Genomic DNA, 50,872 nt, shown 5'->3' with positions numbered 1-50,872 from the left:
CACCGGGAGCCGCTGCCCCGCGCCTGCGGGCAGCCCCCGCTGGGGCCGGAGCCGCTCGGAGCCGGGGCCCGGTGGCGCCGCCTCAGAGGCCGAGGCGGAGCCCGCGGACATGGGCGCGGCGAGCGGGAGCGGTGGAGAAGGCGGAACCCCACGACTACGCCCCCCTCTCCTCCGCAGTAGCGCAGGACCACGTGGCTAGCTCGGCCAATCGGGGAGGGGCTCAGGGCTCTTTAAGAGGCGCGCGCCAGTCACGGTGCGCTGCAGCAGCGGCCGCCGGGGTTGCCATGGAGACTGTGGCCCGGCCGGTCGCCATGGAGACGGCAGCGCCTTGGTCGCCGGGCGGGCGGCGCCGGGAGCCGCGGAGGCACGCGCTGCTGGTCGTGATCGGGGAGATCGGGACGGAGCCGGAGCGGGGCGCGCTGCGCGGCGCCCTGGAGCGCGGTGAGCACCGCCGCGGAGGGGTACAAGCCCGGCTGCGCCGCCGCCCGGCCCCAGCCGGAGCTGCTGGTGCCTAAACCAGCCCTGCGGCACCGCAGCCCCGCCGAGCAGCTTCGTCCTCCTCCCGGAGAGACAGCGGAGAGGGCCCGCGGGCGGCGGCTGAGGGAGGGCCCGGAGCTCTGTGTCGGAGGCTGGGGGAGGTGGAGGCCGGTTGTGGGTATGTCCTGGGGCCGCAGGGCCGGGGTTGGTCGCGGGGAGCCATGCTGGGCTCGGGCGCGCTCGCCGGCCCCCGGCGTGGCTCGCGCAGCGGTGTCGCAGCCGCAGGGTTGGTACGGCCGGTCTCTGAGGTGACCGGAGCCGCAGCTCCAACGGGGACGGGCCCGGTGGCAGATGGCGTCAATAACGGGGCGGTCTTGCGCCGTTCCTGCAGGTGCTCAGGCAATACATTGTTGTGTCCTTTGTAGTCCTCAGAGGACCGTCTGTTTGCATTAGTGAAATGCACTTGTGGCTTTGGATGTCTTAAAGCTTGAAGACTTTTTATTGTTCTGAGTTCCCCAAGTTTCTATTTTATTAGTGGGTCAGTGGGTTACACCTTACTTCCATCTTACCCCAAACTTTTATCTTATTAGTTGGGTGATTTGTCTTACCTGTCTTACTGCAATGCGAGGGGACAGCTGCAAAACAGGGCCTTGTTGTGCTACGGCCTCTCCCTGTTTAAGGAGCAGCTATGTGGACTCCAGAGGCTGAGGAAGGATAAGCCACTGCAGTGAACTGCTTCAGGAATGGCAGAGAGCAAGACTGCCACGACATAGTGCTGCTGTGTTATCCATGTTGTGCTAGTGCCCGGAGGCACTGGCAATTAGTCTTTGTGTGTTCGATGCAGTGTTGTTTAAAAGCAAGGGGGAAGAAGGTGGTGAGTTGGTAGTTCTTGCTCTGTGGCAGAAAGGAGAGGTAGTTGGCTACATCAGGACCTGAACAAGATCGTGTTCTAATGAACAATTTAGTACGCATCTTGAGAAATAATGTAAAAGCCCTTTGACTTTGCATGCACCCCTTCTCCCCATTTCCAAGACACATTTGTGTAAAAGAGGCCAGTGATAACAGTTGTAACTATCAGCCAAACTGTTCTTGGAGGTACTTCTGTGTCTTTTTTCCTTTCAAGCATCAACAGAACTGAGGAACAGAGGAGGTGGGTGTAAAAATGTCAAGTCTTGTCATATTTCTCAACTTCAGCATCTTTTCCATGAATCTGTGCTGGCAGACCAGCTACTTTGAGAGCAGCATTTTTTTCTGTTTTCCAAGGATGGTTTTCTTCACTAGTGTTAGGTCAGACTGGCCATTTGGCTTCTGACAGTCCCTCTTTGAAGGGGCTGCTCCTGCTTCCTACACAACAGGATGACAGTCTTTGCTCGGCACTTGACTGGTGTGCCAGCCTGCATCCTTATTCATTCTCTGAATAGTGACAGGTCAGACTAAGCTAATGGATTTCGCTCATTGATCCTGCAGTCAATAACCACAATATGCCAATAACCTGGCAATGCCTGTTAGAGAGGGAAAAAAAAAAATGCCAGTTTTGCAATGTGACCTGTAATTGCCACAGCAGAACTAAGTTCTACAGTTAGTTTTGTCTGACCCGAAACCTACTGAAATTCTGCTAAGAGCCATTTAAACAGTACTGGTAAGTTATTAGAAGTGAACTGCTGAAGGAATAAGGAACCTGAATTTTGGGCTTTCCTCTGTCATTGACTTGGAGTAGGACCTCCAGCAAGTCATATGGGGCTTTTCCCCACTGTGACTTGGGAGAATGACTTTTGTGAAATAGACCAAGATCTGCAAATGGTAAGATGGATATAGAAAGTAAGAATAGTTAAAATGACTGCAGGGTCTTGATATCCGGACAGCATATTATAATACTATAGACAGCTATACTTTTGATTCAGGGAGTTCAAGAAATGTGGAAATGGTGCGCACATGATTATTCCTATTTCTTTAGCTTGATGGAGAGGCTTCATGTGAGGTTTTTGTGAGGGTAGAACAGGCTGCTGAGCAGAAGATTTTATTTAACCAGGAAGGAAAGCTGTGTAAGTAACAAAATGCTTCTGCCCTTCAGAAGAGCATATTTCTGCAGCTTGGTAAGTATGGCAAGGAGCTTGTAGCCCTGACAACAGTCAGATTAACAGAACTGGCAAATCAAGTTGTCAAGCAAAGTTGATCCTGAGTATTCCATACTACATATCTAGCTGGGGTTTTCTAAAGGATGGAGAGCTAGGGCTCGTCTTGTCTCTTTTCTGTTGCTGTGGCACCCTGCCTGTGCAAAAAACCCCAAGCAAACAAAACAAAACAAAAAAACAAACAAACCCTCCTCCCAAAACAACAGTACACCACAAAGATTTATTACTATTATTATTGAATAAATCTCTTTCTCTGGCTGATCCAGAAAGTGCCTCCCCAGATTTCTTTCCACACCTTGGGTCAGGAGAACAGAATAGTGAGTATCAGGCATCATGGGAGCCTGCTGGTCTCCATGTGTAGTGCATCATAGACAGTGGCATTGTGTATCTGCAGGCTGCTTGGACAATGCTTGTTCTAAAGTGCTGTTTAATAAATATTGGTTTTAGTTTTCTGTTCCTGAGTGACTTTTGTCCAGTTTAGAAACAATATCTGGACAGCTAGGGCTGGTATTAGGGGGAAATGCCAAATCTTGTAAGCCAATTACCTCAGCAGGAAATGAGAGGTTCACAAGGTCATAAGGAAAGAGACGGAAAAGTGATGAGTGACACGGTACCTTACCCAAGCCTTGCATATGCAAAGAGCATAGATATTTAGAATTGTTATGGTATAGTCTGTACTCTTGTATCAAGAGGTAGAGGATCCTAATCAGCGAGGACAATGTTGTGGCTCCTGTGCTGTGGAATAACAAACTGGAGTTGTGGCAAATGGGGAGAGATAAGGAGTAACTTCAGACTATTTGGAGGGGGAAAAGTGTTGAATAAATTGTTGCATGTAGTATGAGTGGGATCATAATTTCACTGTTCCCGTTCCTTGCTCTGAAAGAGGATCTATTCTTTCTGCATCCTAGAGGATGTAGCAGTACCTCAAACAGCATTTATTGCTGCAGTAGGACACCATGACAATGACACAGCAGCTAGTCAGCAGGATTGGCCCTGCAGAGTGCCATCTTGTTCCTGTCCAGGTTAGAATGCTCATCAGTACTGCATTAAGATGCACTTATATTGGACATTTGCTTAAACAATCATGCTTTCCAGGAGTATAGCATAGGAAAAGATTTTGCTCACCTTCTCGCTCTGTCTTTTATAGGTTTCATTTGTTCCTATCCTGTGCCCAAACTGAAACCAGTAAATGTTCTATAACACTGAAGGTGGTGTTAAGTGTGTTTTGCTTGTTTGATTTTTCTTCTTTTTTTGTTTCTTTTTTTTTTCTCCTGATGTTGAGAGGGCTTACTGAGGGTTTTGTTGTGCACTCTGCAGCACAGACTGTCAAGTAATAGTCCAGGAATACAGCCTATGTGAACTGTCACTAGAAAAGGAGGCCAAGAACAAAGTTTGCTTGAGCTGCTGTAGGTTCTACAAAGCCTTTAGACTATTGAACTGTGTGGTGCAAGGGGTACTAACTCCATCTTAGTTATGTGTAGAAAGCTGGAGCTTGTATCCTACAAGATCTTGTTTCCCACCGGTAGCTAACAGAAGCTGTTCCAAAACATGGAGTTACTGTGCTGGAGAACTAGAACTGTAGTAACTGGGAACGGTATCTCTCAAAAATCAACATGCTTCACTTGATGACAGATATCAGATGCAATAGAACTATATATTTTATACAAGAAAGGATATGTCTTCCAGAAGATGGTGGAAGGACTCTCAGTTGAGGACTCCAATAAACACTGGAGCTGAGATTCTGGTTTCAGTTAACTTTTAGAAGTCTGTGGCCTTGGCCTTCATCTGTTCTTAAGCAGGCAGCAGCACAAGAGGCTGGACTAGTGGTTTATGCTGATACCCTGGTTTTGTTCACAGTGCCAAAGAGTAGTATCACACCATCTGGGAAAGGCTGCTCCTCACTGGGATGTGAGATCTATGTTTGGTGTCATCCAGAATGTACAACTGCTCACACTGAGGTCTGAAGGTGACTTCCCCAGCGTGGCATGGTGCCACTTGCTCTGGGAGCAGATGCTGCTTCCTGCTGTGATATGAAGGTGATTAGCTTACAAAGATTATATAGATTAAAGAGCAAACTCAAGGGGTCTCAGTGGGATCAGGGCTTTGAAGGAGTGATTAAGCAGAGCAATTTGGGGGGGGGGGGTGTCTGACTTGGAGGATGTATAGGCTATAAAAGCAGAGAAGCTGGTGTCTCTGAGCTATTTAGTAGTTTGACCATCTCTACTAGTGGATAATGCAGAAAATATAACCTAACAATGTATTTGCCTAGTTAGGCAGGAGTGTAATTTAGTTAGTCTCAATCTCTTGTAGCTTGTTAGGTTCACTTGCATGAAGCCCAGGTTGAATGAAGACTTGCTCACTGTGTGTACTTCAAGGATAAACATTCTATGGAAGGTAAGCATCTTGTGGCCCTCTGCTTCTGAAGACTTCCTCTGTCCTAAGTATGCTCTTTCGGAAGACCATCACTGGTCCTTGTGTGTCCTGTTAACTTTATCTGCACTTCTGTTTCTAGAGCAAATGTTGTAACAGCTCACTATTCCTTTTCTTTCTTTTTTTCTCTTTGTATGGTAGGAATTCGTTCCTGGAACATTAACATTCTGACCTGTGACCTGAATCAGCAACTGCGACTTTTTGTAACCAGACACCTGGCTCAGTTTTCTTCAGAAGTCAAAGGTAAACTTTTTGGTTCATCACCGTTAACTTCTGATTTTTCTTTCTGATTTGAACAAATGCAGAATAAAGTTGAGTGTGATTTAGAATGTCAAATTCAATTAGTCATTTTTTTTTTTGCCCAGGATTCTGCAGACATGAATACTAAAGAAGAAAAACTTAAGGATTTGCTGGATGCAAGGAATTTAACTTAAGCTTATGTATCTTACTACTGTGAATAAATAGAAATGTACTGTTTAAAAACCTGTTAGGCTAGTATGAATTTGTCAGTCTTCTTTATCTTATTCAGGTGACACAGTATAGTTTTACTTTGCAAGCTATTTATTATCTATCTCTTCCTTTTGGGTTTTAATATGCAGTTTTGTAGGCACAAAATGTGTTGCAAGTAGTGTGTAAGACTAGTAAAATGACTTTCTGAATCCCTCTTTTGAAGGCCTATCTCCCTTTCCTGTTAAGAGCAATGAATAAGCTCTTACAAAAATGGTGTTAACAGTTAGAAAGTGTGCTTGCTTAGCTTGTGAAAAGCTTGAACTCTGGATAGTTCAAGCTATAATACTTCAATGTATGTTAAAGCTACTATAATAAGCACAGAGGACACTGTTGCAAAATCTTTTTTTGTATGAGGCTGTCTTACAATCCACTGTACATCTTGCACTCTTGTCAAAGTGTCTGAATGTATTCTCCAGTTGGAAAAGCTGTTCTCCTAATGGATAGCTTTGAAAGAAGGTACCTGGACTCTTACCAAATATGCCACTGTCTTAGAGGCCTCAACTTCCCTGTGACTTTAATGCAGGGATAGAAAGTCTCCCTCCCTGCAAAGCAGTGCATGTTTGTATACACACACTTAGGGGATTAAAATACTGTGTGAAATGTATCAGTTGAAACACTCAACAGAAGATCTATCTAAATTTGAAACACCTGTGTCTATGGTACAAATAGACTAAGCACTAACAAGTGACTGTGAATATAACATTAGCCCGAGAGTTGTTATAACTCGGGGTTGAAACATCTGGGTAAACAACAGCAGTGTGTATCCCTCTTGTTTCTCTTGCCTGGTTCCTGAGCAGCAAGGGGTGATAAATAAGATGCTAGTCTATAAAGAAGCTTCCATGAGGGATATGGGGAATTGCAGTTGTTTAACAAGCTGTCAGGTCTACTGAGCAAATCAGTAGTAAGGCACGTGTCTACCTGGGAAGAGTCACCATTGGTTCTGCAAAGGTAAGTCCTGTTTTTCAAATGTCTTTAAGCTCTTTGAAGTGATCAGCAAACACACAAATGAGTGATTTTAGTGTACCAGCCAAAAATGTTTAGGGAATGTAAATCCATGAAGTCTGTTTAAGGAAGCTTATTGGACACAGAACTAGGAGCCAGGCTTTGGTATGCCAAAGTTACTGAGAGAAGGATGGGTAGACAAAAGTTCTGATGTAAATAGCCAGCTCTGTCAGTGGAGGTGGATTGCCAGTTGAGTTCAACAAGGTACATGCTGCTTAACGTAGCAAGTTAAAGGGTGATCAGTGAGGCAAGTTTGATAATCCAAAGTTACTCAGGACTCAGTAATGCTCCCTGCCCAAAGGGAGGAGGAGTAGTCCTGGATGGCAGCAGCAGAACAGAGAAAGTCAGGAACAATTATGGAATACCTTGAACAACAACAAACTCTGTGTTATGGAGAATCTGGAAGCTAGCAAATGGTCCGAAAGAGGGAGAGGTTGATGTGATGAGAAAGATGAACAGCAGTATCCAACCAAGTCAAGGTGAAATACTGAAGGCTTGTGTTCTCTTATATGGTGAGGGTAGCCCCATGTGCACTTTTGCACAGTTATCAGTTGCCACTGGCTGCCATAATAGTTTAAGACTATGTACAGTGCCTCTTTGTGCTGGATGTTAATTGTTCCTTACAGCCAAGAGGGACTGTCTCTCCAATACAAATTGATGTGGTGCTAGGTGAAGTACAATAATTGCTTCTCAGTGCAAGGGCAGTTTGCTTTCTGATACCTGCTGGTTTTGGTGTTCAGAGAAAACAGCTTCTCTTTCTGAAAACTTTACTCAAATATTAGCAGCTACTTTCAGTCTGACTAGGGCATTTTAAACAGCCCAACAGCCATCCCAGTGATCTTTCCTCTCAAATCATACTTTGTGTTAGTCTTCGGATAACCTGTTATAAATAACTAGTGACATAATTGAAAATCAAGCAATGAAGAACAATGTTGAGGTTGAATTTGATGGAACAAATGCTTGAAAAAATGAAACACTGATGAGACACTTTTCTTGCCTCTGTAAAAGGATTATCAGAAATATTAAAATACTTTCAAGTATTACCTTGCATATTCCTTTGCCAACTTAATTTTTTATGCTGAAAGCCAACAGGGTTTGTGTAACAGTCTAATAACAAGCTGCCTTGCAGACAGATGACCTTTAGGCTCTTGAAGCCTTTCATATTTGACCTAATAGAATCATAGGTTAGCATTGGAAAGGACCTTAAGATCATCTAATTCCAGACCCCTTGCCACGGGCAGGACACCTCACACTAAACCATGCCACCCAAGGCTCTGTCCAGTCTGGCCTTGAACACAGCCAGGGATGGAGCATTCACAGCTTCCCTGGGCAACCCATCCCAGTGCTTCACCACCCTAACAGGAAAGAATTTCTTCTTTATATCCAATCTAAACTTCTCCTGTTTAAGTTTTAACCCGTTACCCCTTGTCCTGTCAATACAGTCCCTAATGAAGAGTCCCTCCCCAGCATCCCTATAGGCCCCCTTCAGATACTGGAAGGCTGCTCTGAGGTCTCCACGCAGCCTTCTCTTCTCCAGGCTGAGCAGCCCCAACTTCCTCAGCCTGTCTTCATACGGGAGGTGCTCCAGTCCCTGATCATCCTCATGGCCTCCTCTGGACTTGTTCCAACAGTTCCATGTCCTTTTTATGTTGAGGACATCAGAACTGCACACAATACTGCAAGTGAGGTGTCAGGAGAGCAGAGCAGAGGGGCAGGATCACCTCCTTCGACCTGCTGGTCACACTCCTTTTGATGCAGCCCAGGATACGGTTGCTTTCTGGGCTGCAAGCGCACACTGCCTGCTCATGTTCATTTTCTCATCAACCAACACCCCCAAGTCCTTCTCTGCCCAACAGTCTGTAGCTGTGCCTGGGATTGCTCCGACCCAGGTGTAGGACCTTGCACTTGGCATGGTTAAACCTCATGAGGTTGGCATCAGCCCACCTCACAAGCGTAATAATACACATCCTTACCACATACTGATGTCTTTGGTTTACATTTAATGCCAGTTGAGGGTGCAGATACATCTGCCACAGCCCACTGAGGATGTAGCAAAGTTGCATTATAATTCCTGAAGGCAGCTGTCTTTTTGGATGGGTACTCCTAGGATGCAATTAACTGAAACTAGGAGAGGAATCTTCTTCCTGCCTCTAGAACTTATGGGCAGCTACAAAGAGGATGGAGGGTTTCTCTTTACAAGGGAAATGAGCTCAAGTTGAATCAGGAAAGCTTCCAACTCAAGGTAAGAGAAACTTTTTTACTGTGAGAACAATGAGTCACAGGAACAACCACCCCAGGGATGTTGTAGAGTCCCCATCACTGGAGGTTTTCAAGATGTGATTGAACAGGGTGCTAGATAAATACCATCTATGTTCCTTTTACTATAAAAGTTGGACTAGATAATCTTTTGAGGTCCCTTCCAACCTGGGCTGTTCTGTGCTTCAATGAATTTGACTTCGCAAAAGTCTTGTTAAAGAATATTTACTAGTGACACAAATCAGGTTGTGATAAGTTGACAAACCTGATAAGCAAAAGCAAATGCACAAGTCCACTATGCACATCTTCGTCTCAAACCTGCATTCAATCCTCCTTTTAAAGTAACAACTCATAGGTTAATGTTTTTACTTGTACAAGTGGCTCATCATCTTCATCTAACTTGAATGGCTATGAGTGACAGTTTGTGCCATATACTTTTTTCCACTACACTGCTTAGTTAGTTTTCAGTGATCGATCTCAAGTGCGTAACAGTAACTAAAACTGCCTTGTTTATTCAAATTGCAGATCCCAGATAGTTTGTGTATTCAAACAAAAGCTGTTCTAGATGAGGCAAAAGACCAATTGTGTGTGAAAATTATATTACAGTAAGTGTTACCCGCAGCTGTGGCTTCTTGCTAGAGATTTCTATAACCTACATCATCCAATGGGGGGTTTTGTTCAGCTCTTGGCTATTAGTAAAAGGACTTCTATGTCTTAATTTTGCATGTTTAAGTCATAAAAAATGTCAGTGGTTAACTCACTCCCCCCCCTTTCCCCGATGCAATGATTCTTTGGGCTTTCATATATGATTTCCAGGACTTGAGCAGTTAACTTTCCTGCAGTTTGTCTGCCAACATACTTCTGACCAGAGAAATGTAAAAGCAGACATTTGTCATCTTCTGTGCTGCTTTCGTATGTGCTTGAGGGCTGTACCTGCTTTCATAGTAACCACATTGAGCATGGCCTCAAAGATCATTTGAACTGCAGCCTCCCAAAATAGTTTCCCATGCTGCAAGTGCAGCCCACGTTTCTTGTTGCTACATGTGTCTGCAGCAATCCCAAGCATTGCTCTTTTCAGATGACTTTTGTTCCAAACAGCTTGAGATTTTTCCCCCAGATACTGGTGAAGAATATCCCCATGGGACTTGCAAGCACCACCAGGATTTACGAGTTAGACATACATTAACCAGGTACTTGTGCATTCTGTAAGAATGCTGTATGCTAGGGTAGGTAGTTGTACTGGTTCAAGCGAAAGGTAAACCCAGCCCAGGGACAAAAAGTGGATGGGTGGACAAGAATGTTAGATGAGTGCATGAAATAATTCCTCCTTGTACCATTCTAGCTCGTATCCCTTTCCAGGTCCTGAAGAGATGTTTTCTGCATGTTTAGTAACGCTCAGCGCTCTTCAACATCCGCAGTTATTCAGTCTTTCCCTGCTAGAAGTAAAAAGAAATCTGGCAAGAACTGAAATAGTTCAGTGGCATGTTATAGGAAAAAACCTGCAACCTCTTTTATTTCACTGGATTCTGATTCCTGTCTGGTCTCATTCTGATGTACCTTTCTACATTACACAATTCCTGTCCAATCTAGTTGTGATATAGGTTTGGCATATTTACTTTTTTTTTTCTTCAGATTGAAAAGGCCAGGCTTACCCAATGGTTCCTTATAGAGAAGCTCTTTCATACCTTCCATCTTTATTGTTTTATTAATGTTTTACAAATCTACCTCTTTGAGATGCTGTTGTCAGAACTGTGTAGTGTTCAAAGTGGAGAACAGCTATGTATTGACACAGTGTCACAAGCTTGTTACTGCTTTTCCTGATTTCTACCACATCTATTCACTTTTGTACTGCTCCTGAGCAGTGAGCTGAGACTATCATAATCTCAAGATCTCTCCCCAGTGGTAATAACTTTAGTTAGCACTCATGTGTGATTTATACTGAGATAAATAAAACGCCAAATGAAACTTGGCGTGTGGAAGTCTCCCTCAGTAGTTCATCCTCAGCCATGCTAATAACTTGGTATTACCCATAAGCTTTGCCACCAGTCTGCTTTCTTCCTTTTCAGGTTGTTTATGAATATGGTGAACAGCACAAGCCCTGGTGTAGGCTTATATGACATGCCTTGTGAAACAGTAATTGCACTAAATCAATACAGCCTTTGATATTTTGACAAGCTTATTTGGTTTTTATTAAGAAGTAAGGTCATTTTGTGTAATGCCATGTTCATTGGCATTCATTTTGTATTCTATTTGAATCTTTACTGCTGATGGGTTTTCCAGTCTTCTCAGACTTAAATGCCTGAGCACTGGAGCTCAAATTGCAGGCTGAGAGCTTCTTAGTCAGTCTCTTAGATCTTGTACAGAAATTGTCTGTTTGTACAGACTTAGCCTGATTGCTGCAATCTCCTACCACCATTAGCGTTAACATAGAAGGAATTTCATTGTCTCTAAAATATATTCTTAATTTCTTCCAAATACAGAACAGAAATAATTACAGAATATTTCTCTCTCGATTTGACCTGCAGTGCTAAGCATTAAAACAAGAGATAGGACAAAAGCAAAACCTTATAAGATCATATATAAAACTTTAATTCAAAATGCTGGTTTTACCATCTTTAACAGATGTTTTTAATGCAAAGACAGCTCCTGGAAACTGCACATCTTCAGAGTTCTCTTTGATAATATTGGGCTGCATTTTATGCATTTAAAACCAGTATACTGACCCTTCTTTGGTAACTAGTCCTTGCTAAGACAAACAAGATAAGTAAAGGGGGAAAAAGGATTAAGTAGGAAAAGAATCTTTAACATGTGACAGTTTCAATAGCTGTATATAATTTTCTGACTGATTTATTGGTCTGTTTCCCTCTACTGTGCATGAAGGCAGTTTCCCAGCTCTCTTCCTTCGTTTTAAAGAATCCCTGTGTTGGCGTGGGCTTGAAGAAGTCTCTTGAGCAGCTGCTCTCAATTTCTGTTTACCTGACTGCTGCATGTAAACTGTTGGAGGTAGGGGGCTTTGGGTGATCCAGTGCTGGCCGCTTTCTGGGCCTGAGAACCCTGGGCTGAGCCGTCCCCATATATGAGCTCATGGGAACACGTAGGAAGGCTTGGCCACAGCTGCTCACAGTGCGTTCCTCAAGTGTTGAAACATCTTCACTCACAGCCAGCAAATGTGAGTGAAGCTGTGCTATCTCACTGCGGTGGTGTAGAGCAGAGCACCTGATGGCACTGAAGTGAAATGGGCTGTTGTGTCCTCAGCTGCCCGTGCTGGTGCGCAAGGGGCATGTGCACCCCTTAAATGCGGCAGGCCCTCAGGCTGAGGAAGGTAAGGCTGCTTCTGCTGCAGATTCAGAAGAGGGGAAAACTGTGGAAGGAGTCTGTTAATCCGATTTTGCCATGAGATTAATGGTTGTCATGTGCTATTGTAATTTTAATGCCATAATTCCTACCTCCTTAGAACACAGATGTCCCTCAGTCTGACTGGCTCTGTTCCAGATTTCTGTCTGGTTTGCCTTGCTCTACTAACCACGGCATTGCTAGAACATACGCCTCTTTCTTTGTAAGAACTTAAAAGTGCAGAAGGGAGGCGCTGTTTTCCTTTTCTGATCTGGTGTTGCTGCTTTCTGTGAGATGCCATGCTTTCTGTTTGACACTCAGAAGTTGAAACAGTCTTCGTGCTAGAAAGCCAAGAATTCTGAAGTGGAGTCAACAAGGATCATAAGGGCTTGTGTCTAGATGCATCTTCCTTTGAAATACCAACGTGCTTTCACTCTGTTCTGTGTAATGGGATGCCTTACTTGATTTGGAAACTTCAGGGTATAGTGTGCAGAAGCAATCGGCTTTTCTGATTTCTGGCTGGGGCGAATGTGCTGCTGCAGAGGATCCACACCAGAGCCCTGTCCCACCTGTAAGATTTTTTACTTTGTGCTTTATGCTACTGGCCTATATTAAGCAGTAATGGAACAAATGAGTCAATTCCTGAATGGGAGCTTTGGAAAACTAGGAGCACTACAAAGAAAATAAATTAGCTACCTGAAGACAGTTTCCTATTTTTATTTTAAACCAAATTAATGTTTTAACTATCATTTGTGGGGATTGAATTTTATTTTTTGGGGGAGGGGTATGTTTTTTGTGTTGTATGGACATTTTAAGGTGAGATGTTTTTCCTTTGTATCAGGTTGCAGCAGTCTGCCACAACCCGCAGGTCATTGTGCAGTGGCTAGTTACCAAGGGTTAAAGTCATGCCTCACTTCGAGCTTCAATTTGTTTATTGTGCTTTCCAGCTACCATAATTGCATTCTGCCTGGACCTACTAGGCCTGAGTTCTCTTCTGGAAGAAATCTTATTACCTGCAGTTGTCTTCTCACCTCATAAAGCATTCTGTTGCATAAGCAGGCTAATTTGGGGTGGTTTGACCTCAAACAATGCTTGTAGCTGTGTCGGGATCTTTTCAGTTTTAGAATCTTGGAATCTGCCTTTCAAAATTTAAAACCTTAGTGAAGATCAAAATAAAACAACCAACCAACCCACCAGCAAAATGGGGTGGTCTTTGTAAGGGCCACGTTACTGACCATGGAGTTACTCTATCGCCCGCAGTACACCCACAGCTAGCTCTGGACACAGCTGAGCCCATGGTGCCATGCTCTGCTCTGAAGTTACTGCTTCACAGTTGACCGCTAGAATGTAACCGTCATACACAAGCACGGTGTAAATTTCCTGCTCTTGTTTGTTTAGTCCAGTAGCTACATCAATGCTTTGATACTAATCAGGAGTTTCAGTTAACAAGTACTGTATTTTCTTTCAGGTAATCTGTTCCTTGATAACAGTTACATGAGATTCTCCTAAAGATATCTTGAACAAATATTGTTTCACCAGCTGTCAGACTTTTATGACTTGAGTTCAGGGATAGGATGCCTCCTAAAACTGCAGGGTATAGCTTATAATAAACAACTCTGTGTAGCAGTGCTATGCTGCATGCACACAGTCAGCACACATAATTGTGATTTCTTGGAGGCTAAGTTCCTATGTGGTCCAGTGGTCACCACAAGCTCGTTTCTTGTTTTGTATGGAAGTGTTATTCTTTGACCTCCTGTCTCTAAATGGGGTACTATATGCATGCATGTTCGTTAAAGAAAAATGTTCATTGCAACCAAAGATTCCTGCTGTCTTGGGGGGAAATAGTAGAGAATGAGCTATCTCCTGCGGGGAGGGCCTCGTTTGCTGTAGAGAGACAGTAAGACACTACTGCAATGGGAAATCTAGCCAATCCAGGTACACCTCTCCTTTCTTTAGTCATCACTTAGGACTGTGTGTGTATGGGAAGCTGCTAGCAAAGCTGTCAGTGCAGTGCTTGTGGGAGAACTCCTGATACAGATATAATTTAGAATAAAGCTTCACAGGCCAGACTGTTGATGTAATTATTTAATTAGAAATAAACTGCTATAATTATCTTCAACTCAAAATTAGTCTTTACACAAAACACAGACAAACTAATGCTTGATGAGGTTTTTTCTTTGTTTTCTGCATTTATCTCCACAGATAACTAACCTTTCAATTTTGTGAGTTCCTTAAATCAAAGCTCCTAGCACTGAGATGGCCCCAGTCATGAACTCACTGGTAGCTTTTCTGAAGTTAGAACTTGCCCTACTGAATAATTAACTCTTGCTTCTAAAATAAGGCATTGTAGTTAAATGTTGTGGGCAGTTCATGGAATTAAAATTCTTGAAGTGTATATGGAGGCAAAGAGTAAAGAGCAAGTGGGTTTGTCCTGGAACAGTCTTTTGGACACTTCAAGGAAAGTGCAGGTAGTGTATTGTACTGAGCCTGTTCTGCTGTACTGTCTTTCATACATAAAGGTTTGAGGCGTCAGGATCTGTTTGAATGGGCCTTGAGAGTAGATTAACCCTTGAATTATGTGGAAAAGGAAAACAATTATTGGGGAATGGCTGGCCCTTTTTTCAGGATACAGTAAAAGTTTATTTTGTTTTGTTTTCTTTAGTACTTTGTGTGGTAAACGTGAATAATTCAATGATTTCCAGTCCTTTGTTGTATGGATTTGGTGGAATGAGTTTTGAATTCATTAGACTGGTAGGGTTTTTCCCCAGTGAGATTGGTCTTTATCTGTAGAACCTTCCAGAACAGGCAAGCTGGATGAGACTCAAATTTCTCATGGTTAAAGAGGAAGAGATGGGGGGGGCAGGGCACAGTCCCTAAAGGGACTGTCCCCAACAGGACAAGGCCATGTTTTTGTTTCAGATGACCCATTCTCAGTAGTTTTACTCAGTCTGGGGTTTTGTCTGCCTTTGCTTTTGACAGTAGCTAGTGTGGAAGTGGTTATGGCTATTCACAATCTTACTTTGCCTTAGGGTAGGTGAATTGTCTGAGTTTAACCTAATCCTTCCTCTTTGCCTCTGAAACTTTATTGAGTACTTATGATTCTGCAGGAAAACCTGCAGTAGACAGTTTGACTCCTATAAAGAAAGTTCTCCTGGAATCACTGTTCCAAATATGGCATTTGTGTGCATTTTTATTCCTGTTCCATGGAGATGAATAATTGAAAGTGGTTATTGATTTTCTTCTTCTTCTTTTTTTTTCCTTCTCCTCTCCTCCATTTGTTTTTCCTCTCTGGTTGCATCCCAGCCACTTCCTTCCAAGAAAGCATGTGCTGCAGTGCTGATATCCTACAAGAGGGCATAAACCCAGGAGAGAATAGTGCCTAGAATGATGTCCTATTTGTTCAATGTCTAAAGAACATTCAACTATTTTCCATCTTTTCTGTTTCTTGACTAGTTGGTCTTGTAAGCAGGAAATGGCTGGTAACTGTAGCATTCAAAACATACAATTTACTAGCACTAGTTTGCAGGGACTAACATTTTCTCTTTAAATTTAAAATATGCCTGGAAGAACAGTTCCTCTTCTGTAATCACAGCATTCAGTTATTCATTGTGGTATCTTTGCATGTAACAGCAACCAGCTCCTGTGGCTGTTAGTTTCTCTTAGGTTTTGGGGTTTTTTTTGCTTGTCTTCAAACTTCGATTCATTGTGAGAGAAGCCTCCATACAGTGCCAGTTAAATCCACATGAACCTGACAGGTTATGGGTTCTGCAGTTTCAAGAAATGTGGCAGAACTGTTCTGCATTGCTTACAGAAAAATTCCTGCAGTTCTATGTCTTTATTTCCAATTCTGAATATCAAACTGAGGAGAAAAATGAAGCAAGATTGGACCGAGTCACAGACACATGGCACTGTAGTCAGAGTATTGTCAATGCAGTTTGTCTTAGAAATTTTACCTGTGCCAAAGCCAATTCTAAATCTTCCTCTACCCTCTCCTCAGCCTTCCTTTTGGTTTGTCTGGCAGGCTTAGCTCCTTGCCTTCCATTTGCATCATTTTCACAGTTGCCACCGATGCTTGTTAGCTGTCTGTAGGATCCTGCTGTGATTTTTTGTCAGAACCGTCATGCTGCTCTACGGAGAGGGCATCTGTAACCTGGATAACAGGGCATCTGGTGAATCTGTGCCTCTGGACTGACACATTCTTCAGAAGGATGGTAGCAGCCTTTTTGCCTCTGTTCAGGTGCTGGAAACAGAGTTAAATCAGCAAGTTCCAGGCATCAGACCCTTCCTGGGGCAGCTGTTGCCTTTTAATAGAGATTCTTGGCTGGTTCAGAGAGAATGTGACCCGAGGCAGCTTAACATGTCTGGCACTAAAATATACCCTTTGCAAGAAGAGGAATGTTGTACCATATTTTGGCCCTTGGAGCTTCACTCACATTGCCTTGGTTGCACTTCTTTCTTGCTTTCAGTGCTAGATCTGGTTTGTACCTTCTTCATTCTGTGTGTCTGTTGGGACATGTGGAAAGCTTTCCTGTGCCTCTGGCTGGAGCAGTCCTGAGGGTGCTGATGGGAACTAATGCTGGCAAAGGCATCCGAGCAGTGAAGCCAAGTGAATACTGTAGAAGGCACAGGTTTTTCTTCAGGGAGATGCATGCTGCTTATTTGAAACACTTTTGGAGAAGTCTTTCATTGAACTGTGTTAGTTGTGTTAGGAAAACATGAGGATTTGATTCCAGTGTCAGTAAGAAATCACTAGCATCAGATCCTAGGCCCTCCTTCCTCTCTGCTCCATTAAGCCACCCCTTTGGATGCTAAGGAGTCATGCTGCATCCATGCAGGGGACATGTGGCAGTTCTTGCTGTGCTCCAATATTTGCCTCAATCCCTCTTGTCATGTTCCTTTTGGTCTTTTAGTACTGCTCATGTTTGCTCCAGTTTTGCAGCCTTGATTTATAAACCTCTTTGTCCTTTCCACCGAGAGTTCTAGACAGGTCATCTTCTGTCATTTTCCCTAAAGCTTTTGAGTTGCTGAGTTAAATTAGGATCACCGTTTTTAAAGCCTTATTTTCTGGGACAAGAGACCAGTGTTGCCACAGAAAACTTGCACAGTTCATGAATTTGCTTAGAGTAGGAATTGGAAAAGAGGCTGGTAAGAGGTGCTGATGGCTTCCCTGCTCCTGCATTAACACAAAAATAAAACCTTACTTGAAGGTGATAGAGCTAAAGGGAATGGATGACTTGGGCTATCTACCTTATAAACCTGTCGAATATCACAGCAAGTTGAGAAGCTAATTCCTATTAGCTCAGATAATCACTCCTTTGGCCTTGCAGTATGAGAAAGATGAAAATATTATTCTCAATTTAAGGAGGAGAAGCCTAAATATGTGGTTGTGTTGGACCTGCAAAGCAGCTGGACGAATCAAATACTTAAGGCATCAAAGGTTTCTTGAAATAGAAGTATACATGCAACTAGCAAGGTGTTGCTTCATTTCAGAAATGGTTGTTAAAAAAATAAGGAAACTTGGGAAAAGTGCAAAACAAACATTTAGTCAATTTAAGCAACCATAGAGAATAAAAAGGTGAAATATCTGCAAATAATAAAGGCGCTAGGAAGTAGGGAAGCCTTATTAAATAGTTGAACAGAAAGATGCACAAGTATTCAGCAAAAACAGGTATCCTTAAAAAACCTCCTAGTAAAGCTGTAGAAAAGAGTAAAAACTGCTGTATCTAGGTAGAAGTGAGGATAGCCAAGAGGATTTTATAAGTGATTTGCCAAAGACTTGAAAGAGTAATCAGTTCTTTTGATTTACTGAAAGCAGATAACCTGTGCAAGTCAGTAACTAGATAGTCAAAGAAAAGAAATCCATCCAAGATGATGGATGCAAAGAAATCCCTGCACTTCTCCGCAGTCTTCTCTGCACAGCGTGCCGTGGTGACAGCCTGCTACCTCTTCTCTTGTAGTTACTGTGAGGGTTTTATGTGATAAGCTCTCACAAGCCTGGGGTGCTGCCTGCAGAGGTTAGAGTTCTGTGTGTTGAAAACTGTGCTTTTTATGTAGAAGTTTGGAGAAATATCTGTCCTTTCTCCTATAACACTATCAGGACTGTAGCTGGGTCAGGCCATGGTTGCTCTGTCTTGCCACTTTTCAGAAGCTAGTATACTGTCCATGAGAATGTTCTTGTTAAAGCCTTTGGTCGGTAATTGTGAAGAAAATGTAGTGTATTTGGTGGAAGACAGTGGGCAACTCAGAGCTATTGTTCAGAGAAGCACAACCTCTCTAGACTCCAGATGTATTGCAAGTCCTATTCAGTATTCTGCTTTAGCTGTAGTTCTTGAAGGCCCACAGGTTTCATTTACATGAAAATGGTTTAAGTGTCATGGTAGAGAAAAGCGTGGAGATGTGATCCTGGCTGCACCCTCAAGTTTGAAAATAGCAAGTGACTTCTTAAAATGTTTTCTGTGTTATTTCTGCAGGCCTGGGGGAATAGCCAGTCTGTGGCTTCTTAATGTTTATGGTCCAGAACATCCCAGTCAGTGTGATGCTGACTCAGGTGTGCAGCGATGAAGTGTTCACACTGTTAATAGTGTAATTCCATACCCTGTACCCAAGGAACAGAATTCCTCAGCCAAAAGGCAGGATCTTTGTTTCAAACTATACTGATCCAGTGACTGTTGTCTCTCTGACTAATTGGAGAAGTTTATCCTGTTAGGACAAGTGGGGAAAAACTCCACCTCTCTTCTTTAAGTCAGTAGTGGAAATAAATCTTTCCTTGCATCAGAGGATAATAGTGTATTTACATGTCAATGTTTGAGTGGTTCTTGGAATTGAACATTAACGAGCCTTAACCTCAATACTAGGAAGGGTACGTTTTCTCTGGGGTGTGGGTTTTCTGGTTTTTGTGGTGGGGGGTTGTTGGTTTATGGAGGGCAGAGCATGACTGACGTTGGGTTTGGTTTGTTGTTTGGTTCGGTTTATTTTTTTTCCCCTCTTAAATTCTAAACCTCTGTATCTCCTGTTCCATGATCCTGGTGCCTGGTCTGTAACTGTCAGGTGAATCACCTGATTTCTTGAATAACTGGAGAAATGGAAATGTTTTTGATCATACCTCTGTAGGTCTTCCTGGCTTTAGAAAGTAGCACTTGGGAACTAGAAGCTCAGTGCCCTCCCTTTAGGAACTGTGAGAGACCTGAAGCTCGGTAAGCGCTTCCCTCTTCAGTGCCCCTTTTCTTCTGCTTTTGACAGTTGTTTTTTAGGCTTTCTGCGATTTTTTTTTTTTTTTTTTTTTTTTCCTTAAAAAGCTAAAAAGTTACCTGCAGCTGATGACACAAAGGCAGGAGAGCTGCTCTGCAGGAGGCTTTTTAGGCCAGTTATTTAACTGGCGCATGGCAAAGACAATAGCTGTTTTAAGGAGCTCTGAGTCTTGCTGGTTAAGCAGTACTTGTCTTCCAAAGAGCTGTGCTTTGTGAAACCACCCTGCCATTTACAAAGCACCAAGAGCCACGTTCCCGGCTGCTGGGGCCTGGACATGTTTGCGAGGGCAGAAAGTGAGAGCTAAAACAGGGGCCGTGGATGCGCCAGGCTTCAGCCGCAACCTTCCGGCGCTGCCGGTGCCCGCGGCGCGAGGGGGGTTAACTCTGCCTCGGGCCCCCGACGGGCGGGGTGCGGAGCGGCGGCTCCTCCCCCGCCGTCGCCGCTCTCGCCGCAGCTCGGGCTGGGGCTGTGCCGGTGCCTCCGCGGCGCTCCCGGCGCCCTCCGACGGCTGCTGCTGCGCGGGCCGCCGCCAGCCGCGATGGTACGTGCGCGCGGTGGGGATGGGCGCTCCGCGGGTGCCGGTAGCGGACAGAGGGGCCGAGCCGCTGGTTCGGCGCGGGGCGGGTGCGGGACTGAGCCTTTAGCGCTGGCTTTGTCCTTGCCGGGATGCTCTTGGCTTTGGAGAAGGCTGCTCCCTTTTGTGCTGGAGTGACTGCGAGCTCCGGTACCCGGAGAGCGGGCGCAGCCCTGCTCGGGCTCTCCTCCGCCTTGTCTCAGGGGCTGGGGCTGCTCTGCCCTTGGGGGGAGCAGGTGAAGAAATCCGTGCGGAGCATTCTGTGACAGATGCGGTTTTCTGCCCTTGGAATTTGATCCTGGGGTGGTGGGGGGTTGTCATTGGTGGTTAAGGGGAGAGGACCAGTGGCAAGAGGGAAAGGTGACTGCAGATGGAGTGTTTGGGTTGGTTTGTTGGGGTTTTTTTTTTGTTTTTTTTGTTGTTGTTGCTGGGGTTTTTTTCCTTCTTTCCTTTATGATCTGAGGACCTCGCCTCTTCTCAGCTGCTTGTGGCCCAAGTATAGGAACAGAATCCGAATTCCCTGGCTGCTCAGCTGTTTACTGCACTTGCGGTGTTAGCTCAGACAGGGGAAGGGTGTATTAAGATGGGTCTAGAAAAGAATCTGGAGATGATACTCCGCCTGCCAGGGACTTACGGAGTCCTGCAGCATTATGACTTATCCCAGTATGGCCTTTCCTGAAGGTGGTGTGCTCCTGGAGAAGGGAGGCGGTGGCATAAGGCATCTCATGGATGCTCCCTTTGGGCAAGGCTTGGTGAAAGCAGCATTAATGTCTGTATCCCTGCTCAGCTCTGCACTGATGCTGGAATGAGGCTAATGCCAGGCAGGAGGGGGGAGGGTTGTTAAGGATGACTGCTATTCTGCTGATTAGATGGGAGAGAGCCCCTTTCCAATTCCTTTTTCCTTTGGTGCTGCACACCCACACTTGATTAGTCTTGAACCAGCTGAAGTCTGGGTTTGAGATGCTCAACACTACATTCTTCTGTTACAAGAAGACAGAGAGCATCCAAATGTGTCCAGTTAATGGGGAGGAAAAAGAGAAGGTTCTTGTAAAGTGTGAGTGTTGTAGCCTTACTAGAGAAACAGAGCAGAGAAGATGTGGCCAGGCTTGGAGCTGATTTGCATCCTAGTAGGTTTTAGGGAGGGATTTTGTGCTTTAGAAATGAGAATACCAAAGTGCTTTGTTTTTCCTAGAAGTGGTCCTTTGTCCCTGCTATGTTTCTCATGCAGCACAGAGGTATGAGGGGCTAGCTTTTCCCTTGATGATTAGCCCTCCTGCATCGCAGTGGTATAGTGTGGCAATGACACCTTTGCAGTCCACAGACACACGGGGCTCTATTTTCATAGGGTGTCTTTGGCTTTCTTTAGTGTTGCCACCACCGAGCATGTTGTTGAGAGTGTGAAATCGTCTGTACACGAATAATAAAGCGTATTGAAATTTTTCAAAATAGGGCCTTCTACCTCCAGGGTCCAGAGCTAGAGGAGCTGGAGCAGGGCTTGGCACATTGCACAGACCAGGGTGTCTGACCATGAATATCTGCTGGTTTGTGTAAGAGGGAGAAGGAGGAGAGGCAAACCTCATTGCCCATGGAGGGAGCAATGAAAAGAAGTCAGTAGTGATGCCAACAGACCCTCTCTTAATAGGGGGAAGAGGGGGCTGAGAGTGGTCAGACTGGGGCTGTAAGTGATGTGGGGAGGGGAGGAGGAGGGAGCTGGGAGGGAGGAGCGTGGCTGTGCGCACACACACACTGCGGCAAATTCTGCAGCTGGTGCCTGCTGGCTTATGACTGCAGAGGAAACAAGCTCTGCTTCAAACTGATCTCAGACAAGGCTGTTTCTATTCCAAGTAGCCCTGGTTCCACTGTGAAAAGCCCTGCAGGCTGGGCACTATTCCAGCGTGATGGGCATTCCTCTTTCTGCTGATGGGGTAGGGGGCTTTTTGCTGTATAGGGTCAGTACCCTCCCTGTCTCCTTGGTGGCTCCATACTGGTTGGCTGCATCCAGACTGCATGTCTGTCCTTACACTTTCTCCAGCAAGTAGCTGTCCCATATAGGACAGGAACCCTTTTTTAACTCTCCTTCCTCTCCTTTCCTGCAATCTGACAAGGCCAGGCTGTCACATCCTCCACCCTGCTCACATTCTGCAGACAGAGAAGTGTAGCTTTGCAGTAGTTTCTTTCATGACAAAACAATCCACATGCTGTCATGTCTTTTTGCCACTCTTCCTCATGTCTGTGTTGCTGGCATACCTGAGTCACATCCTCAGCAGATACGGTGATAGATGGATGATGGACTTGAGCTTGGGAGTATGGCGAGCCATAGCCAGGAGAAGCTCTCTTCCGTGAAAGCAAGGAAGCCATGTGTACATGAATAGGAGGTGCAGTGTGTTTCATTCAAAGGAGCATGCCCAGACACTAGAGAAAGGGTGGGAGTTCCTCAGCATGAGCTTCTATGTGGCATGGTCCTGTGTTCCCTGTACTAATGGAACAGCAAGCTGTGTATCCGGGTGTTCAGGAAGTTTTGTCTGAGGTTTTATTCAGAGATGAACCTGAGCATTGGTGTCCTGGGCCAGCAGGTTCTTGGTTCCCCTGAGACAGGCCTTTAAGTCTTGCTGAACTGATCCCTTAACTGTATGGAATAGCACTGGGTTGGCTTTTTATTTTATTTTTTAATGGTGAATGCCATTTCAGTTCATTTCTGTCTTTCTGAAAAGCAGCATCCCAATTTCTGGGGTGTCTGGAAGAAAATGAGTGAGCCCTTTCTTTGGTTTTGGAAGTAAAGGCTTGGATATTTCCTCTAAGATAACAAAGGTTGAGGATCTCGCATGAAAGGAGGCATGTAAATCACAGAGGGGGTAGGATTTAATATGCACATCTATCATCAGTATTTCCTACAGCATAACTTGTGTGTCTTTTTGCACATATTACTGTCTTTCGTGAGCCTTCTTGTGAAGCACCGAAGTCTCTGGCAATTTACTAGAACCTGCCTCAGGTTCCTGCCTTTCCCGGTTCATGCAGGTGTGTCGGTTCCTGTGTGTGGCGTTCTGCAGAGCAAGAAATCTTTTGTAAGTTTGTACTAACTTCTGGGATCCTGGAGGAGAAGGCGCCATGGGGAGAGCTCCTCTACAGTCGCCAGTCAGGCGCGTGGAAATCTTATCTCCTTGTCTTTAGTGCAAAGCAAAGGTGAGAACAGATCGGAGCTTAGGCACAGCAAGATGGTTTCAGACCCCTCCTATGGGAAAGGCTGAGCCTCTTCTGACTCTCCTCGTTGCCAGCAAGACACCTCAGGCAGCAGTGGCTTAATAAACAGTTGTTACTGAAAATGTGCATAAAATACCTGACCTGAAACTCTTGTAGTTTTAAGATTGGAAAGGAGGGTCCATTCCTGCCTCTGGGGTACTGGCCATGGTAAGAGAATAAAAATACCAGCTGGCAGGACATGAGCCGTACAAGCTGCAGTCTTAGCTCTCACGTGGAGGTGAGTCCAGAAGCTGCACAGTACCACTGCATGGGTGGGCTGGCATTTGCTAGTTCTGCTTTGCTTGCATGTGTTTTGGTAGCCTTGAGAAAGGTCCTTTTGGTGTTTTTTAGTGAGAAGATAAAGGCTTTAAAAGCTCAGCACTGTTTTTCACAGCGTTCTATAGCTACAAATATATTGTGCTAAAACACATGGCAGCAAAACTGGCAAGTCTGTGTCATTTGTTTCCCTTATTGATTTTCAAGATAAGAGACTCAGTTAATTACTTTTGCACTTGCTGTAGCTAACCTTTATTTCACTGGGATCCAAGCATCTCACCTGTGCCACTCTGTTAAGCTCCAGTGCCAAATTCTTAAACAACTAAGGAGAAAATTAGAAGGAAAATGCCATTAGTATCTCTTTTCTGAATGTTGCCTGAGGAATATCAGTCAACAGGCACTGAAGCTGCTGATAGGTGTCTTGGACAAGTAGGCAAGAAGCCATTGAGTTACCTGCCGAGTGACTGGACTTATGTTGCAAAAAGCTTCCTAAAATGGTTTGAGAGGGGTAAGTTGCAGTACTTGGACAGAAATGTGAACACTGCCCAGGCCATGTAAGATGTAAGTGGCTTCAAATAAATATGACTCCTTGCCACGAAGGAAAGCACTGGAGAGGGTGGTTCTCTGGCTTTGATCTGGGTGGCATCTCTTTGGAAAGCCAGCTTGCAGGCTGCGAGGTGAGAGCACAATGTGTTTTGTCCACTTCCTGGTTGCTAGAATTGCATGAGAGTTTGAATGGCTGTGGGGCTTGTTCTTGCTGGTGGTCCATGTTTGAAGGCAAAGGCAATTGTCAGGGGAGAAGGGGGCATGGGAGCATGGAAGAGTGCTGTGCCTGCATGGCTGTGAGGCAGCTGAACAAGTGAGAGGCCCTGAGACAAAAGCGTTAGTGGTGGTGGAGGCCTCTTCTCATCCTTTTTGTTTTCCCAAGTCAGTAAGTTCAGCTCCTGATTCCACTGTGCAACCCGCAAGCTGCAAGAGACCTGGCTGGACTGGGTAGCGTTAAGAAGCAGGGGCTCCTGTTATGAAGTGAGACTTCACTGCAAGGCAGGCTGGTGGGAGGCAGTGGCTGAGTTGACTTATCACCTGTACTGAGAGGAGGTGATTTCTCTCCTCAGCTAGAAACCTCCTTGGTTTCTCCCAAATGCCTCTCTTCAGTGCTGAACCAGACAGGGCCTGCATTTGCTAGCAGAAGACACCGGAGGCCTTGAAGAACTTAAAAATACTTTTCTGTATCACTGTGCCCCATGCTGTAAATCAAATCCCAGGAATCCAGACAATGCAGAGAATCTATCGAGTGGCAGCTAGATCCAGGAGTATAAAGTCAAAACACAGCAAAGGGAGATGTTGGCAGAGGTCAGCTGCTTTTTCTTAAGGGCTGGCAGAAGAGTTGTCCTGTGCTTTACAGGCACAGCGAGTCCATAGCTGGTTAATATCTCTATCTTAAATGGAGATGACATTCAGCACATCATCTTCAAAACAAGCAGGTGAGAGGGAAGAAAAGCTACTTAGAATGCGATTGCTATCAGTATGGAATGGGAAGGAGGTTTGAGGAGTCTAAATAGATGATGAAAATCAGAAGCAGGAGCTTCTTGCCAGAAATTTGGTATCTCAATAGGTGAACATGAGGAAAATGCAAAATCATTTCCTTATTTGTGGCAGACATCCCTCCCTTGACACAGCTGAGTTCTGTCTGCCTCAGGCAGCCTCATTACACATTTCCTATTGATCAGTTGTCCAAAACAGCCCCCCAGAATTAAAACCCCATTGGAACTAGGGCAAATGATGAGCAGTACCTCCAAGTCAGTCAGCATTACCCAGAGATTCAGAACTAGGAGGAATGCACAGTCTTCTTGACTCTGTGCTATGTCCTGGTTGTAAGAACATGTACCCTGTGATGCATATTCTTATTAAAATTGAGAAATTGGAAGCTGTCCAGCTCTGGAACAGGGCATCTGCCTCAATGCCAACAGAACCAGTTTTGTGGGAGCCTCTGTTCAGGAATGGGCAGCAAAGCACAGCTGAAGTCCCACTGACAAGGGAAACGCGAAACATTAATTTGGTTTCCAAAGGGACCATCTACAAGTCTGCCAGGGGCTGCTGGAATGAGGGCACCAGATAAGAGGGTATCTTAGGGTGTGTTCAGGTTTCCTTTTGTGGGTTTAGTGGAGATGTTTAAGAAGTTACAGCTCCAGATCTTCACAGCTGGAGATAGCACCTCTATGTGGAGCTGTGTTCTTGGTCCATGGGAGTGCCATGTGCTGTTTCACAGCAAAAGGGTACAAAGTCAGCTTGAGTCAACAAAACTACTGAAGGGAACAGAATCTTTCGTGACTGGTTCTGCACTTGCCAAACTGGATAGAAGTGCTCATCTTGCCAGTCGATGTAGCTCAGTGGTGGTGTGACTTCCAGTTGAGGGGCATTTAATGAACAATCAGGAACAGAAATTTCTGGAAATAGATACAGCTGTTTCCAGAGTGAGTATCTGTGTCTTCAATTAGTGGTTCTAAAATGGCTGAGCTATCAAATTGCTCTTTAGCATAAAAGTGAGACAGTGTGTGCAGTTAGAAAACAATGAGATGGTTGCTATGGTTGGCACAGTATAGAAAGAGAAGTTGCGTGGGAGAGGAGCTGTAGGTGGCATGAAAATATAACAGGGAGGAGGAAAGATAGGAAGACCCAGACAAATGGTTAGGAGGAGTATCTCCTGGGATGTGGCAAGGGCCCACAAGCTCCCGTATCTTAAAGAATGTTTCACCTCCTTCACTTGCCCCGCTGTGGGTTCACCTTTGTAGTACATGCCCAGGAGGTGGTCTGTCATTTTGCAGAGCCTGTTCTTATGCTGAAGCATTATTGCATCTCCTGACATGCAGTGACAGTATAGTAAGGTATGAAATATCTCCAGCTAGAGCCACAAAAGGAATCCTGAACTTACTGTCAGACTCCTCAACCCTCTGCCTGACAGACCCAGCAGTGATTCTGGAAACCAGACCTTGTTCATCATTCTGTGCCCTTCCTGCTTCCTGCAGCAGCTCTCCACACCACATGCTGTAATTAATAATCTGTTGTGCTTTCCCATGATCTTTAAAAACTACTGCTGTCTGGTCCTCCCAGAGAGAGTCTTTGACCATAGTGAGTGGTTACTGCTGTGTTTTTCCTCTCTCTGAGCTGCCTAGTAGTGTTCTCAATTTCACTCTGATTCTGCTTCTGTTGAGAAACTTCTTTCCTTGGAGTTGTCCTGCTGATACTGTCTTCTTCCTGTACCTTTTACACCATGTTGTCCACTTTCAGAGTTCTGCAGCTTTTAAGGCTTTTTTCTTTCCCTCTGAGCTATTCCAAAATTCATGCCTATTTTGTCCCAGATCATCTACTCCCTACTTTCCTGATCTTAGCACTTCACAGTTCCTTTTACACTGAGAGAGCTGGGTTATGCCAGTGTTTCCTGAAAGCACATCTGTGACCAGTTGTCTTGTTTGTCCTCCTCAAGAGAACTGAGTGGATGCACTGGTTGGAAAACTCTCCAGCTGGAGCCTTTGGAGGAGTACAGAACATCACTGGCTGTGCTCTGGCTCACCTAATGCTTTCCACATGCTCTGTCCTCTTCCACTTGCTCCTCTGTGTGCTGCATTGCCAAGTCAGGTTTGAGGCAATGCCTGTCACCCTTTTCTCCCTGTGCAGAGCCACACATCAGGAAAACCCTTGAATTCTAAGGAGTTTAGTGCGTGTGGTGGTATATTCCCAAGAGGGTGCTCTTCTACTTCTCTACTCAGTTTCAGTCTAACTGAGATATAGTTAATAGTGGTAAGTATACCATGTGTACCCAGAGTTCCCACCAATCTGTGTCTGGCATGTTAACTAAAGCTAAAACCAGCACCTGGAGATTGGGCCTTGTTAACAGGCTGAAGTCAATGTGGGTATGTTTTCAGGCCTGCAGGTCCTAGGGGATGCTTTGCTTTGTAGAGATGATTTTATTACTTTCACTCACTCTGCACACTGCTTAATGGTTTTGTATCCTTTGTAACTGTTCAGTTCCTTCAGATAACATGTGTCTCCTATTGCATGTTCACAGGACTTTATTTCAGGGGTGCTGTGCCATTTGCTGGTGTACAGTGATTTTATCTTTCTTTAGCTAAGAGAAAATCACTAAGGAGATAGATCTTTAGATTTAGTAATTAGTAAATACACTTATTTATTTCTGCAGTGTTTGAAGACCTAAAAATATGAAGTACATGAAACAAATCTTTACTGTAGACTTTTCAGACCATGACAGGCAGAACACTTGCTGGTGGACCACAAAGCACTTCCTGAAGCCAATTCCTTATCATTCTCAGCTGTTGAATCACACTAGAAAGCTATAACAATAGCACTTTCCTAACAACATTTTAATTACAAGTAGTTGCTCTAGCTGTTGCGTGTTGTGAATACAAGTTGGGGGACGAGGCTGGGGGACAGCGCTTTAGGCTGTAATCACCCCTTGAGCTGGCTGTGCTGTGCCCTTTGCACATCTCGGGAAAAGAGCTGGGTATGCTCAGAATTTCTAGGGTTGCTGCATCACTTCGGGCACCTGAGTCCAGGCACCGGCTTGCACTGCAGCCTCCCACCCAGCACTCAAAATAACTGTCTTTCCTGGGCAGTTTACATCAAGCTCCAGCATCGCCCTCACCTGGCGAGGCTCCACTCATCTTGCATCTCATCTGGCACAACACTACCATTAACAGGTAGACAGCAATGGAGTGGGAAATGTCCTGTTGTTCTAGTAAGAACATCCAGGCATGTCCACTGGGCTATTGGAGATCGTGTCCGAATTGCTGAGCTGGAAGCAACATGCAGATTTAGGACTGTGCCAAAGCAATGATGCCTCCCTAACCACAGGGTGCTGCCAATCCATGTGTCTCCTCCTGGGAGAGCTGTGCCTTGCATAAAGAACTGGTTATTCCTTAGAGTTGTTGGGAGGGGGAGCAAAGACACTCACTGTAGAGCCTGGTGTTTGGGACACAGATGTGCGAAGATCCCATTCTAATCTCTGTGCTAGTGGGTGTTTCAGCTGTACACAAAAGAGACAAGCTTCTGCTGGAGGGGTTGAGAGCAAGCCTGCCCTGTCTCTGGCAGGAAGGGAGTCAGCAGTTACCCATCTCTCAAGAGACTGTGACAATGACCGGGCCACTGTGCCATCTTCTTTTGGGTTCTCTGAGAAGGCTGTGACTGGATATAGGCTGCTAGCTTTACACATGGACTGCAAGCGGGGAGCTGCAGGACGCAGTCTCTTGGTTTTGGAGTGCAGAAGTGGTGCTGCTGAATTTGGGACCCAGGTTTTGCTTCTTGGCAGTTGGTTTTGTCCCACTGCTCCTGGTCACTCTGCGGTGCCGAGTGTCCCACGGAGCAGCTCTCACATGAGCTCTGCCAGTTTCTTTAATGCTCCTTCAAGCAAACCAGGGTTGGGATGTAAACAGCATGTTGATCGTAGGCATGACCAATAATGAACTGGTGTTTGGAACAGTCAAGATGAGTCAAAAATATAATCCCGAAAGCTCAGATAGCAAAGTGGTCATGGCAAGAAAGAACAAAGAGATTTAAACTGAGCAAGTGCAGTGACCTTTTATCTTCTCATCAAAACATGTACTGAACCCAATGCAGCCATTGTTGTCTGGAAGAAAAAAAATAAAACAACCTGGGAGCCTGGAATTCTGTGTATGTACATTGAGTGTCCTAAAAAGGATTTTCTCAGAGGGGAAAGAAACAGTAAAAAAAGAAGAAAAAAGCCTTGAATTGCTTCTATCAATAACTTCAGCCGTTATTTCACTCTGACAAAGATGTTCTGTTGCAATGTAAAAACCTTAATAATTTGCTTTGAAATCAAAACTGTTTTTCAAGGACAGTTCATTAGTAAACCCAAATACTGTTGTAGCTAAGATAAGCACTACATCAGCCTTGGAATCTAATTTACAGCCTGTGGAAACTAGTTGGGACTATGGGTTATCCTCTCTCTGGAGCCAGAGGAACTGGCCAAGCTGCCTCCCATGTGTCTGGGTGACCTGGTTTGGACGTGGGCTGTAACTTCATGTGTGATGGTGACTGTCTCCTTGTGGAGGAGCTCCCAGGTATGGCGATAGGCTGCTGCCCTTGGCCAGGGCAGAGACTGCTGCTGGCGTGTTCTAGACCTTATGGATCCCCTAAAGGTCAAGCCAGAGTGAGACATGGCCGCTTGCTTTGTGCTGTTTGTGGCAGTGGTTGCTGCTGCTACTTGCACAGGGTCAGACCCTGCTCGGGTGCTCAGCCCTCTGCCAAGGGAAGGAAATGACAGTTTGCTTTAGAACTGAACTTGGCCAGAGTCTTTCCTTTCTAGAACCCACCGCAAATGCAGTCGCGCACTGTAGCACATTCCAGTCTATGCTGCTGGTGCTGTGCTTGTCCACAGGTTGCCCCCACTCCTGCCCACAGCTATGAAATCACGTAAGTATGTCTCGAGGGTTGATGTGTCCCTCTGACCTGTTGCAGCAGGTCAGGGCTGTTACTCCACAGTAATGCAAGGATGTCCAGGTGCAGAGGAGCTAAGAGCTGATTCTGAGAGGCACAAAGGTGTGGATGAGGAGGAGCTGGGTGGTGAACTGCAGGTGCTGGCTGTGTGCTGGCTGCCAAAGCAACCTTTGTGTTAACTTCTTTAATGCCTGAGCCCATGTGAGGGCTGGTCCCGCCAGCTGTGCCCTGTCAGGGTGCTCAGTGAGCTGGGTGCCCCTCGGGTGCCCCTCAGGTGCCAGTGCAGGACACTGCTTCCAACTAGTGCATCCACTCCTCTCGCTAACAGCACACGGCTTCCCTGGTCTTGTGGAGGGCTGGGTCCGTACTGGGCAGGAGATAGGAAGGTTTATTTGCACAGGTGGGATAAGAGGCAAGACCCCGCTCAGGATTCTGTGCAGGACCTTTCATCTGGCCCTTGTAATCTCTGTCCCAAGGAGCTGTAGCTTGCTGTACTCGGTATAGTCCTGCAGTGTTTGTGCAATAATGCATTGTTTCATTTTCTCTGAATGGACACCATCTGGGGCTGGATCCTTTTTCTCCCATTGGCCCAGAAGAAGCTGCAGTTGGACTCTTTACAGCCCCAGAATGAAAGTCAGTCACTGTCTTGTTGTTGTGATGGCATTTCAAAATGAAGGAAATGGCAGGCTTTCAGCTTGCACTAATTCATGTTAGTTATGCAAAATTATATGCTCTGAGAACCCACATGCATGGTTTGACTGTCTTTAGAGGTGGCCTTTTCTCAATAGTCAGAAAGACCATGTTATACAATGCTCAGCTCTTCACTAAAGTGTAGCAAAAGTACCAAACCCTAGCGATGTCTGGGATCTTCTTGTAGGAAGTCTCTTCGCAAGTGCCACTCTGAAGACATGTTCATAATATCATGCTTTGCTCATCACTTACTCATCCTAATGGTCATAGCAGAACTAGAAGAGTTTCAGGGATAGGTGACTGTATATGACAGACCAGAGGAACTTTCCTCTTAAGGAGCTGATGGCAAAGACCAGAGTTTTTTTCTGCCTTGGTGGTGAGATGATGGATAGAAACGTTCGCTAGAAGCACACAGGCGTTGTGATGACTGTGGTAACTAGAATGTGCATTCAGGCACAAAGTGAAGGCTTGTATGAAACAAAAAAATCAGTGCTAATGAACTTTGCTTGCACAGTTATTGGGGGAGAGATTTCATTCCATTAAGCAGCTTGTGAGCATGGTTTAAGAAGGCTGAGCAGGACCAAGGATTTGTGTTCAGAATGCACTTAGAAATCTGTGGTCAGGGAGGTATGTTCAGGTATTTGTTCCAGGCACGTTGAAGACAGAATTTTTTGGAGGGCTGAGAAGGATATTCCTTGTATGGGTGAATGTAATGAAGGAATTTTGACATTTGGAGTGGTATTTCCATGCATGCACTTTGCTGAGATAGGGCTCTAGTAAGGGCAAATACCTGGCAATGACCTGAGCAGTGTGCTCGCAGTCCCTGTGCAGTGTCAGTCACACAGCTACTTGTTTCTGTTGCACGTAGGTTTTGTTCAGTAAGAGGAAGGATGTCCCAGTCTGCGCAGCAGCTTCTGCAGGCCTATGTAGAGGAAGCAGCCAGCAAAGGGCTCCTTAGGCTGGTGAGCACTTGGATTCAAAGAGACTTAGGGATGATGGGTATTCCTGAACTGGGCACAGCCCGGTGTTTGCTGTCACTTGCAAGGCTGCTGCTGTCACTGAGCTGGCGTAGCAGGTGCTGACCATGAGCAGGGACTGGAGCACCTGCCTCTCACTCAGTTTGCATTTCAGCCTGGAGTTTGTGTGGTGTTCTGCTTCATCTTGGAATTAAGTTGAAGAACAGTTTTGGGTTTCAGCACGTGTGAAGTGATTCAGTGTTTCTGGAAATGGGCTGTCTGTATGGCTGTGCTCCTGTATCCTGAGAACCAACAGCTGCAACTGAAGAAGGGGAACCTGCCCAACAGCAGATCGGGAGCAAAGCTCGGGAGGGCTGCATTGCTTCAGGGTCACTGAATCGTAGGTTGGAAGGGACCTCTTGAGGTCGTCCATTCCTACCTGCTCAAGCAGGGACAGCTAGAGCAGGTTTCCCAGGTCAGTCCAGTTGGGTTTTGAGTGTACCCCAGGATGGGTACTCCCTCAGCCTCTCTGTACAACCTATTCCAGTGTTTGACCACCCTCACAGTAGAAAAAAAACTCTAAAAATGTTTTTTTTTGCATTCAGATGGAATTGCATGTGTCTTAAGTTGTGTCTTTTGCCTCTTGGCCTCTCACTGGGCACTGCCAAGAAGAGAGTCTGACTTCCTCTTCTTCCTTGCCTCCCATCAACTGTTCACACATACTGATAGATCCCTCCCCAAGCCGTCTCTTTCCCAGCCTAAACAGTCTTGATGTGCTCAGCCTCAGCTCATGTGAAAATGCTTCTATCCCTTAATCACCTTCACCAGACCCAGTACTTCACCATTCCTACCTCCCATCTGCCGGTAGCTTCTGGCCCCCTAGCTTGGACCCTTCTCTTTCTTTCCAGTGAAGGAGGGGGGGCCCTGCGGGGGCACAAGGACTGGGCAGAATGCGAACCAGCCACGCTTTGTTCACTGCTCTCGGCCGCGGCAGCTCCAGTTTCTGAGGTCTGAGCCTCTGCAATGGCAAAGAGCAGCAGTGTTTCCATGCGCATTCGCTCAGTGACAGATCCCGTGCTCTGTACAGCTGACACGGTCCTCCGAGCGCTGCCCTGCCGGTCCTGCCTCTGCAGCGCCTTGCTGCTGGGAAGGATGCCCCCGTCTGGGCACCAGTGACTGCACCGTGCCCGGAGCCCTCCTTTCCCGTGGCACAAGGAAGAGCCTGCTGGTGCTGGCTGTGCACACCAAGCTGTGATCTCCAAGGGATGTGGGTATCGACTGCCAAAAAAGTCTTGTCTGGGGTGTATGGGCAGCAAGGGGGCAGAAGTTGAAGCCTGAGCAATGGCACGGATTTCACCTTGTGCCAAACCTGCTGTTGAAAGAAGGGAACAGATCACTTCTGTTGGCAATGCTCTGAGCTGTGTGTGAGTGGAGGTGTTTGGTGTGGGGTGAGCTGTGTGAAAACCGCATGATGCATCAGTAAGCAAGTGAGGTACTCCTTGTGTTTGCTGCTGGGATCTGAGCAATGCCTTTACAATTACCGTTACCTCGAGAATGAGTGGGTTGTGTTGCTTTTGGCTGCAGTGCTCCAGAGCACTTCCTGGGCCCCCTCACACTACTCCCTGTGGGCTTTCAGCATTACTTCTTTGAGCAGGAGCCTGGTTCCCAGCCTTTCCCGTCCACACACCACATCCCACATCAGGTGGCAGAAGTGCCACTGACATCCATGCAGGCATTTCCTTTGCAGAGTGATGGCTTTGCTTTAGTCTGGAGGAGCTGTTTTTAGACAAACTGGAGGAACACAAGTTCAGAAAGCAGCTAGAGATGCAGACTATAAATAGTTCAGCTGTGAGCATAGAGCCACTCTCATTTTGGGTTGAAAGTTGCCTTCTGGGCATCTCTACCTAGTTTATACTTTATTGCTGGCAGCCAGGGTAAAACATCCCAGTAAACTGAGTTTGATTTAACTCAGTTCATTGTTTATGAAATCACATGTGCCTGAAGTTGTGCCTTTTGAGTATTGGCCTTTCTCCGTCTTCTTTCTTTTTGTGTCCTTCTCTTGGGTTTCTTTGAAATATCAGTTTGATCGAGCTGGTAGAAGGATTGAGATCTGCCTAGGAAGAGAGCAGATGGGAGGTTGGGTGGAAACAACAACATTTACAGAGAGCAGCAATTGTCTTGAAGATGAAAGCTAGAAATAGATGTCCATTTTCAGCGATGATCTGTGGCCCTCCAGTCCAGGGCTTAAAGCCAATGAAAGATTTAAACCCTACAAATTATACATTCCAACAGTTAAGTTCTAAGTGTCTGGCTTTAGAGTGGATATAATGCCCAGAGACAGGGATTTGCAAAGACCAGAATGCAAAAAATCATGTGCTGCTTGCAGTGTGAAGGGAAAAGCTGCAGGAAGGTCCTGTACTATGTCCAGCTTCATAGTGCTGTTTGCTGTGGGTACGCAAGGGTGGCTGTAGTGCTGCCCTTCAGGACAGCAGGCATGGCCACTCTTCTTCCTGACTAAATGATAAGGCCCGGGCATTAAGTCACTATTTTGCCAAATATCCATGCAACGCCTATGCCAAGGTGAGCACACAAACTGCTTTTTTGCCCTGCCAGGACCTTGCTTGCTCTTCTTTGGCTTTCTTTTTTGCTTAAATATATCGAGGGCAGAGTCCTGTCTGGGTGCTGTTTGTGGCTTTCTCAGGGGGAGACAGGAGAATCAGCATTCTTACCAAGCAGGGGCTCCCGGAGCAGCAGTTCAGCTCTCGGAGTGCGCGTCTGGATTAAAGAAAAATGCATCAGAGGAGAAAAAATAATTATTGAGAGTGATGAGAGAGCGGTCCTTGGTGCTGCACCGCTCGCTGAAGGTGAGCTGGCAAGCACCAGCTGGCTTACAGAGCCCTGTGGTGACTAAGGCTTGGCCAGCCCCTAGAGGTACCTCTCCATGGTAGCTGCAGCGAGGAGAGATGCTCCTGGCTGGAGGAGGTAACTGCACTCTGCCGGCATTTACGACACAGCTATGGCAGGGCTGCTGGCACAGGCGCACGGCTTGGCCCGCCTGGTGCTGTGCATTCAGAACGCATTGGAGCTGAGTTGCCAATTCTGCTGATCCAGAACTAGGATTATTTTTGTTCTCCTACTGAAAAGAGTTTGCTTTGTTCCACGAGCCCCGGGTATTGGGTCTAGAATGCAAGCTGAAGCCTTGCAATCAAACCCATGCAGATACTGTCTCATCAGCTTCTTCCGTCCTGTTTAATCCTTTGCCTCTCCCCAGGCCAAAGAACCCTCCATCACCGGAGTGATACCCTGGAGACAGTGATCCTGGTAAATCCCAATGTGGACAGCATTGTGTCTGAGGTAAGGACCAGATGCCAGTGGGTTTTCTCCATGTTAGCTCTCTCATGCTTGCTAGACACAGAGGTCACAATCATCACTTTGCACCTTCTGGAGCATTTGAACATGCTGCTAGCCTGCTGCAAGGTGTGCAGAAGCAGAGAGGTGTTCTGGTCTCATTAATGAGGTACATGCAGTAACCAGAATCCTGTGGCAGAATTTACAGACAGACATGAGTGCGCACAGTTTCTTACGTGGCAGTCGTTTAAGAATGAGCTGCTTCCTGGAAGAGTTAGTGCCTTAGCGTTCCCTATTTTAAGGATTTCTTGGAGCTTGTAGAGTTTCCAAGCAAACAAGGTGGAGTGGCTTCTGAGCCTTGAGCATTTTAGTTTGATGAGAGTCTAAATGTGGTGCCCTTTTGCATGGCAGTGTAACACCAAACATCTTCTCGCGTTGTCCTGCTTTCTCAGCGTGAATTGTGGTGTGATATATGATGCGGAGCTGTGCTGGGCAGACAGTAGCAGTGTCTTCCCTCTTCAAAAACCTGCTCTCTTGTATGTGGAAAACTTATTTTTTGGCTATTTGTGAATCACATGTAAGTATTGTTTGTCCATGTGATTGGGTTTCTGGGTGCTGATGGGGAATACAGATAACTTTTTGGCTGCAACACTTTGTCTCATGGTAACAGGTCCGCTCATTGGTGTGTGATTCATCAGCCCACAAACTACTGATCTTCTGTGGTCAGAGCTCAGATCAGGAAGGAGACTTGATCCTGCAGACGGGGACCTTCACTTACCAGAAGTTTGCTGAGATACTGTCAGACCCAGAGGTGAGTGTGAGCAGTAAGCCAGCACATCCCCTCCTGTTCACGGAGCGCAGGACAGAGCAATGCAGCCTGCGCTGCTCCTTCAGGTGGCAGATCTGCTGAGGAATGGACTTGAAACCCAGTGAAAATTTGCCATCCATAAATGATTGATGCTGTGGCTTTGGGCATCTTGCTTGAACTCCCTGGCTTAAGTTTGCTAAGGTGGCAGCATGGGTGGTTCCACCTTTAAGTGCCTAGTTTGAGATAACCTTCCAGAGTGCCTCTGCAAAGGGCAGACACTCAACATTTCTTACAGCAGGTCTTAAAATATCTGTGGGAAGCTTCCAAAAAACCTTAATCAGAGGCCGTCACTGCCCTAGTAAATGTGGCTATTTCTCTTCATTTCACACTCAGTTCAGCAAGCATAAGCTGTTCACAAAGTCCAGAGTGTTCATTACGGGTGTCTGAAGATGGTGAGGGGATTACTAAATGCTGATTAAGTAACTACATGATGATTAGATGACTGCAAATGCTGTTATTTAATCACAGAATTGCAGAATCATTCAGGTTGGAAGCCTGTAGCCCAGCCTCCTGCATAGAGCAGGGTCAGCACTGAATTTACACAAGATTGCTCAGGGCTTTGTCAGTGGGGTCTTGAAAACCTTAAAAGACATTTCTGAACCTCTGCTCTGATGCTGATGACCTTAGCTAGGTGTGCTATAGGTTTCCTCAGAGACTTTAAACTCTCTTTTTGTTGGCACTCGCTGCCAATACAGGTATGCTGCTTCAGTTTTTGATAAGCCTGACTTCACTGTTCACTGTGTGCCAGATGTTTAGAATGCCTCTGATTGAATGTACAGTTGCTGCAGGAATGGCTGCATGACATTTTGGCAAGTGGTAATCACTGTTGCTGTAATAAAATCAGAAAATCTGCCCACCTTCATTTATTTTAGGCTGATTGTTCTCATTTCTGGTACCTATTTGGATGCTAACTAGTTAATTAAGGGCAGTCTAAGAAGGAGAATACAATGTAGTAATCTCATTGCAGATACTTAGGAAGTCTGAAGTTTAATGCTGCTTTGGTGGGGATATGTTCAGCATAGCTCTAAGGAGCCTTGGAAATTTTATTGACCTTAGTTCTACTCACCGATCATGTAGCATGTCCCCAGCCCTGTGTCTTACTGGAGACGGAATCACAACTTTCAAAATAGGTCCCAGGGAAGAAAATGAGTCTGAATAAAAAAGGAAGTCCTATGGCACTGAAACTGCACCAAGTGCTGTATGATCATTCACTAGCCAATGACCAAGGGTAAGTTCATACAAGGACTGAAAAGGGTATCTCAGGGTTTGAATTCACAAATCAAACAGAAACTTCTACTTTTGAGCCCAAGCCAGGGACTGATATCCCAGGTTACATAGGAAGAAGTAAGGAAAGTGGACAAGTTGGTTCCTGCTTTCCTTTTTTTTCCTGAGGTCTTGTCACTGTGCCCTCCCAACAGTCAGGAAGCGGAGCAGCCTGTGAACATTAAGAATTTCAAAGGATGGCAGAACATGGTCCCATGCAATGATTTGCAAAGGGCTTTTGCTTTTGGACTGTTTAATCTATCCCCAGTGTTTCCTGTCAGCAAAGGGCTTGTGGTGTTTCACTATTTCAGCATTAACTGGCAGAAATACTGTCAGGTTTTTTTTTCTGAAGTGCCAAATTGGTCTCAGAGCTGTGTTTGACCTTTGATTGCTTGTGTTTGTCTCATTAGGTCACCCAGATTCTCAGTGACACTGATTCAGGTATCAAGGCCTCCCTTACTGTGTCGTGCTTGGGAGAAGGAGACTGGAGCAACCTTGGACATCCTCGATTTCAGGAAATCATTAATCTGAAACTGAATCCTGATCCAGTTCTGCCAGAAATGGATGGGGTGTCTGAGTTTGCAGAATATGTCTCTGAGACAGTTGACGTGCCGTCTCCATTTGATCTCCTGGAGCCGCCCACCTCAGGGGGCTTTCTGAAGCTTTCTAAACCCTGCTGCTACATCTTCCCTGGGGGAAGAGGTGATTCTGCTCTCTTTGCTGTCAATGGGTTTAACATCCTTGTGGATGGTGGCTCTGACAGAAAATCCTGCTTCTGGAAGCTGGTAAGGCACCTGGATAGGATCGACTCAATCCTGCTCACCCACATCGGTGCTGACAACCTACCTGGCATCAATGGGCTGCTGCAGAGGAAAGTTGCTGAGCAAGAGGAGGAGCAGTCCCAGGGCTCTACGAATTACAGTGACTGGATGAAGAACCTCATTTCTCCTGAGCTAGGGGTGGTTTTTTTTAACGTTCCTGAAAAACTGAAGATGCCTGAATCATCCATGAAAGTAAAGAGGAGCATCGAAGAAGCTTGTCTGACACTGCAGTATCTCAGCAGACTAGGCATTAAAGCAGAGCCTCTGTACAGGGTGGTGAGCAGTACCATTGAACCTATCACACTTTTCCATAAAATGGGAGTGGGTAAGCTGGACATGTATATACTGAATCCTGTCAAGGACAGTAAAGAAATGCAGTTTCTAATGCAGAAATGGGCTGGTAATAGTAAAGCAAAGACTGGCGTAATTCTAGCAAGTGGGAAAGAAGGTGAAATTTCTGTTCCCTATCTCACATCCATCACAGCCCTGGTAGTGTGGCTTCCAGCCAGCCCAACAGAGAAAATTGTAAGGGTTTTGTTTCCTGGAAATGCTCCTCAAAATAAGATACTGGAAGGTCTTGAGAAACTCAAGCACCTGGATTTTCTGAGGTACCCAGTGGCTACTCAGAAGGATATCACTTCTGGAATACCTCCACCTGTGCTGAAGCAGTCCAAAATTAAACAAAGAACTGACAGTAAAGAGAGTCTTAAGTCTTCCCCCAAGCCATCTGTGACAAAGCAAGCTAAGAAAGAAGAGGCAGTGGAGGAGGGGATTAAGGAGGTAAAACCGGAAGTCATAAAGGATGCTAAAATTGAGAAAAAGGTTAAAGAACACTCAGAGAAAATTCTGGAGAAACCTGTTAAACATGAAAAGATAAAGACAGAGACAAGTGATGCTCTGAAGGCTGAGAAAAGAAAACTGGCAAAAGACAAGGTTGGAAAAAAGCATCTCAAGGAGAAAGTATCCAAACTGGAGGAGAAGAAAGACAAAGAAAAGAAGGAGATTAAGAAAGAGAAAAAGGACTTAAAAAAAGATGATGGAAAGAAAGAGGAAAAAAAAGAGTCCAAGAAAGAGGATAAAAAGAAAGAAACAAAACCAGAGCCCAAAAAAAATTCTAAACCAGACTTAAAACCATTTACACCAGAAGTGAGAAAAACATTATACAAGGCAAAAGTTCCAGGCAGACTCAAAACTGAGAAGATCAAGGTCAAACCTGAAAAGGAAATACCTGCTGACCTGAAGATGTCACCAATGGAGAAGGCACCCATGCAGGTGGAGCCAGAAGAGGCTTCCATAGCTGAACAGAGGTTAGTCCTATCTTCACCAGAAGATCTTACAAAGGACTTTGAGGAAATGAAGCATGAGGAGAAAGAGGCCTTGCAGGTGACACAAGAAGTGTCTGATATTGAGGTTAGTGATCAGATCATGAGAATACCTGAAACTGAGATGAAAGACTCTGCTGACGTGATTGCTCAGAGCTGCCTTGAAGTGGATCTGCTTTTGGAAACAAACATTTCTGATCGGGTAATGACTACTGCTGATATGGAAAAAGCATCGCCAGCAGAGGAAAAGACAGTCCCTCAGCTAGAACCGAGAGCAGGACTTGCCGAAAAAATAGAGGATGAAAAAAGAACAATAGATGAAAATCGTGACGTGAAACACCGCGAGACGCAGGCTGAGCAGGACAAGGAAGTTCAGCTGTTGACAGACAAAGAACAGGTACCATCACAGGTAGACCTCTTAGCAAAGGGTGTTCGATCATCGGTGCTCAGAGAGGAAGAAATGGAGGAAGAGGAGAAAATCCCTTTGGACAGAAAACAGAGGGAAACAGAAACAAAGACTTGTGAGGGGACAGAGGCACGGGAAGAAGGTGAGAAGGAAAAGAGAGAAGATGTGATAGAAAAGGCAGAACTGGAAGAAAAGGAAGAGCACCCTGTGAAGGTAGAGGAGAAGGAAAAGAACAGAAACTTCTATGAGCTGAATCAGGATGAGAGGGAGGATAAAATATTTACCACTACAGAAAAGGAAAAAGAGTTTAGTGACATGGGTGAGAAAACCAAGTTACTTGGAAAGGACATAAGAAAGGAAGAGTCATATCTGAGCAGTCTGCCAGTCACACCAGGGGCAACAGCAGAACATGTGTCATATATCCAAGATGAAACAATCCCAGGATACTCAGAAACAGAGCAGACCATTTCTGATGAAGAAATACACGATGAACAGGAAGAGAGGATCCCACACTTGAAGTATGATGTCAATACCTATGACATTTCTGTTCCTGACCACCCAGGCTCTTTTGAAGTAATACATGGAATACAGGCCATGCCTACTGCTGACCTTCCAGCCAAGGGCTATGTTGGCCAGGAGTCTGAAATCCTGGCATATCCTACAAACATTGTGGCAGCACCTCTAGCTGAGGAGGAACATATATCCTCTGCTACCTCCATTACAGAATGTGATAAGCTTTCATCTTTTGCAACCTCAGTAGCAGAAGACCAATCTGTTGCGTCTATAACAGCACCACAGACAGAAGAGACTGGGAAAAGCTCCTTACTTTTAGACACGGTAAACAGCATGCCCTCCTCTCGGACTGAAGCAACCCAAGGTCTCGACTATGTTCCCTCTGCTGGCACAATCTCTCCTACATCATCCTTGGAGGAAGACAAATATTTTAAATCTCCACCCCCGGAAGATTTCCAAGCGTTAGCAGAAGGAGAGAGAAAACTGGAAGCTCCAAAAAAGGATCTTCACGAAGAGGCAGAAGATGAAGAGGAAGAAGAAGATGGGACCCCAAATATTGAAATGCCTGAGAAACTCAGGGGGCATTACAGTGCCCCCATGTTTGCTCACCAAGGATGTCCTGATAATGTGTTAATCGATGCTCCCATGCAAGTGATGCAGACTTCTGGTCTGCCACTATCCTCTGAAGAAACACCATTTTCCCAGGTTGATGCTGCAGAGGCTGAAGAGCGATGCATGAGTCCTGATGACAGTACAGTCAAAATGGCCTCTCCCACCACTTCTGGCCCCACCAGTGCAGGACACACACCTTTCTACCAGTCACCAGTGGAGGAAAAACTAGAAACAGTAGATTCAGATCTATTTGAAAAACAAAGAGATGATGCCGCCAAGAAATTGGAAGGCCAAACTTCTGTTGTGGTGAAGGGAACCAAGGGTGAAACTCTCGGAGAAGACGAGGTATCTGCAGCAAAATACAGGCATGAAAAAGAAGTGCCTGGACCTGTACAGCACAAGCTGGACCTGGGCAGTGACGTTCCAGTGTCTCCTGGAGAGGAGGTGCAGGAAGACCCCCTGGGGAAGGAAGAACTGCCCTGGCTCTCCTACCATAAGCAGGACACAGTGGTGGTAGGGGAGAAGGAGGAGCGTCCCGTGTGGCTCCACCCCAGCACAGATACATTTCTGGAGCCAGAAAAAGAGCAAGGAACTAAATCCATGACAGAAAGTTTAATGGGATTTTCAAAGCCCTTGTCCTTTGAGCCATTCTCTACCACAGAAGCATCTCCAGGAGGTGTGGATCCTCCACAGTTCACAAGCCAAAGCAAATCTGAGAGTGACAAATCTTCACAGGTTTCACCAGATGACACCAAATCACTTTCTTTTGCAGAAGAAAGTATTGGTAAAGAAAAGTCCTCAGATATTTCTGTTAAGGGAGTGAGTGCAGAAGGAAAAGTGCTGTATTCCACAGGAGACACCTCAGAAGAAGACAAATCTTCTCATGTTTCCATTAAAGACATTTCTCCAGAAGAAACTAAATCTGTTTCTCTCACTGAGAGCCCCAGCAAGGAAATCTCTTCAGACATTTTTGTTAAAGGAATTTCTTCAGAAGACCTCAAATCTCTCCGTTTCACAGAAGAAAAAGCCATGTCTGACTTTACTGCTAAATTGCATTCAGAAGCTATGAAATCCCTGGATTTCACAGAGCAGAGCCCAGCTATGTATGAAAAATCGATGAAAATTTTTGCCAAAGAACTCACAGAAGAAGTGTCAAAATCTTCTCCTTGTCCAGAAAGTAGCTCAGTTAAAGGCACATCCCTCAGAGATAGTTCAGCTGAAGATATGTCTCCAGATGACAGCAGTTTATTTTCTGCATCAGAAAAGGGTCCATTTAGGGGAAGAACTGCAGGCTTGGACTCTCAGGAAGTATCTCCAGATGAAAAGGGCTTACACTTCACAGAATGTAGCCCAACTGAGGATAAAACATCTTCACACATTTCTGCTGAAGGTGTAAAACCTTGCAGGTTCAACGAAGCTCAAGAAGAAAGATCTCTGGAAATGGAAGACTTTTACATGAAAGATTTAAGCTGTGAGAAGAAAGTGTGGTTCCCAGAAGAGGTAAAGGAGAAACCGGTTCAGGGAAGGAGGCAGAGATACGATAAAGAGAGAGAGAGCACATTTTTGGACGAGGTACCAGCATATGAAGCAAAATCGTCTCCTAAAATGCGAGAGGAGGAGGTCCTGTCTCCTAAAGTGCCTGCCGGTCACACCTGGGGGGGAGCAGAAAGGGAAATATGGGACTCTGCATATGGGTATCTTCAGGAAGGAAGAGATGCTGGAAGAGGAGGGCAGTTACCCAAGGAAGAGGATGAGAATCTCTGCCATGCTGAAGACAAACCTGTGCTACAGCAAGCAGAAACAGCATGTTTAAAGATAGAATCATGTGATTACAAAGAAGACACACAGAAGAGTGCCAAACCTGCATCAGAAACAAAGAAAGAGGAAACAGTTCCTCCTGACATCACACTCCCAGAAAGAACACAAATGGAAAGCTCTCCTCTGTCTTCTCGATACGTCTTCGGTGAGGAAAATCAGGCCAAAGCATTAGCTGGAAGCAAACAAAGGCAAGAATTGTTCTTGACATCTAAACAAGATTACTCCTACTTAGATGATGATGAGAAAGCTGCCCTAGATATCTACGCAAAGTCACTAGACCAAGCACTGACAGCATCTCCTCTGTCTGCAATAGCTACCGCTCAGGAAAAGGAGATTGACACACCACCAGAAACAGAGAGGCCTTACCAGTTAGATCAGTACAAGCCACTTCTACAGGAGGAAGTCCCACTGAAGAAGAAATCAATGAAATCAGACATCAGTGGTTTGTATCAGGAAATAGACTGTAAATACAAGTCAGATAGAAAGCAAGAGGACTGTAAATCCACTAAAGGTCTCTATGACTCTACAGGAAGAAAAGAGCAGATGGCGGCAGCATCTACTCTGCTGCAATCTACAAGACCAGCAGAATATGAACATACAGCAGCATCCCCAGAAGGAAGTGCTTCAGGTTCAGGGCAGCTTGCACACTCCCCCCTAGGGCAAGGCCCTTGTCAGAAAAGCAGTGCTGCCATGGGCCATGCTGAGGCTGCAGGTTCTGCCAGCAGAGTGGCATATCCTCCAGAGACCCTTTCCATGAGCTCTCCTGAGCCTTATTCCTATGAGGAAGGGGTCTGCAGACCCAGAGGTGATGACAGTTTTACAGGACAAGAGCAAGAAGAAAGAGAACCAACTCCCTACCCTGATGAAAGAAGTTTCAAGTATGCTGACATCTATGAGAAGATGATTGTGTCTGGAGTTGGATCCTCCCCCTTCAGACCCAAGGGTGCAGACAGCCCAGCTCATGCTGACAAGATGCCAGCAACAGCACTGGTTTCTCAAAAAGGTCAAAGCTTTTATGTCTCTGCAAAGGAAGAAGAGTCCTGCCTTTATACCTCTGCTGAGAAGGAGTTGTCATCTCCAGCATCCCCTAAAGATAAAGCAGAGTCAGCCTTTGACTATGCAGACATCCATGAAAGATACTTGCCCTTGTCTGAAAGAGATAAGCCTAGGATACCTGCAGGACAGGAAAAATTGAAGGTGTCTTCTTCTCCAGAAGAATTGGACTCTGAACTGCACCCATCATCTGCAAGCACAGCATTTGCCTCTCTCACAGACATGACTGATACATTTTATCAACAGAAATCAGCTGCTTACATTGACGCTGCCTCTCCGGATGAGAACATCCTTTTGTCCAGCCAGGAGCAGGTATCTCTGTTCCTGAAATCTGAAAGCTCAAACCCCAAAGGCACGTACTGTGAGAAAGCAGGTCGAGGGGAAGAAAGCACGAGTGACTCAGAGTTAGAAAAAGGTGCTAAGGAAAAATCTGAGAAGGAGTCTAAACTGCACAGCCCTGCTGAAGGTACAGGCACAGTCTATGCACACATCTCAGCCATGGACAAGTTTCATGTACCAGAACCCCTTCTGCAAAGCACGCGTCAGGAGTCCATTTCACCCAGTTCTACTGCCTCGTCACCCTCTGATCCAGCGTGGAAAGAGGAATATGGGGGTAGGAAAACTGCATCAGCCACTGTTGGGACACACATTGCTGGTTACAGGGACCTGCCAGACGTGGGCAGAGATCAGCAGACCTTAGAAGTGTGCCAGCTAAGACAAGATTCTTCACAAAAGGGAGAAGATGCCGAACATTCCCCAGAAGAATCACGTTTCTGTGTAACAGATTATCCAAGCGCAGCAGCAGCCTCAGAGAGCCAGGACCAAGCCATAGACTTGAAATGTGCTTCTGGAAAACAGGAGGAGGCATTCAGAAAGAGCCCAACAGCAGAGGGCACAGTGATGCACAGCCGTTCGGGATTCCAATGCTCCCTGCTAGGAAAGAGGGAAACATCCAGTATGCTCAGACATGAGCAAACCTCGGCAAGTCATTCTGGGGATATCTCTCTTCCTTTAAAGGCTGCTCGTGCTTTGCTGTCAGACCAGGGGAAGACAGATGAGTACTTGGAGGTTCCTGAGAAAATCGGCAGCCTTGACTCATCTTTTGCTAAATTCTCACCACTGAGTCCCTATGAAGAAGATAAGTTGTTCTCCAAAGCTGTGGAAAGGGAGGCTGTGCCCCAGCATCAGCTGAAAGATGAATCTTCCAGCCTGTCAGAGGAACCTTCATCTGAAGCTACCACTCCTGTGATACCAACTAAAGCAGAAAGCTTCTACTCCCATATGCTTTCCACATACACAGGTGCAGGAGAGGAACCAGGTACCAGGAGTCATTGGGATGTATCTCCACAGATTCCAGATAGTGCTGTGAAAACACACACAGCTGAAACCAAAGACTTTGTGTTTGCTAAAGAACATGGTTCTCCATTCACCAGTGGCATGGGTGACAGCATTTCATCAAGCAGAAGGGAATGGCAGAGCTCAGACCCCACACCATTCTCTGCAGAGAAACAACGGCAACCCTGTGTAAGCAGCCCAGAGCAGAAGACACCATTTGCAGAACACCCGATGACACTGACATCTCTCCCTGATGTCCTGACATCATTTCCTCATCATCAGCATAAAGATGAAACCACAGCCAAAGATGAAACCACAGCCAATGGTCCAACAGAGGTGAGCACCAGTCTGCAGGCTTTCCAAAGTACATACCATGCAGCACAAGCAAAAGATGAAAAGCCATGTGCTGATTCTGACAGCAGTTTTTCTCCATGTGCGGGCAAAGCAGACACAGAGAGGCAGAGCCGTCCTTCCTCTCTGATGTCCCCTGCACACAGTTTCCAGCCCTTTTTCCCGGATGCGCAGAGGGGTGGAAAAACAGAGGACCATGGAGATGCTTCCCATGAGATGGAGCCACGTTTAAGAGGCAGTTCAGGTTGTGGACAGAAATTCTCCTCATGTGAATACAAGCACAGGAAAGGAGAACTCTCTCCCTCATTCATCAACCCGAGCCCTCATGAGCTCTCTGAGGATAGTGACCTCTCACAAGAGGATGGTCATCCTTCAGTGCAAGGAAGACCACCCCACACTGGTAGTAGCCCCATGCAAAGTGCCACAGTGGAGGAAACTCCTCCAACATCAGTGAGTGATTCTGGAACCTCTCAGTCAGACTCGGATGTCCCACCTGAGACAGAAGAATGTCCATCCATCACAGCAGATGCCAACATGGACTCGGACGAAGATGCCGATTTCCTCCCAGTGGACAAAGCTGTTGGGAATGCTCATCACACCAGCTCTAGGTCCAGTCATGATCCTCAGCCCCTTCCAATGGTAGATCCCCATCCCCACCCTCCTCACCCTGACGTCTGCATGGTAGACCCTGATATGTTGGTAAATGAGCAAAGCATGAGCAGAACTGATAAAATCTCCAAGAAAGACATGAAAGAGAAGAACAAAGGTGTGAGGAAGCCTTTGAGCAAGCCCAAGTCTTCCTCACCTGCCCGTAAAATAGACGTGAAAGGGAAACGATCCCCCACTCCTGTGAAACAGCCATCGGACAAATCTCCAAAGTCCGTCACTGCCAAGAAAGAAAGAGATGGTGGAGAGAAGCCCAAACCACGCGGTGGAATGGTGCAGCCAGAGGATGAGTTATCCCGGAGCAGCCACAGCAACCCCGGCAAGAGCCTTGTTAATGGCATCAAAACAAACCCTGGTAAGAAATTCTTCCTTAAGCATGCATGTCCATAGAATCGGAGAATCCCAGCCTGGTTTGGGTGTGAAGGGACCTCAAAGCCCATCCAGCTCCAACCCCTGCCACGGGCAGGGACCCCTTCCACCGGAGCAGCTTGCTCCAAGCCCCTGTGTCCAACCTGGCCTTGAGCACTGCCAGGGATGGGGCAGCCACAGCTTCTCTGGGCACCCTAAAGAATGGAGAAAACTGTAAACCAGCTGATGTCTGTGGTCTTAGTAGCTGCCCATTGTAGACACTGCAGCAAAGAGAGGGTGTAATAGAAGTGGGGGAAGTTTGCAGAGGCACTACAGGAAACTCCTCTCGCATGAGAACAGCTGAAGGGAAAGACACAAAGAGAGCCCTTGTGCATGTGTGTTGCAAATACAGCCCAGGAGGGGCAAACTGGTGTCACTGACAGATGGTGTCACTGGCAGCAGCAGCGGTGGACAAGCCACATGGTTGATGAAGGGGCTGCTCATTGTAGTGGGGAGTGAAAGTAGCAGCCAGAGCAGTGGGGTGGTCACAGTGCTAGGCCCAGGAGGGCTCTGCAAAGGAATGTGGACTGAACTGACAGCTGAGAGGGGTGATGCTCATGATCAACTGACAAGCACATAGGGTGCAGTCAAGAGAGAGCCTGCAGCAGGGTATTAACAGAGTGCCTGTGCAGAGCAGTCATATCTTGGAGATGCTGCGCAGAACTGGCAAGATGCGGTGCCTGGATATGTGAGTCTGAAGGGAGGGTTGAGACAAAGTTATAGGATGTAGAGGTTGTGCATGGAGCAGTGCTGTGAGTTGCCCAAAACAAACTTGGGGTGAGGAGTCAGCAACCGTAAGACTGGCTGGGAAAGGAAGGGATTCTTTGTGTAGCAGCCAGGCAGCACAATGAGGTGTCCATCCTAGCAGTTAGTGGCTTTTTGCTCACAGAAGAGACTACCCAGAGATCATAGTATAGGGAAGGAAAAAGAGGACAGAGGCCTCTGTGATTCCACAGAGAGCGGGAGGGAGGGGAGGGACAGTCCTTCTATGGGTTGTGTGTGTGTATGTATACACATATATTGCTGAGTATAACAGCTCTTGTTTGACCATCCCTCATCTCATAAATGTAAGCAGCAGCAAATGAAGAAAAGAGGTACAAAAGGTTGATAGGAAAGAGCAATAGAGTCCTTGGAATGGCAGCAATTCACAGGGATGGCAAAAAGCCGTTGTGGAGCGTCCAGAAAGCTACTGTAATACCTTAGGATAGCATATAAAGGCCATCAGAATGGATTTCTTTAGCAAAAAAAAACAACAAAATTCAGTACCAAATATTGATTGGAACAACAACTCTGCAAAAGCTAATAACGGAGATTTTTGTTTCCCTTCTTCAGGAAAAGTTTCTGAGCCTAAAGACTTCCAGTCCCTCCCCACAGAACAGCAGAACTCCCTTTCCCTTCCAGGAGCTGTGACAGCAGTGGTCCAGAAATACATCCAGGTCACCTCCGAGCAGCAGATGAATGGATAAATCTTACCTTTGTTGCTGCAGCTGCTGGGGGAATGCAGCTTTCTGGAATTCAAGTCCTTCAGTGTTAATTTGAGAGCTTCTCCTTTCCAGAAGGAGGGTTTTGATAGCCTCTCTTTTCTATTTTTTCTTTTTTTTTCTTTTTTTTCCCAAAGCTTCCAATAGTCCGAAGAGCAGTTTGCCTGTGCCCATGGGTCCACCTGTCTATGTGGACTTGGCATACATCCCCAACCATTGCAGTGGAAAGAACACGGATCCAGAGTTCTTCAAGCGGGTTCGAGCATCATATTATGTTGTGAGTGGGAATGATGCAGCCAATGGAGAGCCGAGCCGTGCAGTGTTGGATGCCCTCCTGGAGGGGAAGTCTCAGTGGGGTGAGAACCTGCAGGTAGGTCACGGGAATGCCAAGGAGTGTGTGTGATGCTACTTGTGTCACAAGTGCTGGGGAGGAGTTGTGTGTCACAGAGATACTTAGAGGGAGAAATGAGGAAATACTGAGAGGAAGCAAATTGTATTGGGGAAGTATTGCTCTGCAATCTTAGAAGAGTAACTGTTTGTACCCATGATGAGGACAGCCCCAAAGTGGTGTGAGTGGAAGCAGGTAGGTCCTCCTTTCCTTCTGAGGGGAGGAAGCATTTAGCGATCATACACTCCTCCTTGTCTTCCTCAAGGCAGAACAAGCACCAACAAGTCTGTATGTTCATCACAGCATCCCACACACAGTGGCATTTGTTGCTCACTGGTGATCTTTCTGATAGCAACTTTTTTATTAGTGCTTTCAAACCAGAGTGTTCTTACCCATAGTTCCTGCTCAGTTCAGTTTGCAGGACATTCCGGGTAGGCACTCCTTCTGAAGCCAGGTACAAGAAAGTGTGTATGTTCTTTCAGATCAAGCAGCCTCAGATTTCAAGGTCCCAAAGCTGCACGTTGGGTCAGTAGGCACATAAAGCCTACTGTCAGGCCGTTAACAGTGGCACTTTCAGAATTGTTCATTTTCACACTGATGGGTCTTTCTAAGGCTGTTTCAGGAGCTCCACAGGGTGATGCTTTCCCCTGCACTGCAGCTGTTTTCATCATTAAGATCTTAGTCCTACAACTTTGCAGCCATTGTGCTGGTAGTGCATAAAATAAAGCACCAGCTCTGCCTTAGAGAGCCTGACCTCTGAAAGACATTAAATAGAACAAGAAGTACCAAGGGTACAGTGCTCCAAAATGAACGGGAAAATTTAGCCTCAGCTCCTGTGGGCATTGTTTGTCACTGCAGGTGTTCTCAGACAATCATTTCTGCTGCTTTCTTTTCCCAGGTGACATTGATCCCAACACATGATACTGAAGTCACACGAGAATGGTACCAGCAGACCCATGAGAAACAGCAGGAGCTAAACATCATGGTACTGGCAAGCAGCAGCACTGTTGTGATGCAGGATGAATCTTTTCCAGCCTGTAAGATCGAATTCTAAATCTTCCACACTTTGCATTCATCCATTGACTCTCCAATCACCGATGCAACATCAGAGACACCATCTAATCACGGTCCAGTTCTTCTCTGGTTTAGTCCTCTACATGGTTCCCATTTGTCAGGCAATCGGGTATCCATCTAGCTCAGCACTGGATGCCATGAGAAAGAAGTGTAGGGCTCTAATATTCTGGACTGAGCTGAGAATTCGTGCAAGAGCAGTTGCAGGCCAGGGGCACTTTCATTTTCCCTGCTTTATTCGGCTGCCTGTACCGTTTCTGTAGACTATTTTGGCTGCCTTGCTGCTGTGAGAGCTTGTTCTACTCTCTTCCTGGCTGCCTTGCCATTTAACTTGTAGCATCACAAACCTCATCTTTCTGGTGAGGGCTGAAGTGCTGCTGCTGCATGTAGACAGTGCATGGGGGGTAGGGGGACAGAGAAGAAAACTAATCTGCAAAGAAAATGCACCTAGGAAATGAGGGAAGGCAAAACCCTCCAACTGTAAGGTGACAGTGAAGGTCATTCTTCCATCTCCCATCTTGAACATACAGATGGTGTTCTGACCAAGGGTCCTGTACTCCAGCTGGGCAGGACCCCTGCTTGCCAGCTCTCTCTGCAGGTTTCTGTCCCAAGTGTTTGGTTGTAGCATCCTGCTTCACCTGCTGGCTATGATCAAGGAACTGGGATGAAGGACAGTTTTGGGGATGTAGGTGGGAGGGGAGGGTTCTACCTGTTCTTTGCTATAAAGAGCACATTCCTAACCTGCTAACTTGAGCTTTGCACTCAGAGTGGCCGACTTACTCCTGCACATCAGCAGCGTGGCAGTAGGAGGCGCAGAGGGGCTGCTGCCTGAGGAGTCACACAAGGAGTATCCAAACGCACAACTACAGCCCCCTCTAAAGTTGAAGGGCTGAAACAACCCCGGCCACTGCCTAAGATGTACGAGCAACCTCCCGTCCTTGTAAACCAAAGGCTTTCTTGAGGATTGTGGTGAGGCAGCTGAGGAACCCACCTGATAGAGGCTCCTGTCTGGCCGGTGTAGCTGGCGTGTGACAGCTCTGCAGCAGCAGCAGGTCCCTTGCTGCCTGTTTGCCACTGGCCCAAGCTCTTAGCTGTGTTCAAGCTTTGTGTTGTCTCCCAGGTGTCCAGGATGCAGGGAACAGAACCTGCGGTGTAAGGAAAGATAACCCCTTCCAAAACCACCTGGGGAGAGTAGTTTAGCAAGCGTAGCTGCTCTCAGGCCCTCCACAGCAGAGGCAGGGACAAGCAGAGTCCTGTCGCCAGCGCAGTGGAGGTGCTGTCGCAGCACTGTGCGCACCGTGCAGCCCGCTGCTGGCACACCTCCTGTGGGTGCTGCTCGCTGGCCATCCTGGCACGAGAGTAGCCCCGAGTGCATCATTGCTGCTAACAGTCACCCAGAGCCTCCTTAGTGTCCAGACCCATCCCAGCTGTGGAGCTCCTGCAGGGAGAGCAGCAGGAATGTTAGAATCTGAGAGCCTTGCAAGAGGGACTTAGCACAAAGACGGAGATTATCTTTCTGTATGACAAAGAGTGGCAGTAGGGTGTGCTCTGGGGAA

General features: G+C 46.1%; 1 protein-coding gene across 4 annotated transcripts; it reads left to right on the top strand.

The window, feature by feature from the left end:
* Window positions 1-243: 243 nt before the first annotated feature.
* Window positions 244-49,309, top strand: MAP1A (microtubule associated protein 1A). 4 transcript variants are annotated; one of them, XM_062642605.1, is made up of 10 exons: window positions 303-441; window positions 3,518-3,631; window positions 3,757-3,817; window positions 4,920-5,003; window positions 5,181-5,282; window positions 34,864-34,946; window positions 35,611-35,751; window positions 37,482-46,323; window positions 47,995-48,227; window positions 49,144-49,309. In XM_062642605.1, exons 4-10 carry the CDS (start codon window positions 4,997-4,999, stop codon window positions 49,297-49,299), a joined length of 9,564 nt encoding a protein of 3,187 aa, XP_062498589.1. In that variant the 5' UTR covers window positions 303-441; window positions 3,518-3,631; window positions 3,757-3,817; window positions 4,920-4,996; the 3' UTR covers window positions 49,300-49,309. The 4 variants fall into 4 exon arrangements, with proteins under 4 accessions (XP_062498586.1, XP_062498587.1, XP_062498589.1 ...); XM_062642603.1 differs by lacking the exons at window positions 3,518-3,631; window positions 3,757-3,817 and having other exon boundaries at window positions 301-441; XM_062642602.1 differs by lacking the exons at window positions 3,518-3,631; window positions 3,757-3,817; window positions 4,920-5,003 and having other exon boundaries at window positions 244-441.
* Window positions 49,310-50,872: the final 1,563 nt, after the last annotated feature.

Source organism: Pezoporus occidentalis, unplaced genomic scaffold (genome assembly GCF_034315485.1).
Source record: "Pezoporus occidentalis ecotype Australia unplaced genomic scaffold, CSIRO_AGI_Poc_V1 ctg72, whole genome shotgun sequence".
Classification (NCBI taxonomy): domain Eukaryota; kingdom Metazoa; phylum Chordata; class Aves; order Psittaciformes; family Psittacidae; genus Pezoporus; species Pezoporus occidentalis.
This window is presented reverse-complemented; position numbering and strand designations above follow the sequence as displayed.

Excerpts from the sequence above, each read along its gene's own strand:
- MAP1A (XM_062642602.1), top strand. The coding sequence starts at position 285 with ATGGAGACTGTGGCCCGGCCGGTCGCCATGGAGACGGCAGCGCCTTGG. Across the intron at positions 442-5,180 it reads GCGCGGCGCCCTGGAGCGCG|GAATTCGTTCCTGGAACATT; the intron begins GTGAGCACCGCC and ends TTTGTATGGTAG. Across the intron at positions 35,752-37,481 it reads AGATACTGTCAGACCCAGAG|GTCACCCAGATTCTCAGTGA; the intron begins GTGAGTGTGAGC and ends TTGTCTCATTAG.